This window comes from Mercenaria mercenaria, unplaced genomic scaffold (genome assembly GCF_021730395.1).
Source record: "Mercenaria mercenaria strain notata unplaced genomic scaffold, MADL_Memer_1 contig_4702, whole genome shotgun sequence".
In the NCBI taxonomy this organism is placed as follows: domain Eukaryota; kingdom Metazoa; phylum Mollusca; class Bivalvia; order Venerida; family Veneridae; genus Mercenaria; species Mercenaria mercenaria.
This window is the reverse complement of record NW_026462951.1, coordinates 1-60,010: the sequence shown is the minus strand read 5'-3', so window position 1 is coordinate 60,010 and position 60,010 is coordinate 1. Positions and strand designations below refer to the sequence as shown.

The window sequence follows — 60,010 nt, the reverse complement described above, 5'->3', positions numbered from 1 at the left end:
CGAGGCTCCACTGCCAACAACATCAGGCATCAATGTTGGGCGGTTACCAAAACCGCCTTAAACCAGCGGTTTTAACCGGATAAAACCGCCCCGGTCAATAATCCCTGAAGAGGTCAATACCGGTCAATACTGGTCGATTGGTCAATACTGGTCAATAGGTCAATACTGACTGTTAAGATATTTTGCAAAGTTTATAAACAATTCTAACACGACCAGCAAATAACCTACATACATGCAGAGCAATATCCATCTCGGGTTATTCTGCAATAAACCATTCGCGTGCAATGACGTCATCCGATCCAGGTTGGTAAATACTGGTTGAATTTCTACTGGTCATTGAACATTTTCTGTTAGATTAGATTACAAAGATACATTATTTTTCTACAAAAGTGTCACAAAAGTGTCACAAAAGTGGAAAAACTGCTAATTTAAATGAACTTAATTTGTAGAAAGTATTTCATACACTGTATAGGAGTAAGTGTTTGATTCACAAGTGATAAATCTAATTATTTTTACTGGTATCTGGAACAACTGATACGTATTGGACCTTCCTGATGTTATTCATTTCTTGAAATTGGTGGTGGAATTCTATACTTAAACAAAATGATTATAATAAAAAGGAAAAAAAGACATTTAGGTATTTTATTGAGATATACTTTGGTATACGCTTTCATTTAATTACCCATAATTTATAATCTAACGGTTAACATCGAATGATCAATCAGACACATATATATTTTTTAATAAACTGTGACTGTCAGTAACAGATCAAAGGATTATAATTATGGGATAACTTTCTTATAAAAAGGTGAAACAAATAATTATGATGTATTCTATGGTCATCGATCAAAATGCTGTCTTAATTGATCTTACCATTTTTTAAATAACATAACATAACATATAAGTGCAGCAATACTCTTGGTTACTATTTGCCGAGCTGTCAGTTTTAATCACTTGACTATAAACTAAATGTTTGGCTTTATCAAATGTTCAAAGTATTTAAATATTTTTGTTGATATATAGGGATTTCTATATGCATCAAATAATAAAACACCGTTTCAAAATGTTCTTCATGATATGTTATGTTATGTTATGTTAAGTAAAATACTCTTTTGTATAGATAATATATACGTAATTTAGTTGTGCAAGTAATCTATAACGTCTGATGAAAGTAATGCACGAATAATTTATAAAATAAAAAATAACATCGATGCTTATTTAAACAGCAAATTGATTAAAACTTTCAACATTATTAGATATTAAAGATATTTAACACTCAAAGACTTTCCCTTTTTGAAAATATATATTATATATATAAACAACCTAACGTATTTTCTGCTTAAATTATGACATTTTCGAGCTATTTTACAAATAATTTCCAATAACTACCGTTTTTAGTCATTTATATTGAAAGACATCATTACCAAGAATTCTTTGTTGTTAGTATTTTCTTAAACCCTTCTATTTCTATATCGTCAGCATTTTCCTAATCGCCTCTATCAAAGAAGTATAAAATACATTTAATTTTATAGCTCTTTGCCTCTATATATAATATTGTCAGCATTTTCCTTCTTTGTGTATATTGTCAGCACTGCGCGTCAGCATTTTAGCCTGTGCCGACCTATGACGTCATCCAGTATTTGAATACGGACAACAACAACAACAGAAACAGACAACACGGAAGTTTCAACATCGCTTGAAATCCTTATTTTCTCTACACTGTAAGTGTAAGACTCTTATTTGTGAAAATATTATTTAATAATAATTGTGTTAATATTTCACATTAGAGCTCTAAATTTCCGTTTGAATATTGCGGTATTATAACGATGATATCAATTCGTACCTTGATCAGGTCGGAGATCATCACAATTTACACACAAATCGGTGTGTTATCTACAAATCTGTAGTTAACACACCAATCAGTAGTTATCAGTAACTACCGATCTGTAGATACACAATATATAAATCTAGAAATTTTCATTTTAAAGGTTTGTTTTCATCATCCGGAAAATGTCTATCCTTCAACAAGTTTTATCAGAGGCAAGTCTCCGATAATATGTCTAAATTTAATTTCAACAACGAATATTGAAGATACAGAAGCAGAAAACAAATTGACGTTTAATTTCTAAATGCATTTTACTTGTAAAAATCTCAAGCAAAAAGCTGTTATTTTAGTTATTTTCACTTTGCAATTTTCCATTCCTATCCGCTGTCCGCCATCTTGTAAAGTATCCCCACGACTTACGTTTTCGACGGACATACGTTTTCAACGATGTCGGTATTTCCGGTTAATTTGCATATCCCGCGCATGTCAAGTGGTGATCACGTGGTATTTTGGTAGAATAAACAAAGTTCTAGGCACGTGTCCACATTTTATAACTTAATCAAATAAAAATTGAAAGTAAAATGATAAATTAATATCAACATACCATTTTATACATCTTTTATTTAATCCCAAAACTGGTACTTCAGTGACACTCTCATTTAATCACTTACAAGCATGACAATAGTTTAGATGTTCGTCTGCAGACACGGCCATCTTTGTTGTTACTGGTCGTGTCATGCTTTTAAAAAAACCTATACCATACAGTAAAAATATCACGATCTGATTTAGATGACTCCCTTGCAGAATAAACTAAGAACGTTAAAGCCATTCTTTAAGTTGTACTTACATTGCAAATGTTAATTGTTAACAGCTCAGGCAGAAATTGATAAAAAAAATCCATCTACATTGTTATATGGGTGTTACTAAATAAATGTTACGGTTGGATGCAAAGATCTACATGAGTAACACGGAGCAGAGCCGATTTATGCAAGGTGCCCAAAGTTTAACAATCAATAATATTTAATAAATGCAAATTTGAATAGGACTTACCAATAACTCACTGAAAATATATTAAATACCGTTGAATACGGTTAAAACGTTGATAAAATGCATAAAAATAACTGTTTCTCATGATAGGTGATGATTTGTACTAAATTCAATGTACGGTATAGATTTTTAGCGTGATTGGCGGGAACCGTCGAATACGTAAGTCGTGAAGTGCGCGCAGGTGCTTTCAACCAACTTCCGTTTTTATCCGAACTGAACTTGCAAAAATCAGATATCCGGATAATAACCACACACAAAGTGAAGGTCTTGTATTGTTTTGTCGCTTGACAAGTAGGCAATTTAATTATTCTCCTTTCCTATTTTTGGCAATCCTATGATTCCTTGCGTCGTCGAAAACCGATGTCACGGGGATATATAATGTAACACTGCTTGTGATTGGCTACTTTTACCGAAATCTTCAGGCTGACGTCAAAAGGTCGCTAAGTACGGAAGACGGGTATGGGTAAAAATCGCTAATGCCTTTGTGACATTGAAAGTTCTGCATATACATATTTAACTGTTTCATAAAGCTTTTGCTAAAGATTGTCGGCTATATCTTTATAAAATAAATTGTCAATAGATATATCTTTAGTCATTAATTAATGATTTAAGCAATGGGGAGGGCCTAGATAATGTTGGAATAACTTTTGGCCAAACCCAATTGTATGTATTTGATTTAATGAGTGTATAAATATGATGTATACATGTTTGAATATATATATATATACAATAAAATATGATTAAACTAAGGTTTAAGCAATACTCGTATATGTAGCTAATTAAAATTATTAATTGCACGATTTTTTAATGAAAGGTTTAGACTATTACTTTCTATAAATACTTGCTTAATATTAAGTAGGAGCATGGAATGGGGGAATATATAATATTATATGCCTTCCAGTCTAAATAAATTTGGAAAAAGAAGAACTGATTAGTTCAAAGTAAGGGAATAGCCTGCTTGAAAGGGAATTTAAATGCATTGGTAATTTGGTTCTTATACCATATTTATTGACAAGAACGTCTAAATTTTTCTCGACTGATCAACCATTTTTGCACCCCGCCCCACCCTCCACCAACAGCACTGGAAGATAGATAGATAACAGTGATTTTTAGGCTGTGTTGGGGCCGGAATGTGGCCCCTTTCCCATATTTCTCAAAGAAATTCCACTGAAAAAAGATACATATATTATCCCAACCACCAAAACCCTTTCCACCTTTCTAGATCGACATGATAATCTAAATTGTACCATTGAAGACATGAGGCAATGTACTTTTAAATAATTATCTTTCTTTGTGCAACATATCTATGAAAATATATTGCTTTTATCACAACGCAATGGTTACGGCGCGGTTTTCACCTCCTTACGGGCATGGCCACCATTCCCCAAAAAACTTAAAAATAAACAGTGGATAATACTGCATTGCAACTATTATATGTAAAACTTATATATCAAATAAATGATGTATTTCATACTGTAATGGTAGACTAATGTATGCTCCTGTTTGTACACCATACTTCTACTTGCAACAGCATCCAAAAATAACTCGTTACATAAAATGCATTATGGGAAAGCGCTCAGGATCACTGCAAAGAATGGATCAAGAGCATGGAAATGCTGTAGGTGTTTTAAATGCAAATTTAAGCGTTATTATAAAGTGGTTTTAATTGATTTTAATGGCTGCATTTGTGTAAAATTGAAATTATGATGTTTGAAAAATGCAAAAAACGGAAGATACTATTCCTCAGAACTGTTTAAAATAACTTTGTTCCGATAGCGGAAGTTGATACAAATTATTGCAAGCGTTCCCCAACACCCGGATTTTTTTGTTTACAAAATTAAAAGGGTATTTTAATTCTTTATTCTTATTTATCTACAGATCGGTAGTTACTGAAAACTATTGATTGGTGTGTTAACTACAGATTTGTAGATAGCGCACCGATTTGTGATGATCTCCGACCTGTTGATAAACTCGTACCAAATTGTGGATTCTAAAACAAATTGTTCCTTGTTAAATAATATAAACATAAATAGGTGCATATATATGTATGAAATTTAAAGACTGAAATTGAACTGTGCTGGAAATATGTACAGTAAACTCTTCTCCGTAGGACGTTTCAAATGTGTTTCTTATATCATGAGTTTGTTTGTTAAACTTAAAGGCAGTGGCGTTCGGTAACTGGACCGCTAGACCCGGACTCTAGGGTTACCGGACCTCTAGACAACTCTTACAGGGCTGGCTAGAGGTCCGGTTATCAATATGAATACTGAGAACAGTATTAACAAAGAGCTAGGAGACTATATTTTATCTTTAAAAACGGAAGTTTGTTCTCTTATTTTTCTTGTTGTTTTAAATACATGTACATGGTATCCCCCCACCCCCACATTTTTTTTCCATTTTTATGCTCCCCAAAGGTAGTCTTTCTCATTTGGCTTATCAGGATGACTTATTATCTGATATTGTCATCCCTCTAAGCCTTACCCGTATTGTTATAGATCTGCATTTTACTGTTAGGAAAATAAAGACATTAAGAAGTCCAAAAAAGTCAAACTACTGTATACTGGTCAGACTTACTTGCTTTAATAAATTAAACATTAATATTCATGTTGAATCTTCAAATGGGTTGAATTTAATTCATAATTTTAAATAAGAGACTTAAATCTTCGAAAATATGATGTGACAGGTGCAAGGAGATATCTACCCTGACACTGGTTTCAATAAACAACAGACTGCCGATGACACTAAATTGCAGAAACAAAACACAAAATATACATTCATAAAATGTCAGCCAGGCAAGTTTATGCTTTCTTCTTCTTCTTCTCGTTCGCAACTATGCTGTCAGACCAGTAGCCTCGATGAAACTTGTGGTTTGCCGCAGATCCTCAATGCCTCCATACAGTTTCTGGTGAATTGAGGTATCTATCGGCCAAGTCGCAGCTCGCTTCTGGTCATGCCTTTTGCATCTCTGAAGTATATATCTCCGCAGTCTGATCTTCTTCACCACATGGACAAGTTGGCGATGGTGCCAGTGTGTCTGTATTTCTTGTACATGTGAGCATTGAGCTTGTTGTGCCCTGAGCTAAGCCTGACCAGCATCACTTGTTCAGACCGATCAAGGAGATGAAAAGCATCTTCCTCTATCCTTGGTCTCGTTAGTACCTTGATGATGGTGACTTTCTCCTTGTAACTCACAGGTTTATGCTTTATTGTCAACATAAAATCATTATCAGAGATGTTATCATTACAAACATTCCCAACAGATTTCATTGGGGATTTCCTAACAGAAATATGCAGAATAAGTTTGGACGTGACGGAGACAGTGACAGTCAAAAGTTATCACGTTGTCCCAAAACGTCCTATTATTTGGACTACCCCGAAGGTTGAGCATATAGTTGCCGTTGTGTCCGTCCATCAGTCCATCACACTTTTGTCCGGTGTATAACTTGAAAAGTATTAATGGCATTTGATTGAAACTTCAGAAAATGATAGAGGCCATAAGACGACGAGCAGTATCAAAGCATCATAACTCTACCTTACCTAGCTTTTGAATTATCTCCCTTTATTATACAAAATAAGGCTTGTCCGAAGTATAACTTGAAAGTATCAACAGCAATTGATTGAAACTTCATATTTTTATTATGAAGCAAATATTTGTCAAATTTTTTATACACTGCATTTTTTATAAAATTTTAAATAATATCTATATTTATAGAATACTGACATGTTTAGTATCAAAATGTTTGTCTTTTAAAGTTAAAGTTGATGAAATAATTACATTTTGTAAATTTCTAGGTTTATTTCAATCATTGGAAATTTTTATTGCTATATTTTACTAAGAAAATTACTTTCATGTCAAATTATATTAAGCTCTCTCAATGTCTCAAAAAGATCGTTAAGCCAGGAAGCCAAGCTGTCAACTTGTAAAAATGCAGTGTATAAAAAAATTGACAAATATTTGCTTCATAATATTTTCATAGAGGCCATTGAGACAAAGTGCAGTGTCAAAGAATCATATCTCTACCTGACCTAGTTTTTGAATTATCTCCCTTTATTATACAAATTAAGGCTTTTCCGGAGCATTACTTGAAAAGTATTAATAGCATTTCATGTGAAACTTCACAAAATGATAGAGGCCATTGACGCGAAGTGCAGTGTCAAAGAACCATAACTCTACTTTACCTAGTTTCTGAATTATCTCCATTATTATACAAAATAAGGCTTGTGCGGAGTATAACTTGAAAGGTATTAATGGCATTTGATTGAAACTTAAAATAATCATAAAGGTCATTGAGACAAAGTGCAGTGTCAAAGAACCATAAATCTACCTTACCTAGTTTTTGAATTATCTCCTTTTTAGCTCATCTGATTTTTGGAAATAAATGATGAGTTATTGTCATCACTTGGTCTGCGTTGGTGTCGGCGTTGTTTTATGTTTAGGTCAGCTTTTCTCCTAAACTATCAAAGCTATTGCTTTAAAACTTGTTCACCATCAATAGTTGACTCTGTACAGCAAGAAACATAACTCCATCCTGCTTTTTGCAAGAATTATGACCCCTTTTGGACTTAGAAAATCAGATTTCTTGGTTATTTATTTATTTTGGTACCACATCTCATTTACATCGAAATAAAAAGCATGAAAGTGCTTAATGCCTTACTCATGGTGTCCATGCAGGGACAAAAAATGAATGACTAATTTCAGTGGTGCAGTAAAGGAATGGCACAGTGCCAAAGACAGACACTTACATGAAAAAAAATGCCTATGTGTTGTTAGTGTTAGTACAAAAGAAGTGGAAGGACATATGTGTTGTTCGAAAATACTTATAAAAGAAGTGGACATCTGTGTAGTGTATATGATATATTGATGGTTATATGATTATGTGAAAATGTAGAAGTAATGAAATACATGTTGTTGTGTTTTTTAGCTCACCTGTCACAAAGTGACAAGGTGAGCTTTTGTGATCGCGCAGCGTCCGTCGTCCGTCAGTCCGTGCGTCCATCCGTCCGTCCGTCCGTAAACTTTTGCTTGTGACCACTCTAGAGGTCACATTTTTTGTGGGATCTTTATGAAAATTGGTCAGAATGTTCATCTTGATGATATCTAGGTCAAGTTCGAAACTGGGTCACGTGCCATCAAAAACTAGGTCAGTAGGTCTAAAAATAGAAAAACCTTGTGACCTCTCTAGAGGCCATATATGTCATAAGATCTTCATGAAAATTGGTCAGAATGTTCAACTTGATGATATCTAGGTCAAGTTCGAAACTGGGTCACGTGCCGTCAAAAACTAGGTCAGTAGGTCTAAAAATAGAAAAACCTTGTGACCTCTCTAGAGGCCATATATTTCACAAGATCTTCATGAAAATTAGTCAGAACGTTCACCTTGATGATATCTAGGTCAAGTTCGAACCTGGGTCACGTGCCATCAAAAACTAGGTCAGTAGGTCAAATAATAGAAAAACCTTGTGACCTCTCTATTGGCCATATTTTTCATGGTATCTGTATGAAAGTTGGTCTGATTGTTCATCTTGATAATATCTAGGTCAAGTTCGAAACTGGGTCACGTGCGGTCAAAAACAAGGTCAGTAGGTCTAAAAATAGAAAAACCTTGTGACCTCTCTAGAGGCCATATATTTCATGAGATCTTCATGAAAATTGGTCAGAATGTTTATCTTGGTGATATCTAGGTCAAGTTCGAAAGTGGGTCACGTGCCTTCAAAAAACTAGGTCAGTAGGTCAAATAATAGAAAAACCTTGTGACCTCTCTAGAGGCCTTTTTTTTTTCATGGGATCTGTATGAAAATTGGTCTGAATGTTCATCTTGATGATATCTAGGTCAAGTTCGAAACAGGGTCATGTGTGGTCAAAAACTAGGTCAGTAGGTCTAAAAATAGAAAAACCTTGTGACCTCTCTAGAGGCCATACTTGTGAATGGATCTCCATAAAAATTGATCAGAATGTTCATCTTGATGATATCTAGTTCAAGTTCGAAAGTGGGTCACGTGCCCTCAAAAAGTAGGTCAGTAGGTCAAATAATGAAAAAACGTTGCGACCTCTCAAATAATAAAAAAACCTTGTGACCTCTCTAGAGGCCATACTTTTCATGGGATCTGTATGAAAGTTGGTCTGAATGTTCATCTTGATGATATCTAGGTCAAGTTTGAAACTGGGTCAACTGCGGTCAAAAACTAGGTCAATAGGTCTAAAATTAGAAAAATCTTTTGACCTCTCTAGAGGCCATATTTTTCAATGGATCTTCATGAAAATTGATCTGAATGTTCACCTTGATGATATCTAGGACAGTTGCAAAACTGGGTCACGTGCGGTCAAAAACTAGGCCAGTAGGTATAAAAATAGAAAAACCTTGTGACCTCTCTAGAGGCCATATTTTTCATGAGATCTTCATGAAAATTAGTGAGAATGTTCACCTTGATGATATCTTGGTAAAGTTCAAAGCAGGGTCACATACCTTCGAAAACTAGGTCAATAGGTCAGATAATAGAAAAACCTTGTGACCTCTCTAGAGACCATATTTTTCAACGGATCTTCATGAAAATTGGTCAGAATTTTTATCTTGATAATATCTAGGTCAAGTTCAAAACTGGGTCACATGAGCTGAAAAACTAGGTCACTATGTCAAATAATAGAAAAAACGACATCATACTCAAAACTGGGTCATGTGGGAAGAGGTGAGCGATTCAGGACCATCATGGTCCTCTTGTTTTTGCATATGGTATACTTAAAAAAGCACCGTTTGGGTTTGATTTTTAAAAAAAATCGAACACCCACCCCTTATCCCGCCATGCAAACTTTACCCCAGCGGCATGAGCGCCTTAAAAAATTTCTGGGGAAGGGCCTGATGAGGTATGGAATCAAAATTTGCATACCTGCTGGAATCACAGAATTATTGCAAAACCAAACTTGTGTTAAGACCCTATTAGTCGCCTCTTATGATCATGCAATGGTAAGGCAGTGGTTCCAATTCTTTTCATACACAGATTGTCCCAGAACCACATGGGACAGATTTCTTGGTTAAGAAGGTGGGTTACAAAATGTACCTTAATATTTGTAAGTGCGCATGTCCAACCGGAAGCTAACATGACGATTTACGACGACGTTTACGACAAACTGAATCCTTCTGCAAAAAAAAAAATCATGAACCTGCCTCCAATCTGATGCTTAATGGTTTAATAATGCAGAAATAATGAATAAATTGCCGCAGAAACGCTTCAAAACATTGTTGCCTTAAAATGACGTTACATGTCAGATGAGTCTTTAGCTCTGAATAATGATCAATATTTTGCTTCTTTTTAGCTCACCTGTCACGTAGTGACAGGGTGAGCTTTTGTGATCGCCCTTCGTCCGTCGTCCGTCCACAATTTCTTGTCTGCACGATAGTGGTTTCATTTATGATTTTATTTTAACCAAACTTGCACACAACTTGTATCACCATAAGATCTTGATTCCTTTCTTGAACTGGCCAGATCCCATTATGGGTTCCAGAGTTATGGCCCCTGAAAGGGCCAAAATTAGCTATTTTGACCTTTTCTGCACAAGAGCAGCTTTATTTATGATTTGATTTTTACCAAACTTGCACACAACTTGTATCACCATAAGATCTTGGTTCCTTTCTTGAACTGGCCAGATTCCATTATGGGTTCCAGAGTTATGGCCCCTGAAAGGGCCAAAATTAGCTATTTTGACCTTGTCTGCACAATAGCAGCTTCATTTATGATTTGAATTTAATCAAACTTGCACAAAACTTGTGTCACCATAAGATCTCGCTTCCTTTCTTGAACCAGCCAGATCCGATAATGGGTTTCAGAGTTATAGCCCCTGAAAGGGCCAAAATTAGCTATTTTGACTTTGTCTGCGCAATAGCAGCTTCATTTATGATTTAATTTTAACCACACTTGCACACAGCTTGTATCACCGCAAGATCTTGATTCCTTTCTTGAACTGGCCAGATTCCTTTATGGGTTCCAGAGTTATGGCCCCTAAAAGGGCCAAAATTAGCTATTTTGACCTTGTCTGCACAATAGCAGCTTTATTTATGATTTGATTTTTACCAAACTTGCACACAACTTGTATCACCATAAGATCTTGGTTCCTTTCTTGAACTGGCCAGATTCCATTATGGGTTCCAGAGTTATGGCCCCTGAAAGGGCCAAAATTAGCTATTTTGACCTTGTCTGCACAATAGCAGCTTCATTTATGATTTGAATTTAATCAAACTTGCACAAAACTTGTGTCACCATAAGATCTCGCTTCCTTTCTTGAACCGACCAGATCCCTTAATGGGTTTATGAGTTATAGCCCCTGAAAGGGCCAAAATTAGCTATTTTGACTTTGTCTGCGCAATAGCAGCTTCATTTATGATTTAATTTTAACCACACTTGCACACAACTTGTATCACCATAAGATCTCGCTTCCTTTTTATACGCCCTAAGAGACGTATTATGTAATGGCGTCGGTGTCCGTCTGTCTGTCTGTCTGTTGGTTAGCAATTTCCCTTCCGCTCTGTATCTCTTGAACCCCTTGAAGGATTTCAAAGAAACCTGACACAAATGTTCACCTCATCGAAACGATGTGCAGAGCGCATGTTTCGGATGGCTCACTTCAAGGTCAAGGTCACACTTAGGGGTCAAAGGTCATATGACTTTGTTTTGTGTGTATATTGCTCTGCATTTGCATTGCAGTGCTCTTGTTTTTATTTGGCAGATCCTTCTTTTGTTCACTTACAATAAATTTTTTTTAATTACTTCCCTTTTTATGTTACTATAAATAGCTTATTTAGTAACTTTTTTATTATTGGCCGTAGGGAAAAACCGAGGCCACTTTCCTGTGGTACAACATTGATGGTACCTCCAATTTATAGGTGTATTTTGACATATCTGTACCTTTAAGAAAATTTCAACTATATTTTCTCATGATTCTTTTGATTGATCTTGATTATGATTTTTTGACCTTCTTGTCCTTAAGGGCAATGATGACAGGTGAGCGATATAGGGCCATTATGGCCCTTTTGTATGTAATTGTATTGAAATGTTACTGGGTATGCGGAATGTAAGAAAATCATTTAAATGGATGATGGTAACTGGTATATATATTAACTATCTATAAGTTTGATGTTTATTTCAATTGAGGCTTGTTACACAGTAGAAACAGCAAATTTAAACAATAAACTACATGCTTAAGAGTGACTCAAACAATAGTTCACCTTCATTATAATTATAAGCAAAAATTATGATTATGATTAAAATAATTATGTTCTGCAAGAGGAACTCAATGTGACAAGTCTTTACTTAAATCTAATGTTTCAGCTTTATCACTACACAAATGATTTCAGCACAGAAATTTCCAGTCTCAGAATGAGAGAAAAATTCTAAGTGTTTTCCACTGATTTACATGTACACTCATAAAAATGGCAAAGTTCAATTTTCCACTGATTTCCACTACAGTTCTGTGGCATTTTTGGTGGAACTTGTGTTGTCATTTGGTGGCAAGCAGTGTAAGGGAAAAGGCAACAATTTTCCATCAAATGCCAGTATTGTCGTGTCCATCATATTTTCCATCAGATGCCACTGAATGCCATACAATGCCATGAAAAATAATGGAAATTGGTGGCATATTTACAGAAGGGTTACAACACTTGTTCACCATCAAAAGCTGACTCTGTACAGCAAGAAACATAACTCCATCCTGCTTTTTCAAGAGTTATGGCCCCTTTTGGACTTGGAAAATATCAGATTTCTTGGTTAAGTTTTATGTTTGCGGTCAACTGTTCTCCTAAACTATTAAAGCTATTGTTTTGAAACTTGCAACACTTGTTCACCATCAAACGCTGACTCTGTACAGCAAGAAACATAACTCCATCCTGCTTTTTGCAAGAATAATGGCCCTTTTTGGACTTAGAAAATAGGTCAACTTTTCTCCTTTATGGTCAAAGCTATTGCTTTAAAACTTGCAACACTTGTTCAACATCAAAAGCTGTCACTGCACAGCAAGTACCATAACTCTGCATTGCTTTTTGCAAGAATTATGGCCCCTTTTGGACTCATCGGTAGGTCAATATTTCTGTTATACAGAGACAAAAAATCAGATGAGCGTCTGCACCTACAAGGCGGTGCTCTTGTTTATACTCTACTTTACCTAGTTTTTGAATTATCTTCCTATATTATACAAAATAAGGCTTGTCCGGAGCATTACTTGAAAAGTATGAATGGCATTTCATTGAAACTTCACAAAATGGTAGAGGCCATTGACGGGAAGTGCAGTGTCAAAAAACCATATTTCTACCTTACCTAGTTTTTAAATTATATCCCTTTATTCAATTTTTTTCTTTTTATTATCTCATTTGTTTTTTTGTTTCTAATACGTTATTCCCCATATTAGGAGAAGCACATGCATCAGGGAGCATTATTCGGTTTTACCGATTCCTTGTTTTGTTTTGTTTTTAAACAAACCTTCCATGAATATTTTATCATTACTAAGGGAAAGTGAGTTGGCAATTTTTTTCATAGCCAGTGCATAGACTTCTGCAAGACACTAAATAATGAAGATGGCAGGTCAAAATTTACAGAAGGTCTTTGGAACTCAAAGAAATGTATGTGTATTATGTTGAAATTTCAATGAATCGACAGAATGACCCCCCAGGTCTTTTTAACTTTCTTCATACTTCGTAGAAAAATAATTGTACATATACTGCGATTTATTTCGAATTTCTACATACCAACTTTCATTTTCCAATAAAATGAAATAGTTTCTGTGCTTTTTAAAAGAAATTAAAATGTTCACTTTCCTTAGTATTGGACCTTTAACAACATGCACAGCTGTACCCTCCCCCACTTTTGCTCTTCCACCCAGTCACTTCCACCACCCCGAGACCCCCCCCCCTCCCCACACACACACACACAACATTCTTTTTTTCATTTTGTATCTTTTATCAACATGTGGTGTTTCGTACCCTCGACGGTCAACTACCCCCCTCCCCCACCTTTTTCAAACCTTGCATGAATATTTATTAACATGTGAAGTTGTAACACACACCCCGCCCCCTATTACACCCACATTCCAGATTTCTTACTTGATCGTGCTCTCTTAAGGACATCTGTTCTTTTAAGTTCAAATGTAGTGAAATTATTTGCTTTTTAGTAACATCCTTAACTTTTTGCCGGATATATTTCTTGGCCAATCCTCACCACAAACCCATTTTGCTGGGGGATTCGCTTGTTTTCAATGTAACTTACAATTCTTCTTTAATTTATACGCCCACTTCAAAAACGGGACGTATTATAGGACCGCCCCTGGTGGGTGGTGGGCAGCATCCACAGACTTTGTCTGGAGCATATCTTCTTTATGCATGGAGAGATTTTAATGTAACTTGGCATTTGTTCACCGTCATGAGATTGAGTGTCATGCGCAAGAACCAGTTCCCTAGGTTTAAGGTAGGTCAAGGTCAAGGTCACACTTAGTGGTCAAAGGATACAAGAACGAAAACTTTGTTCGGAGCATTTCTTCTTCATGCATGGAGGGATTTTGATGTAACTTAGCACAATTGTACACCATCACGAGAAGGAGTGGCATGTGCATGTCCCTTCTTTAGAATTACTTCCCTTTGTTTTTACTATAAATAGCTTATATTGTAACTTTTTCATTACTAGTCATAGGGAAAAGTCAAGACCACTTTCCTGTGGTACAACTTGCATGTTACATCCAATTTTGAGGTGTATTTTGACCTATCTCTACCTGGTAAGGATTTTTGTGTGGACTTACAATTTTTAGCTCATCTGATTTTTTGAAAAAAAATGATGAGTTATTGTCATCACTTGAGCGGTTGTCGGCGTCGGCGTCGGCGTCGGCGTCTGCGTCGGCGTTGCCTGGTTAAGTTTTATGTTTAGGTCAGCTTTTCTCCTAAACTATCAAAGCTATTGCTTTGAAACTTGGAAGACTTGTTCACCATCATAAGCTGACCCTGTATAGCAAGAAACATAACTCCATCTTGCTTTTTGCAAGATTTATGGCCCCTTTTGTACTTAGAAAATATCAGATTTCTTGGTTAAGTTTTATGTTTAGGTCAACTTTTCTCCTAAACTATCAAAGCTATTGCTTTGAAACTTGGAATACTTGTTCACCATCATAAGCAGACCCTGTACATCAAGAAACATAACTCCATCTTGCTTTTTGCAAGAATTATTGCCCCTTTTGGACTTAGAAAATCAGTTTTCTTGGTTAAGTTTTATGTTTAGGTCAGCTTTTATCCTAAACTATCAAAGCTATTGCTTTAAAACTTGCAACACTTGTTCACCATCATGAGCTGACCCTGTACAGCAAGAAACATAACTCCATCCTGCTTTTTGCAAGATTTATGGCCCCTTTTGGACTTAAAAAATATCAGATTTCTTGGTTAAGTTTTATGTTTAGGTCAACTTTTTCTCTTAAACTATCAAAGCTATTGCTTTGAAACTTGCAACACTTGTTCACCATCATAAGCTGACCCTGTACAGCAAGCAACATAACTCCATCCTGCTTTTTGCAATAATTATTGCCCCTTTTGGACTTAGAAAATCATTTTCTTGGTTGAGTATTATGTTTAAGGCAACTTTTCTCATAAACTATCAAAGCTATTGCTTTAAAACTTGCAACAGTTTTTCACAATCATAAGTGGACACTGTACATCAAGAAACATAACTCTATCCTGCTTTTTGCAAGAATGATGGCCCTTTTTAGACTTAGAAAATCATGGGTAGGACAATATTTCTATTATACAAAAAAAATCAGATGAGCGTCAGCACCCGCAAGGCGGTGCTCTTGTTTATATTTTTTTTGAGTTTTTTTAAAGATGAACTTCCCTTAGTTGTTACTATAAATAACTTATATTGTAACTTTTTATGCCCCCGAAGGGAGGCATAGTAGTTTTCAACTGTCCGTCCGTTCGTTCGTCACAACGTTAACTTTTTGCATGAAGGTACTTTACTCGCGAACCACTGCACCCAGGACCTTCAAACTTCACATGCTAATAGTACTTATTGAGTACACCACCCCTACTGACTTTGGGGTCACCAGGTCAAAGGTCAAGGTCACAGGGGCCAAAATTAACTTTTTGCATGAAGGCACTTTACTCGCGAACCACTCAACCCAGGACCTTCAAACTTCACATGCTGATAGTACTTATTGAGTACACCACTCGTACTGACTTTGGGGTCACCAGGTCAAAGGTCAAGGTCACAGGGGCCAACGTTAACTTTTTGCATGAAGGCACTTTACTCGCGAACCACTTCACCCAGGACCTTCAAACTTTACATGCTGATAGTACTTTATGAGTACACCAACCCTACTGACTTTGGGGTCACCAGGTCAAAGGTCTAGGTCACAGAGGCCAGCGTTAACTTTTTGCATGAAGGCACATTACTCGCGAACCACTGCACCCAGGACCTTCAAACTACACATGCTGATAGTACTTATTGAGTACACCACCCCTACTGACTTTGGGGTCACCAGGTCAAAGGTCAAGGTCACAGGAGCCAACGTTAACTTTTTGCATGAAGGCACTTTACTCGCGAACCACATCACCCAGGACCTTCAAACTTCACTTGCTGATAGTACTTATTGAGTACACCACTCTTACTGACTTTGGGGTCACCAGGTCAAAGGTCAAGGTCACAGGGGCCAACGTTAACTTTTTGCATGAAGGCACTTTACTCGCGAACCACTTCACCCAGGACCTTCAATCTTTACGTGCTGATAGTACTTTATGAGTACACCAACCCTACTGACTTTGGGGTCACCAGGTCAAAGGTCAAGGTCACAGGGGCCAACGTTAACTTTTTGCATGAAGGCACTTTACTCGCGAACCACTGCACCCATGACCTTCAAATTTCACATGCTGATAGTACTTATTGAGTACAACACTCCTACTGACTTTGGGGTCACCAGGTCAAAGGTCAAGGTCACAGGGGCCAACGTTAACTTTTTGCATGAAGGCACTTGCGAACCACTTCACCCAGGGCCTTCAAACTTCACATGCTGATAGTACTTATTGAGTACACCACCCCTACTGACTTTGGGGTCACCAGGTCAAAGGTCAAGGTGCTGCGGGGGCATTTGTCACCATTAGTGACAGCTCTTGTTCATAATTGAAAATAAAAATTCCATTTGCAAATACAGGTTCTAGTGTAAAGAAATTTGCTGTGACAGGCGTATGTTGTGACATTCTGGCACTCTTGTTGTATTTTGACTGTATCTTTGTGTTTTTTTTTTTTTCAAAAACTGTAGCTAAGTTTTCTAAAGCCTAACATTTTTAGCTCACCTGAGCTCAAAGTGCTCAGGGTGAACTGTTGCTGGCATCCAGCCACACTTTCCTTTAAACAACATCTCCTCCTAAACCACCTGGCCAATTTTGATGAAACTTCACAGGGATATTCCTTGGGTGGCCCCCTTTCAAAGTTATTCAAAGAATTGAATTCCACACAGAAGTCTGGTTGCCATGGCAACCAAAAGGGAAAACTTAAAAAATCTTCTTGTCCAAAATCACAAGGCATAGAGCCTCGATATTTGGCTTGTGACATCATCTAATGGTCCTCTATGCATGAAGATTTTTCAAATTATGCCCCTGCGATGAAAAGAGGCCCTGCCCCTGGGGTCACTTGTTATATGAGTTATATAGGAAAAAAATAGTTCAAAAATTATCTGATCATAATTCCTCTAGACTGTTTAATTATAATTACCTGATGACCCCAAGTAATTATTGGTCACTTGGCTGTGACCTTGACCTGCTGACCTACTTTCTTGTCTTTTAAGATAGTTACAGCCTTGAAATTTGGATGACATATACAGTTTTGCACTCTGATCTTAAAACTGACTTTCAGTAACCATGAATGTGACCTACTGACCTACTTTCTTAATATTTTAACATCAGTTTGACATTTGAAGCATGTTCACACAACTGGGAGAAAGTTTCAATGCTTACTTATATTTGACTTTCTTACCCGATCCAGGGTCATCATAACCCTCTTGTTTATAAAAAACTTTGATGGTTTTGCTGTAAAATGAAACAGTTAACTAAAAACATTAATTTAAAGATAATTATTTTTTTGACAAAATGTCACACTTTATTTGCTCTAGGACTTGAATCTAGATATTCTGATAATTGAATTTTGTTGAGTTTGTTTGAAAGGTATTGCATGATTTATATATTTTGTCTTTCAGGAAATGGCAGAAGTGGGACATGACGAGGGGGAGGAAAATGCAGGGTACATTTTGTACCAGAGAGTACCGGTAAGTCTGTTCATAACATATTTAAAATTGTATTTACAAAATGGAAATACTTCTTGGAGTGTTGTATAATATAAAAGTTTCATATTAACTATAAAATAATGTCTTAAGTTAACGTTTATACAGTTATTATATTGATGTAATATATAAGACTTTGGCTATATTAGGTTAGTACAATGTAGGCAAGTGTTAGAAAAAAGTTTGAAAGGCAAGCTACTGCGAGCCTTCTAATTTTTTTATCACAGGTCTAGTAATCTAATGTTGCCAGCTTTTGTATGAGGGTTGTTCATAAGCACCGCCAATGTCAACACATTTTTTGTGCCTTGTGATCCACATTCGGAAAGTGTTTTTTTTTGTCATTAATCACTGAATGAGCCAATTACTTCACTGGTTGCTTGTGATATTTCTAACTTGCTGTCAAAGTGATGTCCGTGAACAGCGGCCTTAACACTCCGGTTATGCGGAAGTCCATTGGCACAAGGTCATACCAGTAGGGCGAATGGTCAGACAGTTCAAACCCTAGAAGGCTAATTTCCAGGAGAGTTGATGGTGCACGATGTGTGTATGCGTTGTAGTGATGGAATGTTACGTTATCCGGCTGGAGCCCAGGACCCTTCCCCCTTTAGGAATCCACAAGGTGCGGTCAGAGCCCCTGAAAATCAGCCAGCAAGAAAATATTGTTTGATAATAAAGAATATTTCATAGTGAACTTTATGTACATCCCTCTCATACATGTGATTCTTTTGTTTTAAAAGATGGTTATTTTTGGCGGTGGTGGCATCAAGCGATGCAGATGGCAAGGTTGTACCTCCAAAGACCAAAGCATGAAGGAAGTGGCTCGCACATCAAAACTGTTTAGCATACAAAAACATTGTTTGAATAATTGTGATTAGTATACAAGGTTTTTGGAACTTCTTAACCACAATGATGTATAGATAAGACAGGCTGAAGTGGAGAAAATGAGAAAAGAATATTTGCACATGCAGGGTGCCTGGACAAGATACAATCACAATGCGGTAAAGGTTAACCTGGAACAACTTTTGACAGGTAGCATGCTACTAGTCATTTACAATCAACTTGAAGAAACCAGAGCAGAGATAACCTAGAAGAGAACCCTGATGAAGCAAAGTCACAATAGATGAGGCTATGTCAAAGATGTCAGCTGTTAGAGCTTGTGTGAATAAGAGACGACAGTGGTAAGATTTCCTCAACATCATCCTGACTTAACAGGTGCCCATTAGTAAGATATGATTAAAAAATAGCATGGATTGAAAACAAGCATCTACATTGCAAACAAGCATTTATAGCACCTAGAATGACCATAAGTTTATTTGGTACTCTTGCTGCAAAAAAAAGCTTTTGAATATACAGGATGCAAAAAGGCATTTTATACACAGAGTTAATGGAGCAATGTAGAGTGTGGATGGCATGTATCTACATGTTGTATCCCATGTGGTTCTGCGGTGACAACTTGCATATGAAAAGAATTGGAACCACTGTCTTACCATTGTATGACTGTATGAGGCAATTAATACAAGTCTGAACACTTGGTTTTGCTGTATCTCGTATAAAAGTTTTAATTTTATTCCTCATGTTTTTATGTAAATTTATGAGATGTGAAATCAAAATTTTTATAGTCCTGTTTGGTTCCATATAATCTTTACTGTGTTGATGTGCCAAAACACCCAAATCAAATAAAAAAATAAATAAATGTTGCTGCTAGATAATTGCAGTTCATAAATTTTGTAGTAACTGTTGACAGGCTGAGGAAGTTAGGAGATGGTGCAGCATTACAGGTGTTTTTTATATACAGTCTTTCTTAATCAATAAATTTTAATAGTTGTTTCGAGACTATAACCTGAATATTTTACAGCCTGCTTTAGATGAGAACATTGTACTCGCAGATAAAATTCTACCTGTAGTTGATATTTGAGCCGCATCATGAGAAAACCAACATGCATATGCGACCAGCATGGATCCAGACCAGCCTGCACATCCGTGCAGTCTGGTCAGGATCCAAGCTGGTCGCTAACGGTTTCTCTAATTGCAATAGGCTTTGAAAGCGAACAGCAGGTATCCTGACCAGACTGCGCAGATGCGCAGGCTGGTCTGGATCCATGCTGGTCGCAAATGCACTATGTTGGTTTTCTCATGGTGCAGCTCATTTTGTTTAGATTTAAAGCTGCAAAATAGTCAGGTAAGAACTTACTTATGATGGGATCAGCATGGATTTATTATTTTAAAATAAAAATAAAGATTATTTGAATAATTTCAGAAAGGCAAGGAGGCAACATTGAGAAATGATGGTAGAAAACCACTGCAGGATCTGAATAACATTGTTCCTAGGATAAGGAATTTGGCTCTGAATGAGGTATTTAATGTAATTTTTTCTTTTTTCAACTCATCTGAACCAGAGATTCAGGGTGAGATGTTGTGGCGGGCCTGTGTCCGTTGTCCATTGTCTGGTGGTAGCTCTACACTTACTATAAAACATTCTCATGAACTGCTGAATGGATCATCACTAAACTTCGTCTGTAACATTCCTATAATGTCCAATTCATAAATCTATTCAAATATTTTCGCCTGGCTATTTTCAGGGGACACCAGAGGAAAACAGAAAAGCCATTGAACTACTTTTTCTCATGAATTGCTTGATAGAATGCCACCGAACTTGATCTGTAGCATCCTTCTAAGGTCCTCTCTTATATTTGTTCAAAAGTTTTGCTTGACTGATTTAAAGGGGGCCACCAGAGCTAGAAACAGAAAAAACATTACAATAACTTCCTCTTATGAACTACATGATGGATTTGCACCAAAGTCTGTATTAGCATCCTTCTAAGGTCCTCTCCTACATCATATGACACAAGGGTCATAACCCTTGCCCCAATATTTCATTAATAATCTCTCTTTTTGTTAGAAAAAGTTTTGGTGCACTTCCACGCTATATCAGTTATAACTAAATGGATTTGATTCAAACTTAAAACAGTTGTTCCACACCATCACCCACATCATATGACATAAGACCCATAACTCTTGCACCAATATTTCATGAATTATACCCCCTTTTTACTTGAATTTCAATTTAACTTTGATGCTTTTTCGACATATCTCAGTTATCTCTGTTGTTACTAAATTGATTTGATTCAAACTGCCATATGACACAAGGTCCATAATACTGGCACCAGTATGTTCTTTTTAGCTCACCTGAGCCAAAGGCTAAGGGTGAGCTTTTGTGACCGCTCAATGTCCGTCGTCAGTTGTGTGATATGCGTCGTGTGTCATCCATCGGCCAACATTTTCTTAAAAAATCGTCTCCTTGAAAACTACTGCGCAGATTTACACCAAACATCACAGGAATGATCCTTGGGTGGCCCCCTTTCAAAATTGTTCAAAGAATTTAATTCCACACAGAACTCTGGTTGCCATAGCAACCAAAAGGAAAAACTTTAAAAATCTTCTTGTCCAAAACCGCAAGGCGTAGAGCCTTGATATTTAGCCTGTGACATCATCTAATGGTCCTCTATGAAAATTGATCAAATTATGCGCCTGTGGTGAAAAGAGGCCCCGCCCCGGGGGTCGCAAGTTTTACATAGACTTACATAGGAAAAACCTTAAAAATCTTCTTGTCTGAAACTACAAGACCTAGGCCTTTGATATTTTGTGTGTAGCATTGCCTTGTGGTCCTCTACCAAGATTGTTCAAATTATTACCCTGGGGTGAAAAGAGGCTCCACCCCGGGGGTCCCAAGTTTTACATAGACTTAAATAGGAAAGAACTTTAAAAATCTTCTTGTCTGAAACCAAAAGACCTAGGCCTTTGATATTTGGTATGTAGCATTGCCTTGTGGTCCTCTACCAAGATTGTTCAAATTATTACCCTGGGGTGAAAAGAGGCACCGCCTCAGGGGTCCCAAGTTTAACATAGACTTAAATAGGAAAGAACTTTAAAAATCTTCTTGTCTGAAACCAAAAGACCTAGGCCTTTGATATTTAGTATGTAGCATTGCCTTGTGGTCCTCTACCAAGATTTTACAAATTATGCCCCTGGGATGAAAAGAGGCCCTGCCACAAGGGTCCCAAGTTTAACATAGACTTATATAGGAAAAGAACTTTAAAAATCTTCTTGCCTAAAACTGCAAGGCCTAGGCTTTTGATATTTGGTATGTAGCATTGCCTTGTGGTCCTCTACCAAAATGTTTTCAAATTATGCCCCTGAGGTGAAAAGGGGCCCTGTCCTGGGGGTCCCAAGTTAAATTAAATAGAAAAATCTTCTTGTCTGAAAGTTCAAGGCCTAGGCCTTTGATATTTTGTATGTAGCATTGTGTAGTCAGGCCTCCTAGTGAAACCTTTAAAACCTTTAAAAACCTTTAATTTCAGAGCAAACCTTTAAAACCTTTAAATCTTCTGAAAAAACCTTTAAAACGGCCAAATAGCCTGTAATTTTCACTCAAAACCTGTATTTTTGTTCAGACTGCTTGCCGCGCCAGTTTAAAGCAAGTAATGGTTATACTGCTGTATTTCCCTCCCTTTTAAGTGTTGTTATTAGGATACTTCTTGTGTATCTTTCATCTTGAGTTTTTCAGAATGCTGTTGTGTTCACCAGACCACATACATGTAGATGTTTGCAGTAGTGTTCACCAGACCATATATATAGGTAATAGGTGTTCCATGTATTCAGCATAAGGTACCATGGAGCTGAATGCTTGAAATGGTCTGGTGACATGATTTTTACACTATGGTAACATTGGACAAGGTCTGGTGAAGATACAGCATTCTGAGCAAAGTTGATGTAGACACTACAAATTCAGGCTTTCAAGTGGCCCTAAAATTCCTAAAAATTCCTAATTTTTTTAGGTCTCCCTAGAATTCCTAAAACAATGCTCAAAAAGGGACAAATTCCTAAAAAAGCCCTTATTTTTTCAACTGTCCCTGATTTTTTGTAATATCTGTCTGAACTTAAATTTGTTTTTGCACAAAGTCATGCATATAATCATCCAAATAATTTATTGAAGATTATTTTCTTTAAGATTCATTTTCAGAGGTTGCTTCTATCAGTTTCCATGAGTTTCAAGGCTACATCTTCATGAAACATAGATTTACTTCATTGAGTGATCAGGCCTAGATCCATGGCTGGGCCCAGGAGGCCTGTGCCCCCATTTGGCTCATCAAAGTTGCTCTCAACTATTTTGGCAAAGAACAAATATTTTCTCATAATTAGGCCCAAAAACGCACCAGAGGCCACCATTCCATTTCTCTATTACAAAATTTTCCAGGGGGAGGACCCCCTGACCCCACTTCCAGTGAGGGGATTGCCTATTCAGTACCTCAGATTTATATAAGTTCCCCAGAGGCCACCATTGATATCTACATTTCAAAACATTTCCAGAGAAAGAAGAGTCCCCTGGCCCTCCAAAAACTGCAGGGATACCCTCTGCCACACATCAAAATTTAGACCAAAACATGCACTACAATCAAGCATTTTATACCTGTATTTTATTTTTTTTTTCAGGGGGGGGGGGCAGCATCCTTACCTCCCTAAAATTAGGGGGCTACACCCTCCTATGCCTCAAAATTTAGAACAAAAAATACACAAGCACCCACTATTTCATACCTGTATTTTAAAATTTTCCAGGGGAAAATTACCCCCCCCCCCCCCCCCCCCCCATTGAGAGAAGTACCCCTCCAGTACACCTCAATATGTAAACAAATAAAGGCACCAGTGTCCACCATTTCATACCTGTATATCAAAAACTTATGTTGGAGACATAGTTGTTCTAGAATGGTGCCCCTGCAAAAAGCAACAGTATATAAAAGGATGGGCTTGACATGTTGACCTGTGGGCATTTAGTCCTAATTTAGCCCTTATTTTTTGCAAAAATAGCCCTAATTTTTGGCAAAAACAGCCCTAATTTTTGTCAAATAATGCTTGAAAGCCTGTATAATGTGTAAAACAGGAACCATATACAAAAAAGGTGATATAAATGTGCAGTGAAAGTAGGTATACTCATTAAGTTAGGTATGTATATCAATCATAATGTATAATTCAAACAATATGAGATAATATCAAACATGCCTATTTCTGATATCTGGTTTTAGAGTGTGGGTTTCCATATATAAATTTAGTAAATACCTATATATATTATGTGTTTTCAACGAGAATTCCGACAAAAATAGCCTTTATTTACTCTTTATTTTTCAATATTTTACACTAAAAGGCCTTTATTTCCATAGATTGGAGCCTTTTTAAAAACCTTTATTAGCCCACCATCATCAGATGGTGGGCTATTAAAATCACTCTGCGTCCGTGGTCCGTCCATCCGTCATTCCGTCCGTCCGTCCGTCAGTCCGTCCGTCCGTCCGTCCGTCCGTTAACAATTTCTCGTTATCGCATCTCCTCAGAAACTACTGGGGGGATTTTGACCAAACTTTGTCAGAATGATGTATTGGTACCCTAGTTGTGTCCCACTGAAAATCAGACTGGTTCAACAATTTATGAGTGAGTTATGGCCCTTTGTTTATTTCTATAATTTACATAGATTTATATAGGGAAAAACTTTGAAAACCTTCTTGTCCAAAACCACAGAGCCTAGGGCTTTGATATTTGGTATGAAGCATTATCTAGTGGTCCTCTACTAAGATGATTCAAATTATTTCTCTGGGGTCAAATATGGCCCCGCCCTGGGGGTCACATGGTTTATATAGACTTGTATAGGGAAAAACTTTGAAAAACCTCTTGTCCAAAACTACAGGGCCTAGGGCTTTGATATTTTGTATGTGACATCATCTAGTGGTCTTCAACTAAGATTGTTCAAATTATACCCCTAGGGTCAAATATGGCCCCACCCTGGGGGTCATATGGTTTACATAGACTTATATAGGGAAAAACTTTGAAAATCTTCTTGTCCAAACCACAAAGCCTAGGGCTTTGATACTTGTAATGTAGCATCATCTAGTGGTTCTCTACCAAGTTTGTTCAAATTATCCTCCTAGGGTTAAATATGGCCCCGCCCCGGGGGTCACATGGTTCATATAGACTTATATAGGGAAAAGCTTTTAAAATCTTCTTGTCAATAACTACAACATTCAAATTTGGACATGTATATTTTTGAGTGGCAAGATGAACCTTGACATGAGTTGACCTTGATTTTGACCTAGTGACCTGCTTTCACATTTCTGTAGCTAGAGCCTTCAAATTTGGACCACATGCATAGTTTTGTGCACTTGAAAAAACTTTGACCTTGATTTTGACCTAGTGACCTACTTTCACATTTTTGAAGGTACAGGTATCAAATTTGGACCATATGCATAGTTCCGTGTTTCAAAATGAAATTTGACATTGATTTTGACCTAGTGACCTACTTTCACATTTTTGAAGGTACAGTCTTCAAATTTGGACCACATGCATAGTTTTGTGTTCCGAAATGAAATTTGACCTTGATTTTGACCCAGTGACCTACTTTCTCATTTCTCAAGCTACAGCCTTCAAATTTGAACCACATACATGGTTTTATGTACCGAAACAAACTTTGACCTTTACATTGACCTAGTGACCTACTTTCACATTTTTGAAGGTACAAGGTTCAAATTTGGACCACATGCATAGTTCTGTATTCTGAAATAAAATTTGACCTTGATTTTGACCTAGTGACCTACTTTCACATTTCTCAAGCTACAGCCTTCAAATTCGGACCACATGCATAGTTTTGTGTACCGAAATGAACTTTGACCTTAAGATTGACCTAGTGACCTACTTTCACATTTCTGTAGCTACAGGCTTCAAATTTAGACCACATGCATAGGATTGTGTACTGAAACAAACTTTGACCTTGACATTGACCTAGTGACCTACTTTCACATTTTTGAAGGTACAGGCTTCAGATTTGGACCACATGCATAGATTTGTGTTCTGAAGTGAAATTTGACCCTTGATTTTGACCTAGTGACCTACTTACACATTTCTCAAGCTAAGCCTTCAAATTTGGACCACTTGCATAGTTTTGTGTACCAAATTAAACTTTGACCTTAAGATTGATCTAGTGACCTACTTTCACATTTCTCAAGCTACAGCTTTCGAATTTGGACCACATGCACAGTGTTGTGTACAGAAATGAAATTTGACCTTGAGCTAGTCAGTAAGTCTTGAAATTTGGAGCACTCCAAAATGGCACATTGGTGGGCGCCAAGATCACTCTGTGATCTCTTGTTTTTGTTCAGGCCTGCTAGGAGGCCTGTGTAGTGGACCTCTAACAATATTGTTCAAATTATACCCCGGGGGTCACTTGTTACATGAGTTATAAAATTATCAGATTATATTTCCTAGACTGTTTGATTATAATTGCCTGATGACCCCAAGTGATTAGGGGTCACCTAATTGTGATCTTGACGTACTGACCTACTTTCTTGTTTTTTAAGATACAGCCTTGAAATTTGGATGACATGTACAGTTTTGCACACCGATCTTAAAACTGACTTTCAGTGACCATAAATGTGACCTACTGACCTACTTCCTTAATATTTAAGCATCATTTTGACATTTGAAACATGTTCACACAACTGGGAAAAGATTTCAGTGCTTTCTTACATTTGACTTTCTTACCTGATCTCTTACTCTTGTCACTGTAGCTCACATTACTTAGATGAGCGATCCAGGGTCATCATGACCCTCTTGTTTCTTAGAATTTCATGTTAAAGTTGTGATGCACATTTGCTCTATCTCAGTTATTACTAAATAGATTTGATTCAAACTTAAAATAGATAATCCACATTATTAGTCACATGATATGACATATGGTTCATTACTTTTGCAGAAATTTTCAATGAATTATGTCCCTTTTATACTCATTTAATGTTTTGATACACTTTATCTCTGTTATTTCATACATTTGACACAGACTTACCTTTATCTCTGTTATTACTTAATACATTTGACACAGATTTATCTTTATCTCTGTAATTATGTCTCCCACAACACAGTGGTGTGGGAGACATATTGATTTACTCCAGTCTGTCTGTCTGTGTGTCTGTCTGTCACAAAGCTTGTCCGCACTCTAAGTTAAACATTTCTCATCCGATCTTCACCAAACTTCAACAAAATGTGTCTGCCAATAAGTGCTCGGCCAAGTTTGATTACTAGCCAAATCGGCCTAGGCACTTCGGAATTATGGCCCTTGAATTACCAAAAAACACTCAGATTTCTTGCGCAGCTTTGCCCCCAAACCGGCGCCTATACTACTAGTAGTATAGGCATCCTTTTGGTGTCAAGAAAGCGCATGCACATGTTGATTAAGTAAACAGTGTATAAAGATGTGCCCTACTTCACTATCCAGCATCGAAATAGTCCAGCACGCGGTCTCCTGTGACAGCTCTTGTTGGATACCATAGCACTTACATTTATCAGCAGGTTTCAACCAAGTTTAAACAACAGATACAGTATCCATAAGAAACTTAATTAAAATATGGTCACTATAGCACAGAGCTTAAAATTCCCCTTGATTAGCAGTATTAACTACAAGGTGCACTGTCATCATTATACTGACAATGTTGGCATCCTAATATACAATAGACATGTCTTACAATGTCTGAAGCCATCTTACTGTGCATTTATAATAAAAGAGGGTTTGGCAGAATAAATAAACAGATATTTTGGTTTCTTCATTTAGCTCTTGTTTATTTGTCAATTTTTTTTATATTTTTTTTTTTCGAATATTCAAATAATGGAGCAGTATTCGAATATTCATGCAGTGAACACATATTCCTTGCCAGCCCTAAATTTAATGTATTCTTTTTCAGAAGCATTGTGTGCCACCAAAGAGGCATGCAGAGCCTGAAGAGCCCCATTCTGAAGCTGTTACTACCAAGAGTATGCTTTGACTTACTGTTATTTTATTGTAAAATATATTTGCGCTTTAATGAGTGTGACTGGACATGTATAGATGTCTCACTCGGGCATAACATTCTTTATGTGCAGAAGCCATCCAGCTGGCTTATGGAAGGTCTGTAGTTCTACCAAAAAAACTGCCTGTTTTAGAATACCATTCTTTCTTTAAGGTAGTTCTGCATGTTTAGGTCAAAGTATTTCTGCATTGTAGAATTTGAGTAAAGCACAGTACTTCCAAACATAAAGATATACTAAGAACATTCAACCAATAAAAAAAAAAGATATGGTCATGTGTTTGGTTTTTCACTAGATTGGTAAGAAAAATATGAATCTTTATCAAATTTTTAGCTCACCTGTTACGTAGTGACATTAAGGTGAGCTTTTGTGATCGCCCATCATCCATCCATCATCCGTCCACAATTTTTTTGTGAACATGATAGAGACCCTATTTTGCAATCGATATTAATCAAACTTGCACACAACTTGTATTGGGGGGCCTCCGTGGCCGAGTGGTTAGAGTCGTTGACTTCAAACCATTTGCCCCTCATCGATGTGGGTTCGAAACCTCATTTGGGGCGTAGAATTCTTCACGTGAGGAAGCCATCCAGCTGGCTTACGGAAGGTCGGTGGTTCTACCCAGGTGCCCGCTCGTGATGAAAGTATGCACGGAGGGGCACCTGGGGTCTTCCTCCACCATTAAAGCTGGAAAGTCGCCATATGACCTAAAATTGTGTCGGTGCGACGTTAAACCCAACAAAATAAATAAATAAAACAACTTGTATTGGTGTAATATCTTGGTTCCTTTTGAAAACTGGCCAGATCCCAGTATTGGTTCCAGAGTTATGGCCCCATAAAGGGCCAAAATCTGCTATTTTGGCTTTTGCAGCCATATATCCTTAGGACGGCCATCACATATTTATGCAATCTCGCCAGGCAAACGTATGTTTTTGACAACACAGAAAATGACGTCACTCAACCTTCAGCTATTTCCGGAAGTAAATAAAATGAAAGTAGAAATGCTAAACTTGAAAACGAAAGCCGCATTTTGATTCGTAGATAGTCAGGGGTCACGCGCAGGGGTCACCCCGTCTAAATGTATGCGCGTGGACTTCTTTTCTTTTTTTTTGCGCTATTGGGGAGCCAATTTTCAGCACTTTATTACGAATTGAAATTACCTGGGCTTTAGTACAGCATGTCAGCTTTTAATCTATGAAAAAATATTTGAGCTCTGGATAAACCAAGGGTACATTGATAATTTTGGAACTTCATCAAATCGCTCAAAATGTCATTTTTGATGTTGTCTGAGAGTGTCAGTATATGCCTCAGATGTAAGATATAACCGTATTTGAGAGCTGCAGATTAGACATTTCAGAAATATTTTCAAAATAAGTTTCCTGTCATAAATGTTGTTTCTACGGAAGCGTGAAAGGGCCATCAGACGCTAATACGTTTTAGTACGTTAAGGCTGCGGAAAGGATATAGACTTCATTTATGGTTTGACTTGATACAAACTTGCTGAATATCTTTAACAACAATAGATCTTGGATTCCATGATGAATCCATCAGATCCAATCAAAGGTTCTAGAGTTACGGCCCCTGATTGACCCCTGAAAGAGCCAAATTGTTAATTTATACCTTGTGAACATGACAGAAGTGACATTTTACATTCGATTTTAAGCACACTTTTACACAGCTTAAGTCACAATAAGATCTCGGTTCCTTTCGAAAACCGGCTAGATTTCATTCATGGGTTCTGGAGTTACTGCCCCTGAAAGGGGAAAAAACTTTCTGCCTTTGATTTGATACAAACTAGCACAAAATGTTTGTCTTGATGATTTCTAGGCCAAATTCCAAACTGGGTCATGAGGGGTCAAAAACTAGATCACCAGGTCAAATCAAAGGAAAAGCTTAGGAACAGCCTAGAGGCAACATTAATTTATGACCCTATCTTCATGAAACTTCCATTATTTAAAGAATACTCAAATAATGTGACAGATATTTCATTTTAAACTCTATAGTCCTTTTGAGTATACGATGAAATAACATCAGTTAAAATAATTCTTTGATATGTTGCTTATTTTCGAAATGATAAAAAAAGTTCGTGATTTTCTGGGACAACCCTCGTAGAGCTGGTTATTTGAGAAAATATACTTTTCTGAACAAACTAGACATATAATGGAGCTGTCTCTCTAGCCAACAAGTCACGATATTTGGAGATAAATTGCATAAAAAAAGTATTCAACTTAATGGCATGATCATTTCCATTTTTCAGAAAAAAGGTCATCTGGTAATCTTGAGGAGTTCCTCTCATTTGAGCCAACAGAGAGACCTGCATGGAGGGAAGCTACTATTACTGGGGATATCAATTCAATACCTCCAATTTCTGAAATGATCAAAGACATTGTGCATTATGAAAAAACCTATGAGAAATTGAAGAAAACTGCTAGAAAAACTGACAGAAAACAAATCATTAGAAGTTTACTTACTAAGTTCTTGTGCAATGTACAGAAAGAAGAAGATATTGGAGTGAAAGAGGAAGGAAAGACCGAGGAAATCATGCATATTTTGGACAAAGAATTTGATATTGATGAGGCTGGAGCAAACAGGAAACTTTCTGACAGTTCAGCTGTTATGTCAGAGGAAAGGAAACTATGTGTGGAAGATAAAAGAAATGAATCACCAGAATTTGATACATACCCAAGTCTAGAGGAAGAACTTGGTGATTATCATGGAAGACTATCAAGTTCAGGTGATGCAAAGCCATCAAAAACTGAATTAGAAACAAAAAATTTGTATAAAGCTTACAAACACATCACAAATGAACTTAATAAGTCTAAGACTGAAACAGATATGTATGCTGTAGACAAGAACTCAACTGAAGCCATTGATGACTGTAAAGGTGTTTTAGATCTTGACTCTTTGATTATCCACACTCACAGAATCTTGATGCAAGGTGTAATGAAGGAGACGCAGATGCCAGGAAGATTCAGTACAAATGATAGAAAAGCTAATTTCAAAGGCAAGGAATACTGGTATCCCACATTTGAAGACGAAATATTTGCCGATGTAGCTGTTCAGACTTTGGTTGACAAAGTGAATGACATTATGGATAACATCAGGTATAAGAATGTTTCAGATGAAGAGAAATATAAACTTTACTTCAAATGTTCCAGCCTTTTCCTCTTTGTGTTTCTTACCCTGCATCCATTTGCAGATGGAAATGGCAGACTTGCCCGTTTTCTTGCAAGTTACAATCTTCTCACATTCTCACCATTTATGACGCCAGTCTACAATGTGTTCAGCTCATCCAGGGAATGTGATTATATTCAGTCATTAGTTGACACAAGAGAAGGTCTTCAGATTTCAAAGAAAATAACTGCTAAGGATGAGGCTGTAAAGTTGACGATTTCTGTAATGCGTCAAAAACCTCGTGATTTGTGTTCCATGCTTATTGAGTCAAATTGGACAATTTGGCGACAGTTGTTGGTCAGATTGGGCGACAGAAGTATCAAGCTTTTTGAATGGGAAGTCCAGAATCAGACATTCTTGAGCAGGACTTTTGAGGCATCTGAATCTGTTCAATAAGTTAATTGACCACTACTGGGGCACTTATGCATTCATATGTCCAGCACCATGATAATTAAGCTAATTGTTGATGCTTGTATTAGACAGTTACCTTAGAACTTGTTAATTCAAGAATGTGGTCAGAGCAGTCAGTAAGATCTTAGTGTTTTCAACTGTTTTACATAGATTCCATAATTATGTCCCCCTTTGAAGAAGAGGGGGTATATTGTTTTGCACCTCAGTGACCTGTTGGTCACGTTGGTTGGTCTGTCTGGCAATAAAGCAAAAATGGTTTCCACCCAATAAATTGAAAACCACTTGACCAAGAATCTCCAGTGGCTTATAAAGTAAATAATCCATATTGTTTTTGGGGTCAGTGGTTACAGGGGCCTTTACCTTGAAAACCATTTGCTCTCACGGTTTCCAATAAATAAATGACTTGAGAACCACTTGACCCAGAATCTTGAAACTTAAAAACATGATTGTGCTTATGAAGTAGATGATCCCTATTTTTTTGTGTGTGTGGGGGGGGGGGGGGGGCGTCAGATGTCAAGGTTGGGCCTGAACCTTGAAACATTTCTGCCCAAAAACTTGAGAATCTCTTGACCCAGGACCTTCAAACTTGGTAGAATGATTGGGATTATCAAAATGATGACCCCTAATGTTTTTTGGGTCAGTAGGTCAAATGTCAAGGCACAGGAACCATGAAAACTGTTTCTGCCTAATAATTTGAGAACCACTTGACCAAGAACCTTGAACTTGGAGGCATGATTGGGCTTATAAAGTAGATTACCCCAGTTGATTTAGAATTCAGCAGGTCAAAGGTCAAGGTCACGGGCCTGAATCCTGAAAATGGTTTCTGCCCAATAACTTGAGAAATAAACTCAGAATCTTCAAACTTGATAGCATAATTGGGCTTGCAAATTAGATGACCCCTACTGTTTTGGGGGTCATTAGATCAAAGGTAAAGGTCTTGGGGGGGGGGGGAACCTGAGCATTGAAAATCATTTCTGCTCAATAACTTGAGAACCACTCAACCTAGGACCTTCAAAATTAATTGCCTGATTGGAGTTATGAAGTTGACGACCCCTATAGTTTTGGGGGTTAGTAGTCAAAGGTCAAGGCCATAGGGGTCAGAACCTTAAAAATGGTTTCAGTCCAAATAATTCTAGAACCACTTGACCCAGAACCTTCAAACTAGGTAGCACGATTGGGTTTATAAAGTAGATACCCCTATTTTGGGGGGTTATTAGATCAAGGTCAATGGGGCCTGAACCTTGAAAATGGTTTCTTCATAGTTGAGAACTACTTGACTCGGGGGACCTTCAAACTTGATAGCATGATTGGATTTTTTGAAGGTGATGTCCCCTATTGTTTTGAGGGTTAATAGGTCAAAGGTCAAGGTCATAGTGATCAAGGGACTGAAAATGGGACAACCCATCATTGAGGCATACATATTTTACAGACAACTCTTGCTGACTCTGGTGGCAGCAGCCATCAAAAATTACAACTGCTTGATCCAGCAAGTCTAAAGCAGGAGGTTGAAAATGGTTTCCACCCAATAACTTGAGAAAAAATAGACCCAGAACTTTCAAACTTGATAGCTAATTGGATTTACAAATTAGATGACCCCCTCATGTTTTTATTTTGATGTAAATGAGATGTGAAACCAAAATTTGTAGTCCTGTTTGGCGTCATATAACCTATACTGTGTTGGTGCGCCGTAAAACCAAAATAAATAAATAAATAAGATGACCCCCCTACTGTTTTGGGGGTCATTAGATCAAAGGTCAAGGTCTCAGGCACCTGAGCCTTGAAAACCATTTCTGCTCAATAACTTGAGAATCACTCAACTAAGGACCTTCAAAATTGATGGCATGATTGGATTTAGGAAGTTGATGGCCCCTATATTTTGGTGGTCAGATATCACAGGACTGAAAATGGGAAACACATAATAATAATAATAATAATAATTTTATTTGTGCACTTCATGTCAATACAAGTTACTTAGCATAATAAATTATCACAGTATTTCACAGATCACAGTTGTACAGTCTAACCTGTCTTAAGCAGCCAGCCAAGGGAAGCAGACAATTTGGCCGCTTAAGCCAGGTGACCGCTGATCGGAGGTGCAGCCAGTATATGTATTTTTCAGACTTCTGACCAGTCTATAGCCTTTAGGCCCATTTCTTTTTGGGTTTTCCATTATTATTTTACCACGATACAATGACGTGCATTTGCCTTCGCAATACGAATGGTCTTCTTAGCAATCTAAAACTCCGGCGTGGTTTTTTTTACTACAACAGACAATTTTCCAACTTCAAAACAAGTTTGTTTTACAATTTCCGCCATTTTGGTAAGGGAAGCTACTCTCGGCGCTTATTGTCTACGCTAAATCTAAGATTGCCGTTACGTTCCGTAAAAGATAGAGTGGTTTATATTTTTTTCAAACACAATAAATTTCGTATAAATTTAATAGTATTTTGATGACAGATGTATAAAAAAAATCACAAATATTATGCTACTTATTAGTTATCGAGTATTATCTTTAACCGAGGTCAAACTGTGATCAACAAAATTGACACGAGGTGACACACTAATTACCGATAATTACTGGCCATTTGATCATAACAAAAGGGGATTACACCTTTGGTTATCAGTTTTAATTGAGAAGCTCAATGTCATTTTGTCGTTCTTGTGGTGAAGTCACGCGAAACTTAGCAACCACGTGCTTCTCAAAATCGGGTATCTTCGGCGATTATTGCCTAAAAATAATTGGTTTAGGAAGAAAAATGGCCGCTGAAAGGGGTCAAATACGGCGGTCGGGAGGCAATTTCGGTGGCCGCTGGCCGCGGACGGCAGGTGGCCGCTGAATAAAGTAATAAAATAGAGGAAAATCCGTCGGGGGCGTCATAAAATGGCCGCTGATCGGAGGTGACCGTTAGTACAGGTTAGACTGTAATAGTAAAGTCATCTATCATATAATATTGATTATACTTTATCACAGGATGTTATTCTTGTTTTGAATATGTAGTTACTGAAACAAAAAATGTAAAAGATATCGATATCACCTCTAGATAGTTGTTATACCATACCGTCGTTTATATGACTGAAAAATTGTTGAAAAAGACGTTAAACCCGAACACACACACACAGTATTTATAATTTCAAATAGAAGATAGTGCACTGGATTGCCCGTAAAGCTTTGGCATTTACATGCAAAAACTTATTTCCAACGGGGTCCATCATGGGGGCATGCATGTTTTACAGAAATCTCTTGTTACAACTGCTTGATCCAAGTCCATAGCAGGAGTTTTTCATGAATTTCAGCGTTATCTTATAAGAATGAGGTTAATTGTCTGAATTTTTAAGATATCTTTAGTAGTGTTACTTTTATGGTGGCCAAAAACGTACTTTAAAATTCTGGTCCTTGAAAAGTTTACTGTATTTCATACTTATATCAATTTTACCAGGAAAATGTTGCTTTTATAAATTCTAACTAAGATATCTAGAAAATTTTGTAACAGTCATTCGTCAACATAATTATAAAGCCAAAATAGACACGCTTTTTTTATGTGACCAGAATGATAGAAATTACAATTGAAAATAGTTTTTAGCTCACCTGTCACGTAGTGTAAAGGTGAGCTTTTGTGATAGTCCGCCGTCCGTTCACAATTTCTTGTGAACACGATAGAGACCACAGTTTGCAATCAATTTTAATCAAACTTGCACACAACTTGGCATAATATCTCGATTCCTTTCGAAAACTGGCCAGATCCCATCATGGGTTCCAGAGTTATGGCTCCTTAAAGGGCCAAAATTAACTATTTTTGGCTTATGAACAGTGAACACGATACAGACCACATTTTAGATAACTCTTGATTGAACGTTTATCGATGTGAATACTTTACTAATATAATGTTGTAAAGGCTTGTACTCTGTATCTTCTACATGCACATACCAATGCATGACTATCTCCCCTGATTTTATTAAAAATGGATTTGTCTCAGTAAGTATTTGTAGGACTCATTTGAAATTTCATTATTGTCATTTGTTGGACTGATACAATCAGGGTAGATAACTATGGACTGATTTATTTCAAATTACCTCCCTTTGTTTCAAATTAAAATAGGTGTTTCTCTGTAACCAATAAAAATACTGATTTGAAATGTCATTTATGCCATCAGATGGACTCGGACAATCAGGATAGATAACTTTTGACTGAATTTATGACAGATTACCTCCCTTTATTTTATGTAAATGAATATACCTCAGCAGCATCTAATGAGATTGGTTTTAAATGTTATTTCAGTCTTCCAGGATAAGGAATAGTCATGCTAGTACAAAAATGCAGCATTTGAGCCTAGGACCCTCAAACTTGGTATGGAGATTGGCCCTAACTAGTAAGTGACCCTTAGGTCAAAAGGGACTGTTAAAGAAACTATGTATCCTGATGATATTTAATGTGTATGCCAATGTGATCTATGTCTAAACTTGATCTTATCATTAAGAGCAATGATACTCAGGTGAGCGACATAGGGCCATCATGGCCCGGCCCTCTTGTTAAAAATGTTATCACCATAACATTCTTTAGAGTGATGTATAATATGAATTGTGTTGTCTTTATTTAAGGATGTACGAGCATTTTTTTCAGGATATCCGCCATTTTAAAAAATGTTCCATCGAATATTGCTTTGTAACAAAAGTTTTGCCAAAAAATAATGCTAAATAATTAATTTATAGGGCTAATAATGTACCATTTAACCAAATAGATTCTGCTCTTTGCGAAAAAAAAAAATTCACCCTTATTTTTGACGTTTTACAATATGGTAGGGGTAGGTAATTTCAAATATCTATGAAAGTAGGTCAGGTTTGGTTTTGATATTTTCCTGACTGATACATAATGATATGTTATAATTGAAATAAACATTTTCAACATATCACTTTATTTTATCTAGAAAATGTAAATAAAATCAAAAAGAACTAAAAAGATCAAAATTCACCAGTTTTTGACAATTTTTTCTTAATAAATCTCTTAGTTGCATGGTGACTCCAACTTTTTAGCTCACCTGAGCACAAAGTGCTCAAGGTGAGCTTTTGTGATCAGCTGGCGTCGTCCGTCATCGTCAGTTGTCCGTCGTCGTCAACAATTCGACTGTTAACAATCTAGAGGTCACAATTTTAGCTCAGTCTTAATGAAACTTGGTCAGAATGTTCGATATTGGGTCATCTGGGGTCAAAAACTAGGTCACTAGGTCAAATCAAAGAAAAAACTTGTTAACACTCTGGAGGTCACAATTTTAGCCCAATCTTAATGAAACTTGGTCAGAATGTTACCCTCAATGAAATCTTGGACGAATTTGATATTGGGTCATGTTGGGAACAAAAACTAGGTCACTAGGTCAAATCAAAGGAAAAGCTTGTTAACAGTCTAGAGGTTACACTTTTGGCCCAATCTTAATGAAACTTGATCAGAATGTAGCGTGAGTTAAATTGAAGTTATCAAGTGGGAGGGGGATTCCCCCTCCCGCTGGTGGGGGTCCGGGGGATCTCCCCCGCGAAAATTTTGAAATAAAGACGACAAATGGTGACCTCTGGTGAGTTTTAAGCAATATTTAAAACATATTTTTTATCTGTCTTCAGACATAATCTGATCTATAACATTCAGAATATAATCATAACAACTCGTATTCAGAAAAGTCGGTTCTTATTTTACTTAATCGTTTTATCATGGTCGGTAAAGTAAATGTGGCAGACATTTTGAAAGATTCCTCGTATATTTAGGATTTGGCAATTATAGCATGGCGCACCGGCTTTCCATATAGCCTCCCATAGTACTTAATACTAGTAAATGTCATTTCGTTTCCAAAACATTTTGCATAAGGTGTTTGGCATTTAGCATTGATATCTGATATTTAGCAATTGACAATTAACATGGCGCACCGGGTTTCTATAGAATGCAAAAGAAGAAGGCATGACCATTAGTATCACTGTTGTTAGATCCTCTCTACACACACGAATTCTTTACTCTGGGCCTTTTTACCCCCATTATGGTACAGCTGAATTATGGAGAGAGGTCCGGAAATATGATGAATTATTAAAGTGATAGAAGTATCAACTCTAAAATACTTTATTTCGTAACAGTAATAGTAAACATATCAACGAAAAAAAAGGAACAATTTTATGCATGCATTAAGCGTATCTATACAATACTAACAATTAACAAAAGACAGTACCACAACATAATTTATCCACACGTTTTCCAAAAATTAATTAAATAAACATTTGTTATTATATGATATACATTAAATATTCCAACCCGATATCTTAAGAGTTATTTCTTAACTTCATTGTCCATATGTATTGAAAGAGGAAGCGAATTAATAACCTGTATGGCATGTAATCCGCTGCATTAATGTATAAAATGATGTTAAACTAACGTATCCAAATTTTTAGAATTTTTATTACATGCGTAATATACAACATTTTAAGACAAAAATCAGCCATAGTTGTAACTAAGTCCAAAAATTATTTTTTGATTAAAAAAGGCACCTTACTGGTTCACAATTGAATGCACGTGCAAATTACTAAATTTGCACGAGCTGACGACAATTGAGAACTTTAATAAAATATTTAAAATACTCACTGCAAACAATAGGTATTCATAACTTAATGAAAATATGAAAAAAATCAAGTTACTAATACATTTTGAAATATGACACAAGAAAGTGTTTTGAGTTTCCGCGATTACCAGCTTCTGTAGACGTTTCCATGGTTACGGCACGCCGCTAAATTTCTACGACCGATCTTAAAAGTCAGTTCTTGTTTTATTTAATTGTTTTATCATAGTAAAAAAGTTTTGTATGATTGTTAAATATAACGTGTGGCAGATATTTTAAAGATTCCTCGTATATTTGCTGTTCAACTTTCTGAAACTACCTCATCATGCAACTGTAAGAACGTTACAGTTGTTATATCAAAATGCATAAACCATTTGTTAAGTTTGGCAACGAAAAACGTTTAGAGACACTGGCCTCCAGATCGTACGACAACAACAAAAAGAGTAAATTCCTAAGTATTAGCAAGTAATTCCTGTATTTCTTAATAAAGATTTGAAACTCAATTACTAACAGACTGAATGCTATAATTGAAAAACATGAGGAGTAGTTGTTTTTACAGCGCTTGTAACGTTTTGCTCCAGGCATATATTTAATCTAGCATACAACTGCTGTTCTTTTCACTTTTCAGGGGTGTTTTAGCAGAAGAGAAAACGTCTGCTTACGAGAATTGCTCGGGCTCACGTGCTGTTAAAACACTTTTCGTATGCGTTTTCCGATGCAAAGCGTAAACGTTTGACGGCCCCAAAACGGATAATTCAAAAGGAAATGATGTCAACATGAAAAACAATTCATTTTATGGTGACCTTGAGGGAGAATGTATTCAATTATAAGTTCTATTCGCATTTTATACTAGAATACCTTAAGCACATGTCTATTCCATGCCTTACCTGGCTCGGGCACCAACCAATATTATCAGGGTCCTGCAGATGTTATAACACAAAAGATATGCGTTATATCTACATAAACTGCCACAATTATAGATACAAGTGCTGTACTGGTAAAGACAGTCGGTAATGATTTATTGTGCGGCGACCCAGGTTCAATTCCCGACTAGGGCTTCTTGATTTGACATTTATAAGATACTTTAAAACAAAAATGTATATTCAGGATAATATGACCAAATTTGATAGAAACATAGCCGAAATCTGGCACCTTTACTGAAAACCCACCTAAGAAGAACTGTATTCTATTCTATATGGTGAATTTGAATAAAGGATATGTATCGCAAACTTTGCATTTACGTTATAAATTTATGTTGACTTTTAATTCAGAGGCCATTACTTATCTTGTTTACAGATACTAGTATGTAAAATCTTTGCACTAAATAAGGAAGAATCTTAAATCGTCCACCAACCATTTTCGAAGTAAAGCTGCAATATTAACACGATTTTAATAAAATATAGGTCATTAGGTCTTGGTAGATCTATATCTTTTAAAACTAATCCCATAAAAACAGACATTCATAAAATAATAAAAGATCAATGAATATCAAAAATTTCTGAGTGAAATATCCGCTTTAAATATCGTGGACGAACTTTTCAATGAAAGGGTCAGAATAGGGTAGGCCTACATGACCAAATTAGGCCTCTTGTAAGTACATGTGTATTTGTAGAAATTCTAGAAAACGCGAAATTACCTGCTAGGGAAAGTGTATTTTTGTGCAAATTCCCATTTTATTGTCAACAGGTGAGTTTTCACGCCATCGTTCTTTTCAATGCGTGGATCAAATAAATCTTGGTATGGAGGGTCATTAGCGTTCACCATTTTGAATTCCGCGGCATGTAAACATTCCATTCAGATACTCAGTTCAGACGACGATGGTTAAAATCTATTTTTAGAATAGAGCGCGAAGACAATGCTAAGCAGTAGTGCACATGACTGTTTCAATTTGTATAGAATTGTATAGAACTTTGAAGTTTCTAATAAAAAACAATAACACTAATGTACATATTCTGTGTATTTTATACTTCTTTGACCTAGTGAGTGTCTAAGCTTTCCCCCCCCCCCCCCCCCCCCAGCCTTTAATTATGTCTCCCCCAGGAGACATATTGTTTTTGCCCTGTCCGTCCGTCCGTACGTCACACTTCATTTCCGAGCAATAACTGGAGAACCATTTGACCTAGAACCTTCAAACTTCATAGGGTTGTAGGGCTGCTAGAGTAGACGACCCGTATTGTTTTTGGGGTCACTCCGTCAAAGGTCAAGGTCACAGGGGCCTGAACATTGAAAACCATTTCCGATCAATAACTAGAGAACCACTTGACCCAGAATGTTGAAACTTCATAGGATGATTGGTCATGAAGAGTAGATGACCCCTATTGATTTTGGGGTCACTCCGTCAAAGGTCAAGGTCACAGGGGCCTGAACATTGAAAACCATTTCCGATCAATAACATGAGAACCACTTGACCCAGAATGTTGAAACTTCATAGGATGATTGGTCATGAAGAGTAGATGACCCCTATTGATTTTGGGGTCACTCCGTCAAAGGTCAAGGTCACAGGGGCCTGAACATTGAAAACCATTTCCAATCAATAACTTGAGAACCACCTGACCCAGAATGTTGAAACTTGATAGGATGATTGGTCATAAAGAGTAGATGACCCTTATTGATTATGGGATCACTCCGTCAAAGGTGAAGGTCACAGGGGCCTGAACATTGAAAACCATTTCCGATCAATAACTAGAGAACCACTTGACCCAGAATGTTGAAACTTCATAGGATGATTGTACATGCAAAGTAGATGACCCCTATCAATTTTGGGGTCACTCCATTAAAGGTCAAGGTCACAGGGGCCTGAACATTGAAAACCATTTCCGGTCAGTAACTTGAGAACCACTTGACCCAGAATGTTGAAACTTAATAGGATGATTGATCAGAAAGAGTAGATGACCCCTAACGATTTTGGGGTCACTCTGTCAAAGGTCAAGGTCACAGGGGCCCGCACATTGAAAACCATTTCCGGTCAATAACTTGAGAACCACTTGACCCAGAATGATGAAACTTCGTAGGATGATTGGGTATGCAGAGTAGATGACCCCTAACGATTTTGGGGTCACTCTGTGAAAGGTCAAGGCTACAGGGGCCTGAACATGGAAAACCATTTCCAATCAATAACTTGAGAACCTCTCGACCCATAATGTTGAAACTTCATAGGATGATTGTTCATGCAGAGTAAATGACCCTTATTGTTTTTGGGGTCACTCCGTTAAAGGTCAAGGTCACAGGGGCCTGAACATTGATAACCAGTTCCGATCAATAACTTGAGAACCACTTGACCCAGAATGTTGAAACTTCATAGGATGATTGAACATGCAGAGTAGATTACCCCTATTGTTTTTGGGGTCAGTCTATTAAAGGTCAAGGTCACAGTGGCCTGTTCATGTAAAATCATTTTTTGGAAATAACTTGAGAACCACTTGACCTACAATGTTGAAACTTAATAGGATGATTGGACATGCATAGTACATGACCCCTATTTATTTTGAGGTCACTTGATCAAAGGTCAGGGTCACAGGAGCCTGAACAGTGACTTGAGAACCACTAGGCCACGAGTGTTGAAATTTAGCGGGATGACTGGACATGCCAAGTAGATGATCCCTATTGCAGCCAACCATCAGTGTCTCTTTGACTTTCGCTCCTGACCCCTATTGACTTCTTGCCTATAGGACTTTGCATTGGGGGAGACATGCGCTTTTTTACAAAAGCATTTTCTAGTTTTTATTGTCTTTTTCGAAAAATTAGCTTTCTGTGTTTTTTGGTTTTAATATTTAAGTTTACTCAAGTGAGTAATTGAGTATGCCACGCTGTTGGAAGATTATATATTGGGTCATGTAGGGTCAAAAACTAGGTCACCAGGTCAAATCAAAGGAAAAGCTCTGTAGAGGCCTCATTTATGACCATATCTTAATGAAACTTGGTCAGAATGTTAATCTTGATGATCTATTGTCAGGTTCAAATCTGGGTCAGGTGGGATCAAAAACTAGGTCACCAGGTCAAATCAAAGGAAAAGCTTGTTAACACACTAGAGGCCACATTTATGACTGTATCTTCATGAAACTATTAGTCAGAATGTTAATCTTAGTGATCTTTAAGTCAAGTTTGAATCTAGGTTATGTCGGGTCAAAAACTAGGTCACTGGGTCAAATCAAAGGAAAAGCTATTTAACACTTTAGCGGCCACATTTATGACCATACTGTAGAATCTGGTAAATAAGCGCATATTCGAATATAAGCGCATATCAAAAGTAAGTGCATACGGCCTTACCGTTAATCCGTATGGGATAATAAGCGCATGTCATGCCCTTACCATAATTTTGTCTCGAAAGTAGGCACATATCCAATTACTGCTAAGCAAACAACAGAAGCAGCAAAAAGACGTAATTACCGGTATTATACCGTGATAATTGTTTATCATAAATACAGATGACAAGTGTTCTTACCTGTTGAATAGCAGATGGGTGTTAAAAGATTATACCGTCTATTGTTTTTTCGAATAGAAAATGTTTTCAGTAAATGAAAGTAAAAGTTTGAATACCAGAAAAGTTGTTTGCCTTGTCATAACAGTTTGTCATTCTTTTGTAAATCTTTGAAAAGAGTATATTGGATAAAATTATTGAATGGTCCGAGAGATTGAAAATTATGTGCAAATTATGAAGTTCATTATGTTTTCATTATGTATAAATACTGTAGGCCTATGCAATAAAAGGAAGTAGTACACTGCGCACGTCCATGCCCATGTTATTTTTTCGTTTTCTCAAGCAAGGTTAGCACTGTCATTATTCCTAAAATATCAAACATAGGCGCACACGGCTTATCTATAAAGGCATATCAAAATTAAGCGCATAGTTTTGGCTTAAATGTAAGCGCATATCAAAAATAGGTGCATAAAAGTGTCACTAAAATTATTATAAGCGTGTACGCTTATTTACCAGATTTTACAGTATCTTAATGAAACTTAGTCAGAATGTTAATCTTGATGATCTTAAGGTCAATAGGTCAGGTGAGCGATACAGGGCCTTCATGGCCCTCTTGTTTATTATTGGCCGTAGGGAAAAACCGAGACCACTTTCCAGTGGTACAACATGGATGGTACCTCCAATTTATAGGTGTATTTTGACATATCTGTATCTTTAAGAATATTTCAACTATATTTTCTCATGATTCTTTTGATTGATCTTGATTATGATTTTTTGACCTTGTCCTTAAGTGCAATGACGACAGGTGAGTGATATAGGGCCATTATGGCCCTCTTGTTTTCTTTCCATTTTAAAGCAGTTTTGTGTGTCATTAAAAGCTGCAAAATATTTTTGAAATCTTACCGTCAGAATTTTTTTTTAGATCTAAATATATTTTTTCCATTGAAAATAAAGTGGGTGGGGTAATTATGTCAACATGTAAAAATGAAAGAGATCTGTTTGTGAAATATATGCTTATATAATACTGATGTCACCTTGTATTCATATTAACATGTAAGACATGAAATCCCTATAACATTAATACCGATATTATATGTTTTATAAAGGACCACCATTTTTAGCTCACCTAAGCACAAAGTGCTCAAAGGAGAGCTTTAGTGATCGCCCTGTGTCCGTCGTCAACAATTTGACTGTTAACACTCTAGAGGGCACATTTTTGGCCCAATCTTAATGAAACTTGGTCAGAATGTTACCCTCAATAAAATCTTGTACGAGTTCGATATTGCTCGGCTGTCAAAATTCCAGAAGTTTCCATGGAATGTCTTTGAATTTTCATGGAAGTCAGGACTCTGGAGTATTCGGACAAACTTTCCGGAGCTTGATATGGAATACTGCGGAAAAATGTCCAGGGATTTCTGGAGAACTTTCCATGGACAATTTTCCGGAGTGATTCCACGGATGTCCGTGAACAATTTTCCGGAGTTATTCCGCAGTGGTCCAGGAAGTTCTGCTGACAGTATTATTCAATAGCAATAAATGTGATTAATAGACTTTTTTGCAGTACATGTATAGTGACCAATAACACTTCAGTACAACAATATGATTTTATTGCATGTGATCACTTTTGCAGTTTCAAACACTATGATATATATGAACAAGGAAAATGAATCTTTGCCAGTTTAAAGTGACTGATTAGAATATTTTTATGCCCCCGAAGGGAGGCATATAGTTTTTGAACCGTCTGTCGGTCTGTTAGTCTGTCCGCAATTTTCGTGTCCGGTCCATATCTTTGTCATCGATGGATGGATTTTCAAATAACTTGGCATGAATGTGTACCACAGTAAGACGACGTGTCGCGCGCAAGACCCAGGTCCGTAGCTCAAAGGTCAAGGTCACACTTAGACGTTAAAGGTCATTTTTCATGATAGTGCATTCGTGTCCGGTCCATATCTTTGTCATCCATGGATGGGTTTTCAAATTACTTGGCATGAATGTGTACCACAGTAAGACGACGTGTCGCGCGCAAGACCCAGGTCCGTAGCTCAAAGGTCAAGGTCACACTTAAGACGTTAAAGGTCATTTTTCATGATAGTGCATTCGTGTCCGGTCCATATCTTTGTCATCCATGGATGGATTTTCAAATAACTTGGCATGAATGTGTACCACAGTAAGACGACGTGTCACGCGCAAGACCCAGGGTCGTAGCTCAAAGGTCAAGGTCACACTTAGACGTTAAAGGTCATATTTCATGATAGTGCATTGATGGGCGTGTCCAGTCCATATCTTTGTCATTCGTGCATGGATTTTAAAATTATTGGGCATGAATGTGTACCACAGAAAGACGGCGTGTCACGCGCAAGACCCAGGTCCGTAGGTCAAAAGTCTAAAACTCTAACATCGGCCATAACTATTCATTCAAAGTGCCATCGGGGGCATGTGTCATCCTATGGAGACAGCTCTTGTTTAAGCATATACGTAGTTTCGGACAAAGATTAGTTACACTTAGTTTCAGACAAAGATTAGTTACACTTAAATAATGATGAAATCATTCAGAGAAAGTACCTAAAGATATCTGTTTTCATATATGCATATTATTTATAAAATCTTTGTGAAGCCTTTGGTTATACTTTAGCATTCATTGTTTTATGCTATAGAATGACTGATGTACAAATATACATACATGTGTTAATTAGCATAATTACAAACATATGTATTGTTTCATCGGTCAGTTTTGTAAACAAACTTACTTGAGCAATTTCTAGAACCCTCAATATTAACTTTGAACTGAATTACCTCATATAATAAAGTTTCACTAATTTTTACACAACTTGTTAACATCAGACTTCCAGTTACACATTTTGAAAATTCCTCTGTAAGATCAGTTCATCTAAATTCTAATTGGTTGAGCTTGATCACATGGTATTCCCAGTCTGATGCTAATTGTTTTCTGATGTGTTTAAAATCTGTTAGAAAATGACAGTTATTTCCAGAGTTAAATGACCAGAATTTTTTCAAAGTGCTACATTTCCGCAGTGTCAGTGAATATTCCATGAACATTTTGATAGATGTCCAGAGTAATTTCCAGAGATGTCCGTGGAAAACATTTGCAATCACTCTGGACATGTTATATAACAGGTGACTTTTCCGGACTATTCCATGGAAAGTACCTGCTTTCCATGGAAGTTTTGCATTTGTCCGCAACTTTTCCACAGTTACTCTGGAATATGTACAGCCGGGTGGGTCATCTGGAGTCAAAAACTAGGTCACCAGGTCAAATCAAAGGAAAAGCTTCTTAACACTAGAGGTCACAATTTTAGCCCAATCTTAATGAAACTTGGTCAGAATGTTACTCTCAATAAAATCTTGGATGAGTTCGATATTGGGTCATCTGGTGTCAAAAACTAGGTCCCAAGTTCAAATCAAAGGAAAAGCTTGTTAACACTCTAGAGGTCACAATGTGTGCCCAATCTTAATGAAACTTGATCAGAATGTTATCCTCAATAAAATCTTGGACGAGTTCGATATTGGGTCATCTGGGTTCAAAAACTAGGTCACCAGGTCAAATCAAAGGAAAAGCTTGTTAACACTGTAGAGGCCACATTTATGACCATATCTTAATGAAACTTGTTCAGAATGTTAATCTTTATGATCTATAGCTCAAGTTCAAATCTGAGTTAGGTGGGGTCAAAAACTAGGACACCAGGTCAAATCAAAGGAAAAGCTTGTTAACACTCTAGAGGCCATATTTATGACTGTATCTTCATGAAACTTAGTCAGAAAGTTAAACTTAATGATCTTTAGGACAAGTTCGAATCTGGGTCATGTCGTGTCAAAAACTAGGTCAATTGCCTCGGTAGCCTAGTGGTAGAGCGTCCGCTTCTAGTGCGGGAGGTCTTGGGTTCGATCCTCGGCTGCGTCATACCAAAGAAGTAGAAAAATGGTACTAGCAGCTTCCTCGCTTGGCGCTCAGCATTAAGGGGATAGCGCTAGGACTGGTCAGCCCGGTATCATTATAATGTGACTGGGTGGGATATCACGCCATGTGTCTACGATGTGATATTTCAGTGAGGCAGCACTATAAAGTTGGGCATTGTGCTCACTGCTACAAGTAGACACCGTCGTTTGTATGACTGAAAAATTGTTGAAAAAGACGTTCAACCCGAACACACACACACACACACACACAAACAAACTAGGTCACTAGGTCACCAGGTCAAATCAGAGGAAAAGCTAGTTAACACTAGAGTCCACATTTATGACCATATCTTAATGAAACTTGGTCAGAATATTAATCATGATGATCTTTAGGTCAAGTTTAAATCTGGGTCAGGTGGGGTCAAAAACTAGGTCACTAGGTTAAATCAAGGGAAAGCTTGTTAACATACTAGAGGTCACATTTATGACTGTATCTTCATGAAACTTAGTCAGAATGTTAAACTTGATGATCTTTAGGTCAAGTTCGAATCTGGGTCATGTCGGGTCAAAAACTAGGTCGCAGCGTCAGATCAAAGGAATAGCTAGTTAACACTTAGAGGCCACATTTATGACCATATCTTAATGAAACCTGGTCAGAATGTTAATCTTGATGATCTTTAGGTCAATAGGTCAGGTGAGCGATACAGGGCCTTCATGGCCTTCTTGTTTCAATTTACAAATTTCAGAAATGCTTAAACAGCGGGTGAAGAAAATGCCCTTTAAAATTAAAATGAGTTGGTGACCTTTGTTAGCTCACCTGTCACATAGTGACATGGTGAGATTTTGTGATCACGCAGCGTGCGTCTGTCCGTCCGTAAATTTTTGCTTCAAAAACTAGGTCAGTAGGTCAAATAATAGAAAAACCTTGTGACCTCTTTAAAGGCCATATTTTTCATGGGATCTGTATGAAAGTTGGTCTGAATGTTCATCTTGATGATATCTAGGTCAAGTTCGAAACTGGGTCACGTGCTGTCAAAAACTAGGTCAGTAGATCTAAAAATAGAAAAACCTTGTGACCTCTCTAGAGGCCATATATTACATGAGATCTTCATGAAAATTGGTCAGAATGTTCACCTTGACGATATCTAGGTCAAATCCGAAAGTGGGTCACGTGCCTTCAAAAACTAGGTCAGTAGGTCAAATAATAGAAAAACCTTGTGACTTCTCTAGAGGCCATATTTTTCATGGGACTTGTATGAGTGTTGGTCTGAATGTTCATCTTGATGATATCTAGGTCAAGTTCGAAAGTGGGTCACGTGCCGTCAAAAACAAGGTCAGTAAGTCAAATAATAGAAAAATCTGGTGACCTCTCTAAAGGCCATATTTTTCATGGGATCTGTATGAAAGTTGGTCTGAATGTTCATCTTGATGATATATAGGTCAAGTTCGAAACTGGGTCAACTGCGATCAAAAACTAGGTCGGTCTTGATATAGAAAAAACCTTGTCACCTCTCTAGAGGCCATACCCTTGAATGTATCTTCATGAAAATTAGTCAGAATGTTCACCTTGATGATATCTAGGTCATGTTTGAAACTGGGTCACGTGCCTTAAAAAACTAGGTCAGTAGGTCAAATAATAAAAAAAAACTTATGACCTCTCTAGAGGCCATACTTTTCATGGGATCTGTATGAAAATTGGTCTGAATGTTCATCTTGATGATATCTAGATCAAGTTTGAAACTGGGTCAACTGCGATCAAAAACTAGGTCAGTAGGTCTAAAATTATTAAAGTCTTTTGACCTCTCTAGAGGCCATATTTTTCAATGGATCTTCATGAAAATTGACCTGAATGTTCAACCTGATGATATCTAGATCAATTTCGAAACTGGGTCACGTGCGGTCTAAAACTAGGCCAGTAGGTATAAAAATAGAACAACTTTGTGACCTCTCAAGAGGCCATATTTTTCATGAGATCTACATGAAAATTAGTGAGAATGTTCACCTTGATCATGTCTAGGTAAAGTTCAAAACAGGGTCACGTACCTTCAAAAACTAGGTCAATAGGTCAAATAATAGAAAAACATTGTGACCTCTCTAGAGACCATATTTTTCAATGGATCTTCATGAAAATTGGTCAGAATTTTTATCTTGATAATATCTAGGTCAAGTTCAAAACTGGGTCACATGAGCTTAAAAACTAGGTCACTATGTCAAATAATAGAAAAAAATTACGTCATACTCAAAACTGGGTCATGTGGGAAGAGGTGAGCGATTCAGGACCATCATGGTCCTCTTGTTTGTCTTGGAAACTAATGTTCTTCAAGCTCACAGAGTATGAAAAAATTCTTAAAGTATTAGATCACTAATAGAGAACCTCCTTTTTGAAGAGTACTCAATTCCTACCATAAACCTACTTTTACTGCAATTCTTAGGGGGGCGTAGGTTCAAGCCCTACTGGGACCAAATTTTTTTTCTTATTTTCCTTTTTTTAGCTCACCTGTCACATAGTGACAAGGTGAGCTTTTGTGATCACCCTTCGTCCGTCATCAGTCCGTCCTTGCGTCCGTGCATCAACAATTCCTTGTCTGCACGATAATGGTTTCATTTATGGTTTTATTTTAACCAAACTTGCACACAACTTGTATCACCATAAGATCTTGGTTCCTTTCTTGAACTGGCCTGATCCCATTATGGGTTCCAGAGTTATGGCCCCTGAAAATCAAATCATAAATGAAGCTGCTATTGTGCAGACAAGGTCAAAATAGCTAATTTTGGCCCTTTCAGGGGCCAATCCTCTAGAACCCATACTGGGATCTGGCCGGATCAAGAAAGGAACCAAGATCTTATGGTGACACAAGTTTTGTGCAAGTTTGATTAAATTCAAATCATAAATGAAGCTGCTATTGTGAAGACAAGGTCAAAATAGCTAATTTTGGCCCTTTCAGGTACCATCACTCTGGAACCAATAATGGAATCTCGCCAGTTCAAGAAAGGAACCAAGATCTTATGGTGATACAAGTTGTGTGCCAGTTTGGTAAAAATGAAATCATAAATAAAGTTGCTATTGTGCAGACAAGGTCGAAATAGCTAATTTTGGCCCTTTCAGGGGCCATAACTCTGGAACCCATAATGGGATCTGGCCAGTTCAAGAAAGGAACCAAGATCTTATGGTGATACAAGTTGTGTGCAAGTTTGGTTAAAATAAAATCATAAATGAAACCATTATCGTGCAGACAAGGAATTGTTGATGCACGGACGCAAGGACGGACTGATGACGGACGAAGGGTGATCACAAAAGCTCACCTTGTCACTATGTGACAGGTGAGCTAAAAAAAGGAAAATAAGAAAAAAAATTTGGTCCCAGTAGGGCTTGAACCTACGCCCCCCTAAGAATTGCAGTAAAAGTAGGTTTATGGTAGGAATTGAGTACTCTTCAAAAAGGAGGTTCTCTATTAGTGATCTAATACTTTAAGAATTTTTTCATACTCTGTGAGCTTGAAGAACATTAGTTTCCAAGACAAACAAGAGGACCATGATGGTCCTGAATCGCTCACCTCTTCCCACATGACCCAGTTTTGAGTATGACGTAATTTTTTTCTATTATTTGACATAGTGACCTAGTTTTTAAGCTCATGTGACCCAGTTTTGAACTTGACCTAGATATTATCAAGATAAAAATTCTGACCAATTTTCATGAAGATCCATTGAAAAATATGGTCTCTAGAGAGGTCACAATGTTTTTCTATTATTTGACCTATTGACCTAGTTTTCGAAGGTACGTGACCCTGTTTTGAACTTTACCTAGACATGATCAAGGTGAACATTCTCACTAATTTTCATGTAGATCTCATGAAAAATATGGCCTCTTGAGAGGTCACAAAGTTGTTCTATTTTTATACCTACTGGCCTAGTTTTAGACCGCACGTGACCCAGTTTCGAAATTGATCTAGATATCATCAGGTTGAACATTCAGGTCAATTTTCATGAAGATCCATTGAAAAATATGGCCTCTAGAGAGGTCAAAAGACTTTAATAATTTTAGACCTACTGACCTAGTTTTTGATCGCAGTTGACCCAGTTTCAAACTTGATCTAGATATCATCAAGATGAACATTCAGACCAATTTTCATACAGATCCCATGAAAAGTATGGCCTCTAGAGAGGTCATAAGGTTTTTTTTATTATTTGACCTACTAACCTAGTTTTTTAAGGCACGTGACCCAGTTTCAAACATGACCTATATATCATCAAGGTGAACATTCTGACCAATTTTCATGAAGATACATTCAAGGGTATGGCCTCTAGAGAGGTGACAAGGTTTTTCTATATCAAGACCGACCTAGTTTTTGATCGCAGTTGACCCAGTTTCGAACTTGACCTATATATCATCAAGATGAACATTCAGACCAACTTTCATACAGATCCCATGAAAAATATGGCCTTTAGAGAGGTCACCAGATTTTTCTATTATTTGACTTACTGACCTTGTTTTTGACGGCACGTGACACACTTTCGAACTTGACCTAGATATCATCAAGATGAACATTCAGACCAACATTCATACAAGTCCCATGAAAAATATGGCCTCTAGAGAGGTCACAAGGTTTTTCTATTATTTGACCTACTGACCTAGTTTTTGAAGGCACGTGACCCACTTTCGGATTTGACCTAGATATCGTCAAGGTGAACATTCTGACCAATTTTCATGAAGATCTCATGTAATATATGGCCTCTAGAGAGGTCAAAAGGTTTTTCTATTTTTAGATCTACTGACCTAGTTTTTGACAGCACGTGACCCAGTTTCGAAACCGATCTAGATATCATCAAGTTGAACATTCAGGTCAATTTTCATGAAGATCCATTGAAAAATATGGCCTCTACAGAGGTCAAAAGATTTTAATAATTTTAGACCTACTGACCTAGTTTTTGACCGCAGTTGACCCAGTTTCAAACTTGATCTAGATATCATCAAGATGAACATTCAGACCAACTTTCATACAGATCCCATGAAAAGTTTGGCCTCTAGAGAGGTCACAAGGCTTTTTTTCATTATTTGACCTACTGACCTAGTTTTTTAAGACACGTGACCCAGTTTCAAACATGACCTAGATATCATCAAGGTGAACATTCTGACTAATTTTCATGAAGATACATTCAAGGGTATGGCCTCTAGAGAGGTGACAAGGTTTTTTCTATATCAAGACCGACCTAGTTTTGATCGCAGTTGACCCAGTTTCGAACTTGACCTATATATCATCAAGATGAACATTCAGACCAACTTTCATACAGATCCCATGAAAAATATGGCCTTTAGAGAGGTCACCAGATTTTTCTATTATTTGACTTACTGACCTTGTTTTTGACGGCACGTGACCCACTTTCGAACTTGACCTAGATATCATCAAGATGAACATTCAGACCAACACTCATACAAGTCCCATGAAAAATATGGCCTCTAGAGAAGTCACAAGGTTTTTCTATTATTTAAACCTACTGACCTAGTTTTGAAGGCACGTGACCCACTTTCGGATTTGACCTAGATATCGTCAAGGTGAACATTCTGACCAATTTTCATGAAGATCTCATGTAATATATGGCCTCTAGAGAGGTCACAAGGTTTTTCTATTTTTAGATCTACTGACCTAGTTTTTGACAGCACGTGACCCAGTTTCGAACTTGACCTAGATATCATCAAGATGAACATTCAGACCAACTTTCATACAGATCCCATGAAAAATATGGCCTTTAAAGAGGTCACAAGGTTTTTCTATTATTTGACCTACTGACCTAGTTTTTGAAGCAAAAATTTACGGACGGACAGACGCACGCTGCGTGATCACAAAATCTCACCATGTCACTATGTGACAGGTGAGCTAACAAAGGTCACCAAACTCATTTTAATTTTAAAGGGCATTTTCTTCACCCGCTGTTTAAGCATTTCTGAAATTTTGTAAAATTGAAACAAGAAGGCCATGAAGGCCCTGTATCGCTCACCTGACCTATTGACCTAAAGATCATCAAGATTAACATTCTGACCAGGTTTCATTAAGATATGGTCATAAATGTGGCCTCTAAAGTGTTAACTAGCTATTCCTTTGATCTGACGCTGCGACCTAGTTTTTGACCCGACATGACCCAGATTCGAACTTGACCTAAAGATCATCAAGTTTAACATTCTGACTAAGTTTCATGAAGATACAGTCATAAATGTGACCTCTAGTATGTTAACAAGCTTTTCCCTTGATTTAACCTAGTGACCTAGTTTTTGACCCCACCTGACCCAGATTTAAACTTGACCTAAAGATCATCATGATTAATATTCTGACCAAGTTTCATTAAGATATGGTCATAAATGTGGACTCTAGTGTTAACTAGCTTTTCCTCTGATTTGACCTGGTGACCTAGTGACCTAGTTTGTTTGTGTGTGTGTGTGTGTGTGTGTGTGTGTTCGGGTTGAACGTCTTTTTCAACAATTTTTCAGTCATACAAACGACGGTGTCTACTTGTAGCAGTGAGCACAATGCCCAACTTTATAGTGCTGCCTCACTGAAATATCACATCGTAGACACATGGCGTGATATCCCACCCAGTCACATTATAATGATACCGGGCTGACCAGTCCTAGCGCTATCCCCTTAATGCTGAGCGCCAAGCGAGGAAGCTGCTAGTACCATTTTTCTACTTCTTTGGTATGACGCAGCCGAGGATCGAACCCAAGACCTCCCGCACTAGAAGCGGACGCTCTACCACTAGGCTACCGAGGCAATTGACCTAGTTTTTGACACGACATGACCCAGATTCGAACTTGTCCTAAAGATCATTAAGTTTAACTTTCTGACTAAGTTTCATGAAGATACAGTCATAAATATGGCCTCTAGAGTGTTAACAAGCTTTTCCTTTGATTTGACCTGGTGTCCTAGTTTTTGACCCCACCTAACTCAGATTTGAACTTGAGCTATAGATCATAAAGATTAACATTCTGAACAAGTTTCATTAAGATATGGTCATAAATGTGGCCTCTACAGTGTTAACAAGCTTTTCCTTTGATTTGACCTGGTGACCTAGTTTTTGAACCCAGATGACCCAATATCGAACTCGTCCAAGATTTTATTGAGGATAACATTCTGATCAAGTTTCATTAAGATTGGGCACACATTGTGACCTCTAGAGTGTTAACAAGCTTTTCCTTTGATTTGAACTTGGGACCTAGTTTTTGACACCAGATGACCCAATATCGAACTCATCCAAGATTTTATTGAGAGTAACATTCTGACCAAGTTTCATTAAGATTGGGCTAAAATTGTGACCTCTAGTGTTAAGAAGCTTTTCCTTTGATTTGACCTGGTGACCTAGTTTTTGACTCCAGATGACCCACCCGGCTGTACATATTCCAGAGTAACTATGGAAAAGTTGCGGACAAATGCAAAACTTCCATGGAAAGCAGGTACTTTCCATGGAATAGTCCGGAAAAGTCACCTGTTATATAACATGTCCAGAGTGATTGCAAATGTTTTCCACGGACATCTCTGGAAATTACTCTGGACATCTATCAAAATGTTCATGGAATATTCACTGACACTGCGGAAATGTAGCACTTTGAAAAAATTCTGGTCATTTAACTCTGGAAATAACTGTCATTTTCTAAGAGATTTTAAACACATCAGAAAACAATTAGCATCAGACTGGGAATACCATGTGATCAAGCTCAACCAATTAGAATTTAGATGAACTGATCTTACAGAGGAATTTTCAAAATGTGTAACTGGAAGTCTGATGTTAACAAGTTGTGTAAAAATTAGTGAAACTTTATTATATGAGGTAATTCAGTTCAAAGTTAATATTGAGGGTTCTAGAAATTGCTCAAGTAAGTTTGTTTACAAAACTGACCGATGAAACAATACATATGTTTGTAATTATGCTAATTAACACATGTATGTATATTTGTACATCAGTCATTCTATAGCATAAAACAATGAATGCTAAAGTATAACCAAAGGCTTCACAAAGATTTTATAAATAATATGCATATATGAAAACAGATATCTTTAGGTACTTTCTCTGAATGATTTCATCATTATTTAAGTGTAACTAATCTTTGTCTGAAACTAAGTGTAACTAATCTTTGTCCGAAACTATGTATATGCTTAAACAAGAGCTGTCTCCATAGGATGACACATGCCCCCGATGGCACTTTGAATGAATAGTTATGGCCGATGTTAGAGTTTTAGACTTTTGACCTACGGACCTGGGTCTTGCGCGTGACACGCCGTCTTTCTGTGGTACACATTCATGCCCAATAATTTTAAAATCCATGCACGAATGACAAAGATATGGACTGGACACGCCCATCAATGCACTATCATGAAATATGACCTTTAACGTCTAAGTGTGACCTTGACCTTTGAGCTACGACCCTGGGTCTTGCGCGTGACACGTCGTCTTACTGTGGTACACATTCATGCCAAGTTATTTGAAAATCCATCCATGGATGACAAAGATATGGACCGGACACGAATGCACTATCATGAAAAATGACCTTTAACGTCTTAAGTGTGACCTTGACCTTTGAGCTACGGACCTGGGTCTTGCGCGCGACACGTCGTCTTACTGTGGTACACATTCATGCCAAGTAATTTGAAAACCTCTTTTCCTTTGATATGCTCTTTCATTTTTACATGTTGACATAATTACCCCACCCACTTTATTTTCAATGGAAAAAATATATTTAGATCTAAAAAAAAATTCTGACGGTAAGATTTCAAAAATATTTTGCAGCTTTTAATGACACACAAAACTGCTTTAAAATGGAAAGAAAACAAGAGGGCCATAATGGCCCTATATCACTCACCTGTCGTCATTGCACTTAAGGACAAGGTCAAAAAATCATAATCAAGATCAATCAAAAGAATCATGAGAAAATATAGTTGAAATATTCTTAAAGATACAGATATGTCAAAATACACCTATAAATTGGAGGTACCATCCATGTTGTACCACTGGAAAGTGGTCTCGGTTTTTCCCTACGGCCAATAATAAACAAGAGGGCCATGAAGGCCCTGTATCGCTCACCTGACCTATTGACCTTAAGATCATCAAGATTAACATTCTGACTAAGTTTCATTAAGATACTGTAAAATCTGGTAAATAAGCGTACACGCTTATAATAATTTTAGTGACACTTTTATGCACCTATTTTTGATATGCGCTTACATTTAAGCCAAAACTATGCGCTTAATTTTGATATGCCTTTATAGATAAGCCGTGTGCGCCTATGTTTGATATTTTAGGAATAATGACAGTGCTAACCTTGCTTGAGAAAACGAAAAAATAACATGGGCATGGACGTGCGCAGTGTACTACTTCCTTTTATTGCATAGGCCTACAGTATTTATACATAATGAAAACATAATGAACTTCATAATTTGCACATAATTTTCAATCTCTCGGACCATTCAATAATTTTATCCAATATACTCTTTTCAAAGATTTACAAAAGAATGACAAACTGTTATGACAAGGCAAACAACTTTTCTGGTATTCAAACTTTTACTTTCATTTACTGAAAACATTTTCTATTCGAAAAACAATAGACGGTATAATCTTTTAACACCCATCTGCTATTCAACAGGTAAGAACACTTGTCATCTGTATTTATGATAAACAATTATCACGGTATAATACCGGTAATTACGTCTTTTTGCTGCTTCTGTTGTTTGCTTAGCAGTAATTGGATATGCGCCTACTTTCGAGACAAAATTATGGTAAGGGCATGACATGCGCTTATTATCCCATACGGATTAACGGTAAGGCCGTATGCACTTACTTTTGATATGCGCTTATATTCGAATATGCGCTTATTTACCAGATTCTACAGTATGGTCATAAATGTGGCCGCTAAAGTGTTAAATAGCTTTTCCTTTGATTTGACCCAGTGACCTAGTTTTTGACCCGACATAACCTAGATTCAAACTTGACTTAAAGATCACTAAGATTAACATTCTGACTAATAGTTTCATGAAGATACAGTCATAAATGTGGCCTCTAGTGTGTTAACAAGCTTTTCCTTTGATTTGACCTGGTGACCTAGTTTTTGATCCCACCTGACCCAGATTTGAACCTGACAATAGATCATCAAGATTAACATTCTGACCAAGTTTCTTTAAAAATATTGAGTTACACGCGGTGAAAGTTCTGTATTTTGCTTTCACTCTTAGATTATATATTATGGAAGAAATTTAGGTAGGTTTTACGTCTGTCCTAAGGTTATTTTTAGCTCACCTGTTACAAAGTGAGCGCGCGGCGTTCGTCGTCCGTCCGTCCGTAAACTTTTGCTTGTGACCACTCTAGAGGTCACATTTTTTTGTGGGATCTTTATGAAATTTGGTCAGAATGTTCATCTTGATGATATCTAGGTCAAGTTCGAAACTGGGTCACGTGCCTTTAAAAACTAGGTCAGTAGGTCTAAAAATAGAAAAACCTTGTGACCTCTCTAGAGGCCATATATTTCATAAGATCTTCATGAAAATTGGTCAGAACTTTCACCTTGATGATATCTAGGTCAAGTTCGAAAGAAGGTCACGTGCCATCAAAAACTAGGTCAGTAGGTCAAATAATAGAAAAACCTTGTGACCTCTCTAAAGGCCATATTTTTCATGGGATCTGTTTGAAAATTGGTCTGAATGTTCATCATGATGGTATCTAGGACAAATTCGAAACTGGGTCACGTGCGGTCTAAAACTAGACCAGTAGGTATAAAAATAGAAAAACCTTGTGACCTCTCTAGAGGCCATTAATTTCATGAGATCTTCATGAAAATTGGTCAGAATGTTCATCTTGATGATATCTAGGTCAAGTTCGAAACTGGGTCACATGCGGTCAAAAACTGGGTCAGTAGGTCTAAACATAGAACAAGAGGACCATAATGGTCCTGAATCGTTTCAAACTTGACCTATATATCATCAAGGTGAACATTCTGACCAATTTTCATGAAGATCCATTCAAGGGTATGGCTTCTAGAGAGGGCACAAGGTTTTTCGATTTTAAGACCTACTGACCTAGTTTTTGATCGCAGTTGACCCAGTTTCAAACCTGACCTATATATCATCAAGATAAACATTCAGACCAATTTTCATACAGATCCCATAAAAAATATGACCTCTAGAGAGGTCACAAGGTTTTTTCATTATTTGACCTACTGACCTACTTTTTGACGACATGTGACTCACTTTCGAACTTGACCTAGATATCATCAAGATGAACATTCTGACCAATTTTTAGCTCACCTGTCACGTAGTGACAGGGTGAGCTTTTGTGATCACCCTTCATCCGTCGTCCGTCCACAATTTCTTGTGAACAAGATAGAGACCACATTTTGCAAGCAATTTTGATCAAACTTGTAAAAAACTTGTATTGGCTTGATATCTCAGTTCCTTTCGAAAACTGGCCAGATCCCATCATGGATTCTAGAGTTATAGCCCCTTAAAGGGCTAGAATTTGCTATTTTTGTGCGTCAACAATTTCTTGTCTGCATGATAGCAGCTTCATTTATGATTTGAATATAACCAAACTTGCACGCAACTTGTATCACCATAAGATCTTGGTTCCTTTCTTGAACTGGCCAGATCCCATAATGGATTCCTGAGTTATGGCCCCTGAAGAGCCAAAATGAGCTATTTTGACCTTGTCTGCACAATTGCAGTTTTATTTCTGATTTGATTTTTACCAAACTTGCACACAACTTGTATCACCATAAGATCTTAGTTCCTTTCTTGAACTGGCCAGATTCCAATACGGGTTCCAGAGTTATGGCCCCTGAAAGGGCCAGAATTAGCTATTTTGACCTTGTCTGCACAATAGCAGCTTCATTTATGAATAGAATTAACCAAACTTGCACAAACTTGTTCACCATAAGATCTTGGTTCCTTTTTGAACTGGACCAGATCCCATAATGGTTCCTGAGTTATGGCCCCTGAAGAGCCAAATAGCTTTTTGACCTTGTCTGCACAATGCAGTTTATTTCTGATTTGATTTTACCAAACTTGCACACAACCTTGTATCACCATAAGATCTTAGTTCCTTTATTGAACACCAGATTCCATACGGGTTCCAGAGTTATGGCCCCTGAAAGGGCCAAATTAGCTATTTTGACCTTGTCTGCACAATAGCAGCTTCATTTATGATATGATTTAACCAAACTTGCACAAACCTTGTTCACCATAAGATCTTGGTTTCTTTTTGAACCCAACAGATCCATTACTGGTTCAGAGTTATGGCCCCTGAAGGCCAAATTAGCTTTTTTGACCTTGTCTGCACAATAGCAGCTTCATTATGATTAGAATTTAACCAAACTTGCACAAAATTGTGTCACCATAAGTCTTGGTTCCTTTATTGAACAACCAGATCCATATGGGTTCCAGAGTTATGGCCCCTGAAAGGGCCAAATTAGCTTTTTGACCTTGTCTGCACAATAGCAGCTTATTTATGATTTGATTTTAACCAAACTTGCACACAACTTGTATCACCACAAGATCTAGGGATTTTTCTTCAACTGGCCAGATTCCATTATAGGTTACAGAGTTATGGCCCCTGATAGGACCAGAATTAGCTATTTTGACCTTGTCTGCACAATAGCAGCTTCATTAAGATTTGAATTTAATCAAACTTGCACAAAATTTATGTCACCAAAGGTCTTGGTTCCTTTCTTGAACCAGATTCCATTATGGGTTCCAGAGTTATGGCCCCTGAAAGGGCCAAAATTAGCTATTTTGACCTTGTCTGCACAATAGCAGATTAATTTATGATTTGATTTTAACCAAACTTGCACACAACTTGTATCACCATAAGATCTTGATTCCTTTTTATTCGCCCAAAGGGACATATTATGTTATCGCTGCGATGTCCATCTGTCTGTATGTCTGTTGGTTAGCAATTTCCCTTTCGCTCTGTAACTCTTGAACCCCTTGAAGGATTTCAAAGAAACCTGACACAAATGTTCACCTCATCGAAACAATGTGCAGAGCGCATGTTTCGGATGGCTCACTTCAAGGTCAAGGTCACACTTAGGGGTCGAAGGTCATATGACTTTGTTTTGTGTGTATATTGCTCTGCATTTGCGTCGATTGCAGTGCTCTTGTTTTTATTTGGCAGATCCTTTTGTTCACTTACAATAAAAAAAATTAATTACTTCCCTTTTATGTTACTATAAATAGCTTATTTAAGAAACTCTTTTATTATTGGCCGTAGGGAAAAACCGAGACCACTTTTCTGTGGTACAACATTGATGGAACCTCCAATTTTTAGGTGTATTTTGACATATCTGTACCTTGTAAGATTTTTTTTTAAATTTTGGTTAATTTCTCCCCTTTGTTGTTCCTGTCTTTGGGCTTCATCAGTCAAAATTTTACTCCAAACCACCTCTGATGTAATCCTTCAGGCATGAAACTACTGGCCATATTTTCTCATAATTCTTTTGATTGATC

At 37.2% G+C, this 60,010-nt stretch overlaps 1 protein-coding gene across 1 annotated transcript; it reads left to right on the top strand.

Moving 5' to 3' along the window:
• Positions 1–1,614: 1,614 nt before the first annotated feature.
• Positions 1,615–36,954, top strand: LOC128554084 (uncharacterized). Its single transcript, XM_053535313.1, has 5 exons — positions 1,615–1,721; positions 18,075–18,143; positions 20,416–20,511; positions 27,929–27,998; positions 30,289–36,954. Exons 2-5 carry the CDS (start codon positions 18,078–18,080, stop codon positions 31,599–31,601), a joined length of 1,545 nt encoding a protein of 514 aa, XP_053391288.1. The 5' UTR covers positions 1,615–1,721; positions 18,075–18,077; the 3' UTR covers positions 31,602–36,954.
• The last annotated feature ends 23,056 nt before the right edge of the window (positions 36,955–60,010 follow it).

What these genes read in the sequence shown, in the direction of transcription:
- LOC128554084 (XM_053535313.1), top strand. Translation starts at nt 18,078, where the DNA reads ATGGCAGAAGTGGGACATGACGAGGGGGAGGAAAATGCAGGGTACATT. An exon ending in GGAATTTGGCTCTGAATGAG is followed by an intron (nt 20,512 to 27,928) that starts GTATTTAATGTA and finishes ATTCTTTTTCAG; the next exon opens with AAGCATTGTGTGCCACCAAA. An exon ending in TGAAGCTGTTACTACCAAGA is followed by an intron (nt 27,999 to 30,288) that starts GTATGCTTTGAC and finishes TCCATTTTTCAG; the next exon opens with AAAAAAGGTCATCTGGTAAT.